The 60,948-nt window shown below is 34.2% G+C and overlaps 1 protein-coding gene across 1 annotated transcript; it reads left to right on the top strand.

Moving 5' to 3' along the window:
- Positions 1–19,623: 19,623 nt before the first annotated feature.
- On the top strand, positions 19,624–38,502 carry LOC105766177 (3beta-hydroxysteroid-dehydrogenase/decarboxylase). Its single transcript, XM_012585525.2, has 12 exons — positions 19,624–20,069; positions 21,162–21,251; positions 21,410–21,543; positions 21,643–21,813; positions 22,199–22,315; positions 22,407–22,486; positions 23,086–23,278; positions 34,880–34,997; positions 35,121–35,295; positions 36,313–36,469; positions 37,646–37,712; positions 37,798–38,502. The coding sequence occupies exons 1-12, from the start codon at positions 19,787–19,789 to the stop codon at positions 37,944–37,946; spliced, it is 1,734 nt and encodes a 577-aa protein (XP_012440979.1). The 5' UTR covers positions 19,624–19,786; the 3' UTR covers positions 37,947–38,502.
- Positions 38,503–60,948: the final 22,446 nt, after the last annotated feature.

The raw sequence follows: 60,948 nt of genomic DNA, 5'->3' as shown, positions 1-60,948 counted from the left end.
AGCAAAAATTAGAGGTTGCCTGTCACTACTGCAGTCGTGGGCACGGTTTCGCTTTCCATTTCTACGTCCTTGAGTGGACCACCCATATACATTCCCACTCATAACGAGGTAAATTTTATATTAGATTTTACAATTATTATGTAGATTTTTAAAAATAAAAGTATGCTAAAAATTTATTTAATTAGGTGGAACCATCCGGCAAGTCATGCTCGATTACCGTCCTCTCTTGAAGATATACGGCTTCTATTGGACCAACGGTCGGAAGCACAAGTAAGTTTTAAATAAAATAGATATTTTCATACATTCGCTAGTCAATTGATATTTAGTATTTAGTATTTAGTATTATGTATATAACTAATATTTGTATCATGTTCATATAGTTTCAATGGACACCATACGAGGATCAGGCAATTCGGGCAGTAATCCCGGAAGAGTTCTTACAAAATCTACAAGCTTGGCACGTGAAAGTCGTGTTGATCAACTACACAACTGTGGAGCCGCTCCAGACAGACAGAGTGCTACGACAGTTTGGATGTAGACAACCGATTCCCGTGGATCCTGAGGTGTTTGACAATCAACACAAAGTCGACCTTCGGTAATTGAAACGGATTGGACGAGATGCTGGTCCGAGTACATGGAAACGTGGGAAGATCAGTATGAATATATACCTACTCGAGAACCAATCATCGTTCCGGAGTTAGCGTGCGTTCCAGAATACATGCCATGGTTTAGGATCCATGGCAAGCCGTATTTACTGACGCCAGAGGAGAGGCAGCGGCAAATACGTGTTTTAAAGGGAAAAGAGCGGACCTCTAAATCCAAGACGACAAGACGACGAAGGCCCAAACATTCACCCGACTCATCATCAACGGCCATGCAATCACCAGGCCCAACGAGAGCACCGACACAGTCATCCGATGCAGCAGTTCAACCGATAATACCCACGCAACCGCCTTTTCAGATTATGCCAGGTGCGTTTCCTAGCCCTTATATGTATCCTAACCCTTATATGTATCCTTTTCCGAGTCCTATGGCAGGTTGAAGCCAAATGCCTGGTTCAGCTCCATTTCTTGTTATGTCGAGTGGACTGCCGATGTATAGGCCAGCGGCGCACAAGGGATCGCAAGAGGGGCTGTCGGGGAGCTCTCCTTTTTACCAATCCCCACCAATGTATGGGCTTTAAACACCGTCGCCGTTCGTGATGCAAACACCTCCACATACACTATTCTTTGAAGGTGGATCATCGCCCCAAGTCCGACAACCAGATGCCGTACCGGAAGAACCAAAATCCTCGCCGGAGGAACAACCACCGCCGCCGGAAGCTAGAGAAAGGAGGAATTCAGCGTGTAACCGTCGATGGCCGCCATGTGGCACTGAATCCCCCGGGCATAGACATTGATTACCGTATTTAAATTTATTTGTACAAATATTTTGAATATTTTGATATTATTTGATGTAATAAAATAGAAGTTTATTTGATGTAATAAAATAGGAATTTTTTAATATTTTGAATATTTTGAATATTTTGATATTATTTGAGAATTCTACTAACCATTAATACCCTTAACTTAAAACCCTAACCTAATTTAATTAGAAACCTTAAACCCTTAACTTAAAAACCCTAACCTAATTTAATTAGAAACCTTAAACCCTTAATTTAAAAACTCTAACCTAATTAAATTAAAACCCTAACCCTTAACTTAAAAACTCTAACCTAATTAAATTAAAAACCCTAACCTAATTAAATTAAAACCCTAACCCTTAACTTAAAAACCCTAACCTAATTAAATTAAAAACCCTAACCTAATTAAATTAAAAACCCTAACCCTTAACTTAAAAACTCTAACCTAATTAAATTAAAAACTCTAACTTTTAACTTAAAACCCTAACCCCTTAAATTAAAAACCTAACCTAATTAAATTAAAAACCCTAACCCTTAACTTAAAAATCCTAACCTAATTAAATTAAAAACCTAACCTAATTAAATTAAAAACTCTAACCTAATTAAATTAAAAACCTAACCCTTAACTTAAAACCCTAACCCCTTAACTAAAAACCTAACCTAATTAACTTAAAACCCTAACCTAATTAAATTAAAAACCCTAACCCTTAACTTAAAAACTCTAACCTAATTTAATTAAAATCTTAAACCCTAAACTTAAAAACCCTAACCTAATTAAATTAAAAACTCTAACCCTTAACTTAAAAACCCTAACCTAATTAAATTAAAAACCTAACCTAATTAAATTAAAACTCTAACCCTTAACTTAAAAACTCTAACCTAATTAACTTAAAACCCTAACCTAATTAAATTAAAAACCCTAACCTAATTAAATTAAAAACTCTAACCCTTAACTTAAAAACCTAACATAATTAAATTAAAAACCCTAACCCTTAACTTAAAAACCCCAACCTAATTAAATTAAAAACCCTAACCCCCTTAACTTAAAAACCCTAACCTAATTAACTTAAAAACCTTAACCTAATTAAATTGAAAATCCTAACCCTTAACTTAAAAACCCTAACCTAATTTAATTAAAAATTTTAAACCCTAAACTTAAAAACTCTAACCCGTTACTTAAAAACCATAACCCTTAACTTAAAAACCCTAACCCCCTTAAGTTAAAAACCCTAACCTAATTAACTTAAAAACCCTAACCTAATTAAATTAAAAACCCTAACCTAATTTAGTTAAAAACCCTAACCCGTTACTTAAAAACCCTAACCCCTTAACTTAAAAACCCTAACCCTTAACTTAAAAACACTAAACCCTTAACTTAAAAATCCTAACCCTTAACTTAAAAACCTTAACCTAATTAAATTAAAAACCCTAAACTAAATTAATAATTTTACTTTCAAATAATGTTAGATTTGGAAAAATATTTTTTCCTGGTACTAACAATTAATTATTTTATATAATTTGATAATTTTACTAATCATTAATACAATTTATCAATTAATAATTTTACATTCACATAATTTTAGATTTTGAAAAATGTTTTGACTGATACAACAATTAATAATTTTATATAATTTGATAATTTTTACTAACCATTAATACAATTTATCAATTAATAATTTCACAAACTTAATTTTTTTACAATTACATTCAACTATTGCGATTAGGGTATGATCGGCTTGTATGGCCTGGATTCCTACACCATCCGTACAACTTTGTTTGACTGGCTGTTTCACGGATATCCATAATGTTATGTATTCTAGTCGAGTAAGGTCGACCCTTTGGTTTGCAACATAATTCTCTATTCGGTAACAGCTTAAAAGGAGCAAGAGATACGGGCGGCCACTTACGTTCATCTGGGACCGGTGGGAAAATGTGTCTCAAGACGTTGTACATGTTTTCTAATTTGTACACTTCGTCCACATAACTCATCGGATCCAGACGGAGATTCTGACAAGCTGCAATAACATGCGCGCATGGATAACGAAGTGCATCAAACATCCCACAGTCACAAGTCCTATTTCGCAAGTGCACACGATATTGCCCGCCAACAATACCTTGGTGCGGTCTGTCAAACTCTGTCACGCGAAACCATAAATTGTCTCGATCGTGACACACTATGTGCATGGTGTTTGCCCTCGCCTTGGCCCTGTTAATTTCTTGAACTACCTTACTGCACCATACATGCCCTCCCTGCATCTGGCCTGCATAACTTGCTGCTCGCTTTGGAAATAGCGCCGCTAAACGAAAATATGTCTCTCGCACAATCGATGCTATAGATAGATGGCGCGTTCCTTTAAGAACAAAATTTATGCATTCAGCCAGGTTCGACGTCATATGGCCATATCGTAGGCCGCCGTCGTATGCTTGTGCCCACTGTTCGAAACGTATGTTACAAAGGTAGTCCGACCCTTCTCCGTTAATTGAACGTAAAATTACCAACATCTCATGAAAACGATCTTTATTTATTTCATAACCTGCCAATATAAGATCATAGCGAATAATTTATACCACTTCTACCAATAAAACTAATTCAAATTGACAAACAAAATAACACAAATATAGACTAAATACCCATGTTGGTCACTTGTCGTCGTTCGCTCTTAGATGGATATTGCATGTAGTAGTTCGAAGCAACGTGTCTTAGGCAATATCTATGGTGTGTGCGCTGCCATAAGCTTCCATGTCGATCAAATGCAGCCAGTATACCGGTGCCCCGATCTAAAATAACACAGATATCAGGTTGAGGGCACACATGCCTCCTTAACCTAGAGAGAAAGAAATCCCAGTTATCAGATGACTCTCCTGGTGTTATTGCAAATGCAATTGGAAGAATTCTCACACTGCCATCCTGTGCCACTGCAAGCAATAGCCGATGAGTATACCTACCGAACATAAAGGTACCGTCAATTTGTACCAACGGTTTGCAGTATGGAAATACATCTCGGCATTACTTAAAGGTCCAAAACAGGCGTTTGAACACTTGGCATCCACGTAGCAACCTGCCGTTGTGGTACGTATGTTCCGTTTCAAGGTCTGTGATGGCACCTAGGACGTATCTCTCTAGCACCTGACACCACTGCCATATTTCATTATATGAGGCGTCCCACCCACTATGTATATTCTCCAACGCCTTTTGCTTAGCTATCCAAGCCTTGCGGTAGGAGGGCATGTACCCTATTTGGCTACAGATATTGGCAATTATCACCGGTACTGAAGTCTTGGATCTGCTTTTACCGTGGGCAGTATCAAGCTAGCTAACATAGTTGAATCTATCATGGGATGATCTTGTGAAACACCTATAAACCTAGTGCATTAAATAATGCAACATTGTATAATAAAAGTATTATTCAGAAACTGTCAATACTATACCTGCAGCACATGTATGTGGACCTTTGTACTTTTTAATCTCCCACAACCCTATCTTTTTCCTTAACGAGGCGTAGATTTTCCATGAACATGTGCCGTCTTGGACCGCACACTTCGCCTCAAACTTATCAGATTTGGATTTAACGACGTGGTAGTTAACGCCGTTTTTGATGCTATGTTGTTTAAAAGCACCAATAAAACTATCCTTATTGGTAAACTGATTACCAACTTCAAATTCACCGGAATCTACCCCCGAACTTGTACGATCACGCAATCGGTGTGACAGATCTGGAAACTCTAACGCATCATCTGCAGACAGATCGGCATTATGCATGTGGGCTGGAGGTGAGTATGCTCTGAATCATGGATTTTTTTCTTCATCTGAACTCCTTTCATCATCTTCAGGTTCTGTTGGAATAGGCTCCGGTTCAAAAAATAAGCTAACTTCTGTACCATCTGGCCCGAGCTCTCGAGGTGGATCCACATCGGAGTCATCTTCTAACCTACAATCATCTGCAGCGTACGAGGTCCCCTCACCGGTTGACGTTGTAGGGAGTACGTCATCCATTCTTCTAGGCATTTGATAACGTCCCCAATAGGATGTAGATTGCCACCCACTAGAACTTGATGCCGTTCCCCAGTACGTATTTCCAGCATCAAACGTCGAGCCACTGACGTACATGTCCCATCCACCGACAGAGTGTCTTGCAGGGGATGTGCATTCGACACCGCTACCGAACATGGGTTGTTCTGTACTTTACAACCCGCTAACCGAGTGTTGGCCAGGGGTCGTGTATACATCTCGAACACCGGTCGCAAGTACATCAGTTGGCGATGTAAATTGTACATATAACTCAATATAAGGTGCTCCACTAGCAAGATGAGTCTGCACCATTGCCTCCAAGCTACGAGCACCTTTTATGTCAAACGACTCATATGTCACCGGATCAACAGAAGAACAAAATCGATACATGATAGACAGAACTTTCATTGGCGTCGTTCCGAAAATTTTACGCCTAATTCTTTTACGAAGTTCTGTCAAATCTATGTTCTGGTTAAAAACCAGTCGCACCGTATTCTCCGACAAAAAAATAACACCATTCTCTGTGTGGCAAACCTCACCATCGTAGTAAATAACAGCACTAATACGTTCGCTCATATTTGAAACTCTAACCTTCTTAGCCTCTCTAAATTGTTTCTGCTGTGACTTATGCATTCTGAGAATTTTTCTGCCTACTTTATAGCCTCAGCCCAAACATGCTACTATAGCAAAAGCGCGTCCACGAGGGCACGATTTTCATAAATTCTTCTCAAATAGCATCTTGCTAGAAGCGATTTCATACTATTTGCTTAGAAACGTCAAAAAAAATATTTCTTCCATGACCTACTGTAGCAAAAGCGCGTCCACTAAGGCGCGATTTCACAAATTCTTCTCAAATAGCATCCTGCTAGAAGCGATTTTATACTATTTGATCAGAAACGTCAACTCAAAATTATTTCTTCCAGGACTTAAAAACCTTAAAAAGCCTCAACCCTAAGCCCTAAAAGACGAAAAAACCTAACATGAAAAAAACGGCAAAATTGCGTCCCCCGGATCGCGCCATGTGGCATGAAATTGCGTCCACGTCAGCACGATTTGCTGACGTGGACGCGATTTCCTGGCACATCCCCTGACATCGCGTTGACGTGGACGCGATTTTCCGGAAAATAGACCATTCCGGTAAATAATTAAATAATGGGCTCATTTCGGTAATTTAAAAAAAAATGCTTTTTTTGGTAAAATGCCCTTTTTTAGAGTGTTTTTAAGTTTAAAAATAATTTTAAAGTTATAAACAACAGGTGAATTACTTTAAAACTATCGATTCTTTATAAAGGGATTCTAAAAATTAAGGGTCAATAATCATCCAATTTTAAAAATATGAAATTATTATTATACACTTATTCGTAGAGAAGTTATTTTATACACATTTTTTATCAGATTATTCATGATCTTTTTTTAGCTATTTAATGATATTTCAACAATTTTTTCTATCTGAATCCCAAATTAAAAACCCTAAATCTAGAATCTCGAACTCTAAACCCTAACCCTAAACCCTTAAACCTTAAACTCGAATTTTGAACATCAGGGTTCGAGGTTTAATGTTCAAGTTTCAGGGTTTGAGTCCAAGATTCGAGGCTCGGGATTCATGGTAAAATAATTATCAAAATTATGTGTCAATGGCATGGAAAAATTTTCACAAAAATTACTAATTTTTTTGCACAAAAATAAAAAAATTTAACTTATGAAAAAAAATTATTAAAATTTGTAAAAGAAGAGAAGATGTTTGTTTATAATTTAAAAAATTAATTATTTTAAGTAATTCAACTAAAGTTAAATTAAGTTTGAGAAGATATTAGATATAGATGGGTATATAATAATACTTTATTATCTTTAAAATTTAATGACATGACACTATTTTATTGATGCCTAAAATTATGCTTTTTAGGATGATCCTAATATAATTTATTCCCTTTTATAAAAATTATCGGATTAGATCGATTTTTTTAAAATTTATCGAATTAAGCTGATTTTAAAGTGAGAAGGAAAACGCGTTCAGCTAGACGCGCTTTCCTATTATGTCAGCAAAGTGCATCAAGCTAGACGTGTTTTCCCTAACGGCTACTCAGCAAATGCTACCCTCAACGGTCGAATTCCAACAGCTCCCCCCAACTTTAACTTTTTGTTCCCTATTAAAACCCCAAATTTCCCACCTTTTCAATTCACTCAACTCTTTCTCAATTCATTCTCAATCCTCTCTTAATTCTCACTCAATTCTCTCAGTTCACTCTTATTTTTTATTAAAATTGTATTAAGTTTTTTTAATTAATTTTGTATTACAATTTTATTCGTATTTATTAAAATTATTAATGACAAATTTTATTTGTTTAGATGACAAGCATATTTCGGTCGTTCAATTGCAAATGATAAGAATTTTTTTATTTTTAATCTAATTTAATTATTTTGTTGTTATATTGAAATTTAAGATTTTGCATGTTTTTTTATGATTAGTCGGAAGATCGAATTTTGGAGACATATATTCACAAAATATTCGTTCTTCCATCGTCTTTAATTGAACCAAGCTTGAGAGATGCGAGATTTTTGCACGTTGTCAGTATGGGTAGGGGTGTAAATTGGACCGTACACACACATTCCATCTTTCATACAGTGAGTGTGTTGGGGAATATGCCCATATTGTAGTAAACATGTATCTGTTTTCTATTTATGTAACAGTCTACTTTTCAGTAGTGTCGAAAATAGTGGTTTCAGGACCACAACTCCGACGAGTAAGTTCGTATAATTAGTATTAAATTATACGAGTCAATAATAATTTTTATATTGAATTTTTATTTGATGATTTTAAACAATTGAATTAAAAGTTAGTATAAGTGATTTGATTCAAAAGTCAAGTGGTTATTGAAAATGAGGTAATAGGACCTCATTTTCTTATTTTAAAGCAGTAAATATTTTATTAAATATTTAAAGAGTCGTATTATAGGTGAATTGAAGTTTGGTCCGTTAATTTTGACGATTGATTACTTAATTTAAGCAAAAAGACTAAATTGTAAAAGAGGTAAAAGTTTATCTCTATAGATTTAAAATACAAAAAGGACCAAAATGGTAATTAGACCATGGTCAAAAATTCCAAGCGGTGGTGGACATGATTAATCCACTAGCTTTTGGGTTATTTGCTCTTTTAGTCCTAATTAGTTTAGGATTAAATTATAATTAAGCTTATTTAGTTGAAATTTAATTTAATTGAAGGACAAATTGTGCAATTAAACCCTCATTAAATGGTAATTATACCATTTGCATAGTAGTGGACGGTTTTGGACTTAAAAATGTTAAAATATTTTAATGTAAATTAAAAGGGATATAATTGTAATAAGGTAAATAAATAATTTACAACTAAAATAAAGCCAAATTAAAAGTGAATTTTCTTGTTTCTTCTTCCTAAAAACCCGAAACACCATGGTTGAAGCTAGGAAAACATTCGACCAAGCTTAGGCCCTTTGATTTGGTAAGCAAACCTTGTTCATTTTTAGTAATTTTGATGTTTTTAAGTTCGTATTAGTTTAATATAGTTAACCCGGGGACTAATTTATAAAAATTTCAAATGTTTTGAATTATGTCATTGATGAATTTGAGTTATTCTTGAAGTTTTATGATGGATTATTAAGCTTGGTTGTTAAATAGGGCTATTTTATAAAGTAATTTTGTTAATTTTAATGTTTAAGGACTAAATGTTAAAGTGATAAAAGTACAAGGACTTGATGTGAAATAACATGTATGAGATGTAGAGAAATTTTGAATAGTTTAGCTAAAATGAGATTTGAATAAAAATGATTAAATTGCATGTTTTAGGCTTAGAGACTAAATTGTATAAAAGTAAAATATTTGGGGCAACTTTGTAAAAATATCAAAAAGAACTTAATTTCATAAAATGAATTAATTTTTTTGTTAGAATTAATGAATTGAATGTAATTATTTTTTTAAATTAAGAACGAGTGGAAAATCGAGGAAAAGAGAAAATTACCAAATAGCTCTTGTACTTTGTTGTTGCTGCAATTTAGTATGGTAAGTTCGTACGGTTTAATTTTAGAACACTTTTAAATGTATTATGTGAACCTAATTGTATAATGTTGGATTATATTGATAAGTGTAATTGAAAATGGAAATAATGAATTGACACAACGTCGATCACTGATTGAGTTATTCTAGACCGTTACTGCATATCAGTCCTGTAAGTTTATTCAGAATAATTCTAATGTATTTAAGTGCATATTAAATGAATTGAATTGTTTGGTTGAACATTATAATGATGTTATGTATATGAGTAATGAAGTAAGGGATTGTTATAGCATTGAGCACTAACGAGGTACTTTAAGCTGATGAATGTTTGGTTAATGAACTAATTTCTGTATATGGAATATGAGATAGTGAATTATTCATATATTGTTTTGTGTTGAAAATACTCTGAGCCAATGAACGTAGGATAGAGTACGATTTACATACCAATAGGTTATTATGCGCGCAGTACGGGATTGATCTGAGTAGTGAAGATGATTTCTATATATTATCTGTTCACTAGATATGCCGAGGTCCTGTATTTGTTGCGGACTATCATGTTATTTTATAGTGTTAACTGGTGTGCTGGATGGTACTGGTTCGTATGAGCGAATGGTGTGCTAAATGGTACTAGCTCTTATGAGTAACTGGTGTGCTGGATGGTACTGACTCTTATGAGTATCTGGTGTGTTGGATGGTTAACCATGTGCTCGTATCTGTATATCATTCATTAGGGATTATCTTTAATACCACTGAATGTTATTGAAATGTGGAAATTAATTTGTGTACTATTGTGTTGAGTATTACTCACCTGTTGTGAGTTGCGATTGACAGGAACTCTATTAAGAATCTTATCTCCAGGAACTCTGTTCAGGATTTTATTGCCAGAAACATTGTTTATAAATTTTATTAATCGAATTATTATGCATAATTTAGTAAGCTTTACCGTTTGATCGAAGACTTACTAAGCTTTATAAAAGCTTACTTGTATTTTGTTGTGTCTCTTGTAGATAACATTTTGTGGATCGGAAGATCGGATCAATACGAAGAAATCACACTATCCGGGGATTCGATCATGTAATAGGGAAAATTCAGTCATGTTCTGTAATGTTTCATAAGTACATGTATTGTGTTTTATAGTGCATTTTGATGTTAGGTATGTATGTTTAAATCCATGTTAAATTATAAGTGAACAATCATGAAAATGGTAAGTGTGACTTGAATTAAGTATGATATAAATGAATTGAAGGTAAGTTAAATTTGAATATGTTGAGACTTGTGTGATGAAACTAAAGTAATGAAAATGTTGGGTAATTAAGATGATGTGTCATTATGGACCTATTGGTTAGGTCTTAAATAGATTTAGTTAGCATGTTTTGGATGTTCTTGTATGTATTTGAAGCCTTGTGATTACATGTTTTGTAATTGGTTTAGGTACCTATGCAATTGGGTGAAATTTGAGTTTGAAGTAGGACATTTTTGGGCTCACACGGGCTGTTACAAGGCTATGTAAAGCACATGGGTAACCCACACAGGTGCATACCTAGAGTGTTTAAAAATAGTATAGGTGTTGTTTTCACACGAGCAGACACATGACCTGCGACACGACCGTGTGAGGGTACTTCGAATGTTACACGGGCTGGCACATAGCCATGAACATCCTTCTAGTTCTTCAAGAGCTTAGAGAACTATGCCCCAATAATCTCCTTTAAGCGACCCCACTTCACTCTCACGTAGGTGACTTATGTTGTTCATTTCACCGAAACAGACAATGGTCATTAAAAGCATTGCTTAACTTTTTTCACATTTTAATCACTGTTTTCATCATAGGAATGGACTCAAGATAAGAACTCCCACAATGACCTCACAAGGTCTATGCAAGTAAGTTGTCCCATTGAACCTAGATCTTGGGATCTCCAATCAACTAGGTTGGATTTTCCTTCACATAGCGCCTTAAATATTCATGAGATTTAGTCTCATTGATTTCAATGTTTTATCAACTTGATCTCGGTTTAACCCTTTAGTTAGTGGATCCACAGTGTTATCTTTTGATCTTACAAAATCAATAGAGATAACTCCAGCTGAGATTAGTTGTCTAACAGTATTGTGTCGGCGACTCATGTATCTTGACTTACCATTATACATTACGTTCTGTGCTCTACCAATTGTTGCTTGGTTATCACAATATATGCATATTATGGGCACAGACTTTGGTAATTCAGGAATATCCTCTAAAAAGTTTCATAGTCATTCTGTCTATTCTCCAGATTTGTCTATAGCTACAAACTCAGATTCCATTGTGGATCTGGTTATAATCGTTTGCCTTAAGGATTTCCATGAGACAACTCCTCCTCCCAATGTGAAAATATAACCACTTATGTCTTTGGCATCTTGATTATCATATATCCAACTGGCATCGGAGAATCTTTCTAACACAACATGATCTCTAGAATAATGTAATCCATAATTCTGGGTATATCTAAGATATCTTAGTACCCTCACAATCGCTTTCGAGTGGTTCTCCCCTAGATTTCTAGTGAATATGCTTAAACTGCTTATGGTGAAAGCAATATCAGGTCTAATGCAAATCATAAGGTACATTAGATTGCTTATGACTCTTGCATATTCCACTTGGTCAACACTTTCACCTTTGTTTTTGGACAGATGTTTACTTATATCTATCGGAATTCTGGCTACACCAAAATCATCCTTGCCAAATTTCTCAAGAATCTTGTCTATATAGTTTGATTGAGTCAATACGAGACCTTCAGATGACCTTTTGGATGCCCAAAATCATGTCAGCAAGTTCTATATCTTTCATGTCAAATATTGAATTTAACAAGTTTCTGGTACGTTTTACCATTTCATTGTTACTTCCAATAATTAGCAAGTCATCAACATATAAACATAGAATTACATATCCATCAACAGTGGTTTTAACATACACATATTTGTCACACTCATTAATTTTAAATTCATTTGATATCATGACACTGTCAAACTTTTCATGCCACTGCTTTGGTGCTTGCTCAAGTCCATACAAAAACTTCACCAATCTACAGACTTTTCTTTCTTGCCCTGAAGCTACATGACCCTCAGGTTGTTCCATATAAATCTCCTCATCAAGATCTCCATTTAGAAAAGCTGTCTTAACATCCATTTGACGAACTTCTAGATTCCATAAAGCGGTAATAGCAAGTATCATCCTTATAGAAGTTATTATTGATACAAGAGAAAATGTATTAAAGTAATCAATTTCTTCCTTTTGTCTATAACCTTTTATAACCAATCTGGCCTTCTATTTATCAATTGTTCCATCTGCTTTCATTTTTTTGTTTGAAAATCCATTTAGAATTTAGTGGTTTAATTCCCTAAGGTAGATCCACTAATTCACATGTATGATTTTTCATGATGGAATCAACTTCACTCTTAATATCATCTTTCCAAAAAAATGCTTTTAGATGAGTATATAGCTTCACTATAAGTCTGAGGTTTAGTCTTTAACATATAGGTTAGAAAATCTGATCCAAATAAATTTTCCACCCTTTCCCTTTTACTTCTTCTTGGCTCTGCCTCGACTTTAACTTCTTGTTAAAAGTCTTGACTATCATAGTCTCTAAAGTTTGTTTTGTTGAACTTGACCCATCTTCCTTAGTCTTACAAGAGAATATGTTTTCAAAGAATGAGATATTTTTAGATTCCAATATCGTATTCTTATGAATTTCAGGATTCTTTGATACATGTGCAAGAAACCGATATGCATTGTTGTGGTGTGTATAACCAACAAAAATACAATTTACCGTTTTAGAACTTATTTTCATTTGCTTTGGCAAATGAACCATTACCTTTGCAAGACACCTCCACACTTTCAAGTAGTTGTAGGAAGGTTTCCTGCCCTTCTATAACTCATATGGTGTCTTGTTCTTTTTCTTCTGGGGCACCTTATTTAAAAGGTAATTTACTGATAAAATAACTTTCCTCCACATGTTTTATGACAACCTAGAACTTTCTAACATTGCGTTCATCATTTCCTATAGGGTTCGATTTTTACGCTCTACTACCCCATTGGATTGAGGAAAGTATGGCGGTGTTACTTCATGAACAATATCATGTTGTGCACAAAATTTACCAAATGGTTCAACATATTCACCACCACGGTCATTTATCACCCTCTTAATTCCTTTATTAAGTTAGGTTACAATTTCCTACTTATAGAGAACAAATTTCTTCATAGCTTCATCTTTGCTTAAGCAAATATACATAACAATATTTTGTGCTATCATCAATGAAAGTAATAAAATATTTATTCCCTCCTCTAGTTTGAATAATCTTTAAGTCACAAATATCACTATGTATTAGATCAAGTGAATCAACATTTCTTTCAATGATTGAAATAAGGACATTGTTAGTTTTGTCTTAAACACATTTCACATTTATGATTTTAATTAATGTGAAATGAAGGAATGTATTCTAAGTTAATTAATCTATGTAAAGTATTAGAATTAACATGTCCGAGCCGACGATGCTATAAATTAAATGACTCAAGTATATAAACAGAAGAAGAAACATAATTCTTATTCATACTTTAGCTTTTTTACAGAGATAACATTGAGTTTCCACATATTATTTAATACATATTCCCTTACCATAAATGTTTCCCCTTTTGACAAAACTAACTTCTGGGGTTCAAATATCATCCTAAAGCCATGCATACTTAGGAGGGTCTTAGAGACAATATTCTTGCATATGTCAGACACATACAACACATTTTGAAGTTTTAACTTTTCGCTAGAAGTCAACTTCAAAATCACAGTGCCTTTCCCCTTGATCTTGGAAGTTGTAGCGTTGCCCATATAATTTTTTTCCCTTTTCTCACAAGGAACCAACTCAACAAAGGAGTCCTTGTCATAGCAAATATGACGTGTGGCACCAGTAGCAAGGCACCATTCTCTTGAAATTGAATCAACCAAGTTGACTTCAGAATTCACAGCGCAGAGGTCAAGATCAGATACTTCCTTAGAAATATTTTCTACAGTGTTGGCCTCATTTGTTTTGACCCTCTTTGGAAGCCTACAATTGGATGACTTGTGTCTCATCTTATTGTAATTAAAGCATTTTCTTTGGAATTTTGGCTTCTTGAAAACATCTCATTTTGGTCCTAGTTTAGACCTAGTCTGAGAATGTTTCTTTCCTTGGAGTCCTTTTTGACTTCTACTATGTTTGCCTTGGTAAAGTTAGGATTGGTTGCTTTGTTTAGTCTTTTAGCCGCACCTCGATTATTGGTTGCTTTGTTTAGTCTTTTAGTCGTACCTTGATTGTCTTCTTCAATTCGAAGTCTGGCAATCAGATCTTCCACTATTTTTTTACTTTCTCTTATGCTTAAGATAGTTCTTGAAGTCATTCCAAGCAGGGAGAAGTTTTTCAATAATGGCTGCCACCTGAAAGGATTCACTTATATCCATCCCTTCTGCGAGAATACCATGAATAATCAGTTGGAATTCCTACACCTAATTTACTACAGCTTTAGAATAAACTATTACACAATTTAAGAACTTGGAAACTAAGAATTTCTTAGCACCAGCATATTTAGTTTTGTATTTATGGTCCAGCGATTCCCATAATTCCTTAGCCGTTTTCTTGATACTGTATTTATGGCAACTAAAAATTTTCTCCAATGAATTTCGTAGGCTTTTCATTGTGACTCATAGTCACAGGTAACGTTTGTCTCGTAGCCTGAGCAACGACAATCGCATCAACCTTTGAATTGGATGAGTTGTTTGACGTATGAGTAATTTTTCAGTAATCGGAATAAAGAACTAGAATCTGTAAATAAATTAAAATCCGAAATAGAAGTATAAACCAATCTTAAATAAGTTACGATGGTAATTTGTATGCCTTAGATTAAAACTACAACAAATATTCTGTCTTAAGATTGTAAGAAAATATAATATCGTATGTAGTATTAATATGTCAGTAACAATGATAATGCAATACAATGCAGTAGCAGTGACACAATAGAATACCTGTAATCGGGTAGAATTGAATATTAGAAGAAGAATTTTGTTGAGGCCTGTATGAACAGTTTCCTTAAGACAGATTCGACCTCTTCTCGATGCTTTGAGTAACGTGGACGTCTGTCTCTTAGGATACAACAACAAACTATCACAGTAGTAGCACAACAACACTGATCAATTGAACACAATCTTGTCTCTCTCTATCACTAGGAGAAATGAATTTAGAAGGAATTTTTGGTATTGGTGGTTTTCGATGATGTGTTTTTGAAATCTCCTAACTTGGCTTTATATAGAAGAGAGAAAATGAATGAAGAGATATAGACCGATTCATGAAAAGTTTTATGAAAAAAATAATAGATATAAGTGAATAGAGACAATGAATGAAAAAATGTAATATTAAACCAAGAGATATAATTGTTTCAAAAGATACAATTGTCTATCAATGCAAGAATAAAGAACCAACATAGACTAGTGCATTGCCCACATCAAATTAACGCCTTATCAATATTGCACGGAGCATTCACTCAAGCAACAGTTTAAGGGTCTGTTTGATTGCCAGTAAAATATTTTCCGTAAAATGATTTCGGGAAAATGTTTTACTTTTCTGTAAAATGATTTACTGGAAAATATTTTCGGTGTTTGATTGAATCTATGTAAAATATTTTCTTTGCTTTGGCGATTTCGAAATATTTTTGAAAAATTGTTTTACATATATTGATATATATTAATAAATTTTTATATTTTAAATTATTTTTACATATATTGCAATGATTTATTTATAATAATACTCAATTATTAAGCTACAATATTAATCGTTATAAATTGAAAAAAATTAATATCAAATAAATTATTTGTAATTGTGTTAAAAAAACAAGTATTGAATAATTAAAAAAACAAGTTATTGGAAAATCGATAAACAGAAGTAATTTTCTACCGGAAATGAAGGAAGGAATGAAGGAGGCGATAGAGAGAAGAGCACGGAAAATGTCTTACGGAAATTGAAAGGGTAAGTTATTTTCCCTAAAATGTAACCCATTTTCCCTTGTTTTGGAGTTCATTTTCCAAATGGAAAATGTTTTCCGCCAATCAAACGCTGGAAAAGTTGGAAATGATTTTTCGGAAAATCAATTCATTCAATCAAACAGACCCTAAGAATTGACTTGATATTGTTTAATATGTCATGTGTGACACCTTTCTCCTAATCCCTTTCAAATTCCATAACAATTAATATCATTTAACAGCTCCTAAAGGGATAAAAATGCAAAGCACCTTTTCCTCCTATGCAAGCTGCAGAAACTAATTTAAACATAGATAAAACTGCAATTCGAACGGTCAAATGAAACACCTTTTTTCAAATTTGTAAGCAAATTTTCAACTACTTGACAATTTTTCCTTTGGATCCCCTATCACGACATTTGTTTTCACATTTGCTTGAGTTAGAAACATTTCAAATTTATAATCATCTTCCTCATTGTGTTAAAATATAAAATCAAATTTACAGAGCATGATGCAAAATTTTAAGAACTTAAAGCTCCGTTTGTTTCATTAAAAACAGCTTTTGAAAATTTATTTTTAGAAAATGACTTATATTTATACAAAAGCTAATATTTTTAGTATTTGGATGAATCAGTATAAAATATTTTCTATTGTTTGGCGATTTCTTGAAAATATTTAATAAAAGTTGTTTTCAATGAAACAAATATACATTTGAGATTTTTTATCTTTTATTGTTTAATTGAGTTTATTTTATATCTATAAATTTATATTTAACATTGTTTTTGTTTTTGCAAAACAAGCGGACATAAATGTATTTGATATAAAATATTATAGTGCAATTTCCTTTTAACAATTGAAATTTATTTCATAATAAGAAAATATACTTAATAATAAATTATACTTAATTAAAACTTAATTTAAATTACATATATGAGAGTACATATTGAGACATTAGAGTTGTAAGGGATAAATGAAGTTAAACATTATTTAAACAAATACTCATATTTATATAATTAAAATATTCATATTTTTATAATAGGTTAAAATATGTCATAAGTCCTTGCACTCTCCATAAATTTGAAATTTAGTCAATAAATTTTATTTTTGGGTTAGTCCTACTTTTTAGATATCAAAGTTCAAGTTTAATGTTAAATTCAGGTTCATTATAATTAAATAAATAATTATTTAAAATAAATGGGCAAATTAACTTTTAAAAATTTTATTTATTTAGTTAACTATTTATTTTAAATATAAATTTTAAAATATTACCTTAAAAACATGTTTATTATTTAAAGTTTAGTATATGCTAATAATTAAAATAAATACTAAAATATATAATATAAATAGTATATAACTTAATAAATAAAAAAATTTAATCTAAATAAAATGGAAATATAACTTTTTTAATTTCTATTTATCTAATTAAACATTTACCTAATTTTAAAAATATATTTATCTAATTAAATATTTATTTTAAACATAAAATTAACTTAAAAAATTATTTATAAATAATATGTAATTAAATAAATTTTTTATTTAATTTAAACTAACTGAATATTTGTTTTTCAGATTCTTGTATATCCAATTAAGTTTTTATTTTAAACTTAAACATTTATAATTTAATGGATGATAAAAACCTGTATAAATTCTCTTTTAAAAACATATAAATTTTAATATTAGAATTAAATTGATACCATACAAATTTCCTTAATATTAATTATCCAATTTTACAATTTAAATTTAAAATTATAAAATAATTATTCTATTACATAATAATTAATGTCATGGAAATCTATTTGTTTATTTAAATTAAATTAGTCTTCGAGTATTTAAAATCTATACTTTTGATTTTTTATTACCATTGTCATCATCTTTGATCAACATTAAATTTTTAATGCAATTAATTATTTTAAAATTACAAATTACTTATTCAGTAATAATAAATTACATATTTTTATAAAATTAAAATTAAAATTAAAATTAATAAGAACAAACAATTATAAAGTAAAGGTTCAGGGAAAAGTGAATACCAGTGAGTTTTGAAACAAATTTAGTATAATATGTATAATAAATTAAATATCATCAGTTAATAATACTCCATTTAGTATCTATTATGGTGACTTTATAATCAAAGTAGGGGAGGTTCGAATTATAGTTTTAGTTGCAAAAATTTTCAACTCAACTATGTCGGGGATTTGAACTTGTTGCATTGTTTGTAGTGAGAAAGTAACTAGCTTTGAGAAATGAGAAGTGCTTTAGAATAATTATAAAAATGTTCTAAAGTTTTAATGAAAATTATTTAATTGGTTAATATGTCATGTCAATAATTCATTATTGAAAATGTAAATTTTAATGAAAGTAATTAATTTGAATAATTATTTTATGCGAATAAATTATATTAAAATAATAGTAAAAATTATAGTTTTAGGTAACAATAATAAAATATCACATCATACTTTTAAAATGTAAAAGTCTTATTATAAATTCATTTATATTTAATATCTTCTTTAATTTAAATTTAAATTTAATTACTTAACAAATTTAAAATTTAATAAATAAACTTGTTTTTTATAATTTTAAAATCGTTTTAGTTTTTTAAAATTTAATAATCTTTTATTTCTTTGCTTTCAAATTATTTTTATTTTCATGCAGTCATTTTTTAATTTTTTAATTTCTAGAGAGGTTATTTTTCTTTATAATTTTCTATTTTTGATTTTTAATTAAATTTCAAAATTTGATAAAACCTGGTTATAATTTTTCTAACTTTAATTTTTACTAGTGTTTTTTAGATTTTTAATGGTTGATTTTAGGTTTTATTTTCTGCTTATGATTTTTATCAAATTTTTAATTTTTAATTATTGAGTCAAACATTTCTAAATTTTATTTATTTTTGGTTATGTTTTTTTCCGGCGTATAGTTTAACATTTTCCTCTAAATTTTAATTATTTTAATTAAAATTAAATTAAATTAGAGATGATATAATATATGATTGAGTGTAAAATAATATTTATATGTCTTTAAATATTGATTATATTATTTTAATATCATTTTAATATCCTATATTTTATTATTTTATTTGAAGTAATTAAATTAAAAAAAAATTGAAAGCGACGAAAATGGACAAATTCTATTTTAAGTAACCTCACGAGAAGGAAAAAGAATTAATGCAATATTTCCCCGCCAAACACCTCCTTATCTCACAACGTCCACAATCCCACCCTCCGCAGAATAATTGAAGAGATTGATGATCCGGTTCTCAGAGGAGGAAAAGGAAAAGCAAAAGCAAAAGCAAAAGCAAAAGCAAAAAAGAATACTGAAAAAAAATCTAAAAAAGGAGAGAAAATGGTTGTGACGACGACAGCGACGGCGAATGACGTTGCGTATGGAGATGGAAGCGAGACGAGGACGTGCGTGGTGCTCGGGGGTCGAGGCTTCTTAGGGAGATCGCTCGTCACTAGGTTGCTGCGACTCGGAGGCTGGATCGTCCGTGTCGCCGATTCATCTTCTCACTCGCTGCAAGTCGATCCTTCCTCCGCTTCCGATTCTATCCTCTTCGCTGCGCTTTCTTCCGGTCAAGCCTCTTTTTGCCATGTTGACGTTCGCGATACATCTCAAATCATCAAAGGTAAAATTAAATTCTTCTTATATTAATATTAGGATAGATAAAAGTATAAATTTACGATCAATATACCTATAAATACCTCTTTGTATACCAGCATTTCGGATATATGCATTTTGGTTACCGGAGAAATGCCAGAGAATAAAAGCTTCATCAATTGGCTTTTTATTTATATCTTCAAATTTAGGATGAATTTAAGTTAGTTTAGCTGATAATCGACTTTGGCCAAGCATTTTTATTTGAATTTTGATAAGGTTTTGTTGATTGTTGCCTTTTGGTTTCTATAGTGGAACATCAAATTCATAGTTATTAAAAATGAACAAATGACTAAAAACTAATGACAAAGATTCTTATAACATAATTAATCCAAGCTAATATGTTTTATCATCGAAACAAAATCATATTCTTTATAATATTCAAAAATGCGTTTTGATTTGGAATTTCAATACTTTTTGGATTTTCCTTTTGAAATGAAAAGAATCTTGCAAAAGCAATAACTAATGATCTGTTTAGTTGGTTCTTTTGCTTCTTGTTAATTGTCCCTTGTTTTCAGTTAATTTTTAATTTTACTTTTATTGAGAAAATAAAATAGTTTCAAATTTTCCTTTGTTAATTGAAATGGAGACTTTTTTGGTCACTTTCTTTCTATATAAATAAAAAATTGAAAATTTTAAAATGATTTCTTTTTCTCAAAGGTTAATATTCCAGATGGTTTTAGTTTTAGATGGAAAGAAAGTAATATTAAGGTCTCTGACAGGGATATTTGGTTTCTGAGAAACCATGGTAAAATTTGAGAATTGAAATGTGAAAATCTAGAGTTATTCAATCTTTCTGTTTATTTTTTCTTACTTCACAATGTAACCAAAACAACTGATGATTTGTAGAATGTACCGGTTTCAGTTTGGTTGCTAGAAAATCAGATAACTGAAAATGATATCCGAATTCTCTCTGTTAAGAAGCTGAACTGTTTATTGAGACAGGGAGGAAATAAATTGAATTATATGTTACATTTTTATTCTCATTCCAAGCTTTAAAATTTCCCGCAACATTAAAAATATGTTGAGAAATTGACTGTGTTTTCAATTTACCCTCTTGCAGTAACTGAAGGTGCAGATGTTGTATTTTACATGGAAAGGACTGATATAGACACACATGATTTCTATAATTGCTACATGATTATTGTTCAGGGTAATGGATTCCCCCCCCTCCCCCGCCCCCCCTTCTTCCAGCTGGTGTTTTTCCTCTCTTTTGATGTTGTTGGTGTTTTTCCTCTCTTTTGAAGTTGTTGATGTATGATTGTATACTATATTTTTAAAAGGGTACCCTTGGGTTGATAATATGTTCAGGTGCAAAAAATGTCATTAATTCTTGCCAAGAATGTAAAGTTAGACGACTCATATACAACAGTTCTGCAGACGTTGTTTTTGACGGTTCACAGGATATACTTATTGGGGATGAATCCTTCTCTTGCCCAGGGAAAGTATGTTTCGTGTTGCTGCATTCTGATGAAACATTTTGGATTTGAGTTATCTTTTTTTGTTTGCTAATTATCCTCTCTTTTGTTGATGCACCAAAACAGTTTCTGGATGTGCTGATTGATCTTAAGTTTCAAGCGGAAGGACTAATCAGGTTAGCTAACAATATTGATGGTCTTGTAACATGTGTACTTCGCCCTAGCAATGCCTTTGGACCTGGTGACACATGGTTTGTGCCTTTGCTAGTGAATCTAGCCAAGTCTGGTTTGGGAAAGGTTTGTGAACTGCCTCAATATCACTTTACTGATAACTTAGTTCTCCAGAAACTTCCTGATGCTATCTATCATATCATAACAGATGTATATTTCTACATTGATAATCAAAATAAATGCTGAAAGTGAAATGCGGCAACGTACCTTTAAGAACCTCTTCATTTTTAGCCCTACTGTCCCATCTTTGGATTTATCTCATGTGAGATCCTTGGTTGTTAAGCATACTGGATTTTTTATGCTTTTTGGTAATGTGCAGTCGACTTTCTGTTTAAATGTTCTGTTGTTTGTCTTTTATTATTTAGGAAAATTATTGCCTATTTTATCTTATCATGGAAAATGGAATACTTCTGTTTAATCCTTTTTAGAGTAACAGGGTTTCTCATTTCAGTTTATTACAGGAAGTGGAGAAAATATGTCTGACTTTACCTATGCGGAGAACGTTGCTCATGCTCATATCTGTGCAGCAGAAACTCTAGATTCTCGGATAGTCTCTGTGGCTGGAAAGGTACTCCTTAAGAGTGTTCTTAGTATGTAAAACTCTCTTGTACTGTATTTTATATTGAATTATGTATCAGGGAGGTGTTCTCAATATGTAGGCCTTTTTTATCACGAATCTCGAGCCTATGATGTTCTGGGAATTTGTGTCTCTGATACTTGAAGGCTTAGGGTATCAAAGGTAAAGTGTGCTGATTTTTGTATGTGTGGAAGTCATATATATCATACTGATTCGCAGTAGGCTGCTATGCTGTAGATATATCAATCTAAGATGGCATGTAATAGGATTTACTTGCCTTAATAAGACTGTGTTCAAATAGTGTAAATTTCAAGCAGTGACACAGCATAGCCACTGAACTCCTCTCTACATTTACCAAACTAAAAGAGGTAATGACGGGCCAGAGAAGAGAACAAAGAAACTGCAAATGCTGCGAACCCTTATTCTTTGTTTTGTTCTTTGAATTTCAAAATTAGCTGTTTATTGCCAATTCATCTGCAGATAATGCTACTTACAAGGATCTTAACATAGGAACGGTTTTTCTTGCTCGTTTGACAGTTGATTCCCAATGTTTATTATATTTTTTATCATCATGTTTACTGCCTTCTCTTAACTCTCATTTTCTTTTAGTTGACAATTTACGTGAATTTGCCTTTGTGCTTGATTGGCTGCTGAAGCAGTCACAAAAAAATCATGTTTTTCTTTTTAGTCTTTAAGAGGAAGAAGAAATTTGCCGGATTTTTAATATTTTCTCCCAACTATAGCTGTTAATTGCATTGCAGGCCATTCATAAAAATTCCCACTTGGATTGTTGCCTATGTTCTCTCACTTCTTCAACGTATACATGAGGAATCACACTTCAGAATTGATAAATATTCACCTCACTACATTGTTCAATTAGCTTCATGTACCACAACTTTTGACTGCTCAGAGGCTCAAAAGCATCTGGGATATTCACCCATTATCTACCTAGAAGTAAGTTTTTGCCGTCTTCCTTGCACGTAAATGCATTCCTTTCTACTATATGATATTCCCATTATCCATTCTTCTTTACTTGTTGTCTACATAGAAGTAAATTTCTGCAGTCTTTCTTTGTATGTAAATGCATTCCTTTCTGCTATATAAGTTTCCCATGAGCTGTCCTACTAGAAGTAAGTTTCCATTGTCTTTCTCTGTATTAAATGCATTTGTTTCTTCTCCATAATGTTCCCATTATATGTTCTTTATCGGTCATTTGCCTAGAAATAAAGGTTTCCTTGCCTTTATAATCTTTATAGAGTAGGAGTTCTCCTTGTGTCTACTTCTAAAGCATTGACCGGATTATAACTCATCAGTCGATGCGTACAGTCAATTAAACATTCTTGAGTTCTTGAGTTCAGTTTGCTTGTTTCCTGGCAAGTTGTAATGTAGACAGGTAACAATGACAGATGGACTGATGGACATCTAGATGGAAAGTTAAATACAGTGAGGTTAATTCTGCTTATTTATTTGAATGGAAATGATTGGATAACTGGGATTTGGTAGAATTTGGTATCCTTGATGCTTTTCCATATTTAAAAGTTGGAGGAAATTGAAGAATAGAAAATGGTTGTTGGTCCCAAGATTTTCTTGTGGAATCTAATAATTGCTTTTTCCTTCGTGTCTTTACCCTTTTCCTTCCGTAAGTATATAAGTTGAAAGACAATTACATTCTCTATTATGCTTTTTTCCCCATTCATTTGGCCCACACCTGTTGGCATGAACTTAGCATGATGTTTAAAAACGACATATATTGAAATAGAAATCTTTCTTAAAGTAGCCCTCGATACTTGTAAGATTATTGCCTAATAATAATTAAAATGAAAATGATTTCAAAGGGAAGTATTTTGAGGATCAAATTTCATGAGATGATTGTCAAAAGTTATATGCAATATACACAACTAATTACCAAGGTTAAACACAATATCATCTCTATCCAAACACTCTAACAACAATGAAATAAATGATTAGAACAAATTAAGAAGTCTAACTAGTGTTTCCTTACAATCAACTTCTAGGTGAAGCTTTGAGGTAGTGACTGGATAAATCCTCCACCCATGAACTTAACTGTGTAATTGTAGCTTCGCTAGACTACTGAATGCATTGATAACCTCAGATCATGGGCACCTAATTGCAACTCTCACTTGTAATTAGGCTCTCAACTAAGCTATTAGATTAGTCTCACATTGTAGACCTGATCTCCCTAGAGTAGTTAGGCTAAATCTTCTCGAATTCCTCACCTAATCGTAGCTTTCACTTGCAGACTACACAATTGTTACCTCTCTCGACACTAGCAAGGCAATTAACTAGTTCAGTCTCTTAAGGGCAGATCTCTTTTATGCCTTAATGAATTATGCTAAATCTATTGTCAATCAACTCAATAATAGTAAGATCAACTAGTTAATTAACATCAAGATCTAACAAAATCATCCGAGAAACATGATCAAACCATAGATCTCGGCATTGCCTGATCAAAATTAATCACAACCAACTCATCATTAGATCTAAAGTTGAAAATTAAATCATTCATGCATAAAACAAGTGGGAAATCAAAATAAAAGTTTAGAAAATTCTCATTGATCAAGTGAGGAAATCCAAATTCAACTTTGACTTTTCAATCTCCTTATTTAATTCAATAATCTATTTCCATCTTCAATTGATTACAAAAGAAAAAAAAAATCTAATCTAAGAAATTACAAAGAAAATGACCCAAGTACAATGAATCTAAGAGAAGCTAAAGAAATTGATAGAGGAGATTTAGTTACTTATCTTTCCAAATATTAGATTTGAAAAACTAACTAAAAGTTAAAAGATTCTAATCTTTTTAGTTTGATCAACAAATCTAGTATTTATAGGTGAAAAATCGAAAACATGTGAAAGGACTAAAATGCCCTTACATTTAAACAAAAAGTTAGCAACATTCCTGCTTTAAGAAGTGGGGCCTTATCAGTGTTGTAATGTCAAGCATGGTTTTGTGTAAGGATTAGATGAGCATTCCAACTTTGTCTGTGGCATCCAAAGCAAGGCTTCCTCTTTAGTGTTTGAATGGCGGTCCTTAACGTTTGAACCCCACCCTTGTGTCACGTGGTTAGAACTTTAGTCTCGTGTTCTGTGCGACCTTAGGCGAGCCTTTCTTGCAAATACGCTCACCTAAGTCAACCTAACCACCAACAAAGTGAGGATTCATAAAGAATTCCTTCAATACACCAATTTGTATAGCAAAAACAACTTAGCTAAAAGAAAGCACAAAAAAATAAAAAGCCACAGAAAATAATGCACGAGAGAGTAAATGCTCTCAAAAAATTCTGTTACTCTTAAGAATTCAAGATACAATGGATGATTTACAAGTGAGGGGAGACTTTTTATTTATAGTTAAACTCCCCAAAACTGATGATCTAGATCAAGTTAAATTGACGGACGAGAGTAGCATATCCTTTAAATCTAGAGATTTATAAGATTACATAATCAATTTACATAATCAAATCAAATTTTATAAGATATGATTCCTTTTAATCTTTTAAGATTAGTTCCCATATTTACCAAGGTAGCTTATCTTTCCAAATCTGCATCATTGGGCCACTTAGGCTTCAATCTGAAAAGCTTCTCCAACGGCTCTTTAAATCGGGCCAGTTCTCGTGCGCTAAATGATCCTCATCTAATTGATAGACCTCCATGGGATGCATTTGGTACGATGGTCACGGGCTTCGCACTTTGGCCCGTGACACTTGCATATTAGTTATAGCCTTCAAGTGTGTGAGGATGGCTTCTCAATGCCAGGTGTGGCATCCTTGTAACACTTTTATACCCGGTCGATCTCCGAGTCAAGTTCTAGGAATGTCACATTTGGTGCTAGAGTAACCCTCGCCAAAAACTATTAAATTGAATCCTTTTTTATATCATATTTTAATATTTTTAGCGTATTATTATCATATTACAATTATACTGAACAAGACCAAATAAAATTTTCAAACATTTTTGCATTTAAAACGGTATTCTAAAGTGAAATAAGAGTCATTATGAACAATAGGGCAAACAGTCGTGTCCCCAGGCCGTGTGGATCTTGGGAACCGTATGGTTTAAAAAACATTTGCTTCTAGTATTTACATGGGCCTGTTGTTGGCCCGTATCTGTCAATCTGCCATATGGTTGTTCTGTGTGGATTTCGGGAACCATGCCTATGTTTGAAAATTAAGGGTTAATTTGCCAAATTAGTCCACCAATTTTACCTAGTTTAACCCCTGTTCAGTTCTCAAATTTTAAGCCAATTTAATTCACATATAAATCATAATTATACATTTTCAATCCCAATTACTTATAATCTAGCATGTTGGTTATAAACTAGTAAACTTACCGTAATATTTAAACAAGTATCAAGCATTATGCTTAAGTCCCTTAAGCCATTCACTAATATAAAACAGGGGAGAAATTTTAATCTTTTCTTTTGGATCGTTGATGTGATGAGATGTTTCTGCTCTCCAACTTCTTTGCCTTTATTCTTCACCTACGCGTATAAAACACGCGTTAAGTTATTGCTAGCTTAGTAAGTATAACTAGAGATTTAGTTAACATTTCTATTTATCATAAAACTTAATTACTTATTATTTTACACAAAATCATTTAAGGACCTGTTTTTATTAATAACTTGTAATTCTCCACTTCATTGTCACTTCTTTTCATCTGTTGCTATTATTTATCGAATTTACAGTTAAACCCCTTTCAACATATTTAAATCTTTTACCTTTTAGCAGAGGCCCAATAGACTAAATCGAATGCATAGGATTTATGGAACATAACTGGGCACCGCCAAAGTGGGTAAATAGAGAGCGCGTTAATATTCCATTAATGGCATGCCATTTATTTCCCACTAGTTCTTATCTCATTTGCTTGAGCAAATATACTAGAATCCATTACACATTTCATAACATAACTCAATACTTTTCATGTATTTCAATTTAGTCCTTGTACAATTCATATAACATTACTTTTACTTTCAACAATACATGTAACGTACTTCATCCTTTAATAATATTTCCATAATTCACTACAATTCTCTTATCATACTTTTTACATGTCACTTTTACACGTATTGCAATTTAGTCTTTTACTTTCTCATAATTCATCAAATACATTCTCAACATTACCATATCATTCTACACATCAATCCTATACATATGTCACTTTATATACTCATTTATTTATAATAATTGTAATTCTATCAACTTTTGCCTTTTTTTTTTTTTACACTTTAGTACTTTTACTTCTAATCTTTTCTTACTTTTCTTTTATTTCCTTTATTACATATTACTTAGTAAATAGAACCAATTCATTATTACCTTATACTTAATCATATACATATATTTATTCTTTATTTATAACATGCAATCTTATAATTAATCATCAAATTAAAGCTTATATTCATCCAACTTAATTTAGTAATTTTACCACATATCTAAAAGAAATAAAACTCTAGTTATACTTACAATTCAAAGCTTGAAATCAAACTTTCTTCTTCTCCTTCCTTTAGCCCTCATTTGCTTTAGTCCTTCATTTGTTTCTCACTTTTATTGACTTTTCTTCATTTTCCATACCAAAACATACAATATTTATACATTAAAATCATACTCACATGTCATAATCTATGTTATTCAATTAAAACAAACATGTATTTCATGAAAAGTTTATCATACTTACCTCAATCACATTTATTCAATACTTCCCTACTTTCTCTCTCTTCCAAGGCAACTAAGGTTGGGCTTCTCATATAATTTTAAATGTCCACTACAATTCTCTATTGGTTTCACTCACTAATCTTGAAAGAAATTTAGAACTTAACTTAATTGACTTAGAAATGGTGAAAATGACTTAATTGAAAGAAAATCAAAAGTTGGGGTTGGAAGCTTGGAGGGTAACATGAGTGGCCTTTAAAGATGAAGAGGTTTTTCTTTCAATCTTTCTCCATTTCTCTAGTTTTTTCTTTAAAAATATCTATCAAATACCTATGAAATCAATTATTTACATTTTGACCCTCCAATCATTATTTAACATAATTTAGTTCATAATCATTACACTCTCCATATTTATCTAATTTACTTAATTACCATTTTGCCCTTTAATTTTTTCTACCATTCATGAGTCATGTTTCCTTTTGGTATATTTTCACATGTAGTTCGCCCTCCTTTTCCCTCAATTCACTTTAATCATTTTAACTTTCAATTTTCTTATTTTGGCCCCTTTTACTTTCACCCTCTTACAATTTAGGCAATACCTCGAATTTATTTCTCCTAATACACAAACTTTCCCAAGCACTTTCGGCATTTATTTTCACCCTCTATCAACATTGATAATTTCCTAATGATGACTTAAATTTTCACTGATTTACCATTTATTTACTACCATACCTAGCTCATGATATTTTGGGGATGTTACAATCCCAGTGCTACCGTTATAGCTTGGGCCATTTTTTCCTTTGAATGCTGAATGTCTTGATTCTTTTCACCTAACATATCAAGTTTGGATCAAATCATTTATTTATATACAATTCGTAAAATGATTTGTACATGGTTTGATGCTAGATAATGATTTAGAGAACTGATAATGCAACAAAATACTTTGATAATTATTTGGAGAACTATGAGATAATTCATCAAACTAGTTGTTTAGTCGAAGGGAACAAACATGTTTTGGAAGTTGTTAAATCACTAATGTTCACTATAAATCTTCCAAAACCTTATTAAGGGGGGGAGGGGGGGTGCAATCCTAGTAGTTGCCCATCTCATCAACATAATGTCTCTAAAAAATCTCAGTTCAGAAGTCCTTTAGAAGTTTTACAAGGAAAGAATGATTATACATTTCCTCCAAAGGTCTTTGGTATGTTTGCTTTTTTTGTAATCAAAATGCTAGGAAGTTAGATTATCGATCCCTTAGATGTGTGTTTATTGGGTATTTTCTAACTCAAGTGTGCAAGTTAAAGAGGCCTTATATGGGTTCAAACAATCTCCCAAATTTTGATTTGTAGATCCAATAGAGCCATAATCTCTCTCGGGTACCAATAGTAATGCTAATCATACCCATTTTATAAAATATCACAAGGTTAAGGTCACACTTATAATAGATGTTGATTACATAATCTCGACTAGAGATGGTAAAGAAGAAATGACTCAATTGACAAAGCTATTGGTGTAAGAATTTGGAATCAAGAATCTCAGGGACCTGCAATATTTACTAGAAATTGAAGTTGCCCGATTAGGGATGTAGACAGGCATAGTCACCCATTATGAGCATCATTAAGCTACAAGTAAGGATTGAAGTGTTTATGAATAAAGAGAGAGATCAAAGACTAGTTGGCAGATTGATCATTCATATACTAGTGTCACGGGGCTAGACCTTTCGTCTCGCAAACCGTGCGACCTTAGGCGATCCGTTCGTCCAAACTCGCCTAAGTCAGCCTTTACGCCCTAAAGTGAGGATTCCTTAGAACTCCTCCAAGGCACCAATTTGTATAGCGGAAGCGATTGTGCCAAAAGAAGCTAAGCCAAAGAACAACAGAAAGAGCGCTCACAAAGTGTTTGAGTAAATGCTTTCAATTCTTATTCACAAAGAATAATGAAACAATTCAGGAGTGAGTACAAATGAGGGGGAGGCTCTCTATTTATAGTTGAGCTCCCCCAAAACCGACGGTCAAGATACAATTACATCGACGGATGAGATTTAACCATATCCCTTAATTTTAGGAATTTACAAGATAAGCCTTATCAAATCTAATCTAATCTTTACAAGATATGATTCCCTCTATCTTCTAAGATTAGTTACCATATTAGCTTAAGTTGCCATCTCTTCGCTATCGGGCCAACCAGGCTTCAATCTGACAGGGTTGTCCAATATCTCTTTGAATCGGGCCAGTTCTTGTGGGCCAAATGATCCCCACCTGAGCAACAGACCTCCATTGGATGCATTTGGTGCACTGGTCACGGGCTTTGAACTGCGGCCCGTGACATTCTCCCCCACCCATTCTCGCAACGTCCTCGTTGCGACTTCCGAATGGCACTGACTTGATTCGCCTCGGTCTCGTCTCGACGCCTTAGCCTTTCCCTTCCTTCGGGACTTTTGCCTCGGCTTCCGTCGCTTCTTAACTCGAACCGTCCTACTCGTTTGTACATCTCGATGACAAGAAGCTATGTCGCTATCTTGCCCACATTCTAACTTTGCTCGAACAGAATCCTCTTGATTCGCCACACTTGGCCTCGCTTCGCCCACAGTCTCTCGGCCTCTTTGCTCAAGAATTTCGAACGGGCCCCTACGTTCTCGCCAAGTCAACAAGTTAGAATGCAAAACACTATCACAGTGTTCGGAATGTACCTTCGCATTTACTCTGGTCAAATGTCCCTCATGCATCACTTCCTTTCCCTTGAAGTCTGATGCACCACCCATCTCTCCCATAGGTGGAAGCCTTGTCGATGACTCGGCCAACTCTGACGCTTCACTCAACTTGAGCCTCATTGGTCCCAGCTTCACTGTTTTCATCGCAACTTTTTCCACTAAGTTCGATGACAAACTCACCTCTTCCTTGGGTGGAAGCCCCTCCGACGACTCACCAAGCTCAGACGTTGCCTTTCTTTTGACTCCGGCTTGCTTTGGACAATTTCGCAATTCATGCGGACCACGACACAAGAAGCACTTAACTCGCTTCTTTTCGCTCCTCTTTGCCCTCTTGGCTTCGGCTTTTCCCTTGCTCGAACCAAGCTTCTTGGGCTCCTTGTCTGCCCCATCGTTCACAAGAAGCACTCCACTGGCTTCTTCTCGCTTTTGGCCTCCTTGGCTTCGACACCCCTTACGCTCGAACCAAGTACCAAGACCTTATTCGCCGGCTTCTCCTTAAGCGCGGATTTCTTCGGACATTTCTTTAACATGTGTGGACCGTCGCAAAGAAAGCATTTTAGCTTGTCCCTTTTCCTCTTGGGTTTCTTCTTCCTAACTCGTGGTTTCCCATTACCACCATTGTCGCCGTTGCCATTGCCATCAACAATATCTTCCTTGTGATCCATTTCACATACGCCCCTTTCCTCGGACTTGGAAGACCCAAGCTTGTTTTTCCCTAAACCAAGCTTCACCACGGACTCAACTACCGTCATGGCTTCCGACAGCTTTTGGACACCTCTTTGTTCCACCTCCTGTCTGACCCACGGCTTCAATCCCTTTTGAAAAGCAAGCAATGCTTCTTCATCGGTCACATCTGAAACTTGGAGCATGAGTTACTTGAACTCTCGAACATACTCCCCCACTGTGCCCTGTTGCGTTATTCCTTGCAACTTTGCCCGAGCTTCTTCTTCGGCAAACTCTGGGTAAAACTGTCCCTTCAACTCGCATTGGAACTCTTGCCACGTCCCAATCTCACCTTGCCTTTTATCTGTGGTCCTACCTCGCCACCATAAAAGCGCAATGTCAGTGAGAAACATTGAAGCAGTATTTACCTTAACCGCATTCTCCATGATGCCTTTGGCACAGAAGTAGTTTTCCATCCTCCACAAGAAATTTTCCACATCACATGCAGACCTTGTCCCTGCAAACTCTTTCGGCTTCGGGACATCCTCGTTATTGAGTGCTGCATTTGCCACTCTTTTCCCCACGGCTGCTTGACACAAGGTCAGTTCTCCCTCGAGCTCCTCTATTCTTGTGCTCAAAGCCCTTGTCGTGGCCATTGTTTCCTCCTTCAAAGCCATCATCATGGCCTCGAGAGCATCGTTCTGTCCAAATGACTTATCCTCGTGTGAATTAAACAACTCGTTTACCTTATCCATGGTGGAACCAAGAGACATTTTTACATAGTCTCTGGACTGCTCCTTCCAGTTTGCTATGCGATCCTCGACCCCATCGAGTGCCTCCTTTACATCCTCCATGGATCCCTCGAATTTTCCCACACGTTCCTCTACTGCCGATAATGTCTCCCTCAAAGACTTCCTCGCCCACCTTTGTTCGAGCTCTTCTTTTGACATCCCAACGGTGCCTTTGAACCAACAACTCGAATATTACTTGGTTCAAATCTTGGCTCTGATACCACTTGTCACGGGGCTAGACCTTTCGTCTCGCAAACCGTGCGGCCTTAGGCGATCCGTTCGTCCAAACTCGCCTAAGTCAGCCTTTACGCCCAAAAGTGAGGATTCTTTAGAACTCCTCCAAGGCACCAATTTGTATAGCGGAAGCGATTGTGCCAAAAGAAGCTAAGCCAAAGAACAACAGAAAGAGCGCTCACAAAGTGTTTGAGTAAATGCTCTCAATTCTTATTCACAAAGAATAATGAAACAATTCAGGAGTGAGTACAAATGAGGGGAGGCTCTCTATTTATAGTTGAGCTCCCCAAAACCGACGGTCAAGATACAATTACATCGACGGATGAGATTTAACCATATCCCTTAATTTTAGGGATTTACAAGATAAGCCTTATCAAATCAAATCTAATCTTTACAAGATATGATTCCCTCTATCTTCTAAGATTAGTTACCATATTAGCCTAAGTTGTCATCTCTTCGCTATCGGGCCAACCAGACTTCAATTTGACAGGCTTGTCCAATATCTCTTTGAATCGGGCCAGTTCTTGTGGGCCAAATGATCTCCATCTGAGCAACAGACCTCCATTGGATGCATTTGGTGCGCTGGTCACGGGCTTTGAACTGCGGCCCGTGACACTAGGCTAGGCATACCCCGTTTATGCATGATCCTTGGGAATCTCACATACAAGTTGTGCTTTTGGCATTTTACAATATCTAAAATCTTCTCTTAGAAAGGTCTTTTTTCCAACAAAGTTCACCTTTGGATAAAAATTTTTGCATATGTGAATTGCATTGGATCTTTGGATAATAAAAGATTTATCTTTGGATATTGAATGCTTGTGGGAGGAAACCCAATCACTTGGAGAAGAAAAAGAACAAAGTGTGGTTGCTCGATGAAGTGCTGAGGCAAAGTACAAAGCTATGGCTCAAGGTGTTTGTGAGTTTTTGTGGTAGTAGAAAATAATGAAGAAAAATTATCCTTACATTGTGATAACAAGGCTTCCATCAGTATAGCCATAAACCCTATACAATATGATCAAACAAAGTACATAGAGATTCATCAACACTTCATCAAAGAAAAGTTGATGATTGATGTATGGAACTTAAGTCAAGTGGCTTCTAACAAATATTTAGTTGACATTTTCACCAAAGGACTTAGCAACAAAATCTATCATAATTTGGTATGCAAGTTATACATGTGTGATATCTATGCATCAACTTGAGGGGGAGTGTTGGCTAAATTAATATTTGATAGCCAATTTTCATATTCGATATATCGTACAGATTTGAAAGAATATGTGGGCAAAATCTTAGCATAACCCTTAGCTTCATTTTAGGGATATATTTTTTCCTAATATAGGCATATATAGTGTGTGTAACTTGAGTGTAATTGTTCCTCATAAAATATATGAGAATCTGTTTTTCTCTCAATTTCTTCTTAATTTCAAAATTCTCTTAGAAATACTCTGATTTCTACATTTTCACATTGATGTAACTAAATTTATAGATCCTCTTCCCGAAATCAAGCTTTGTGTACCGCAGCAGAGCACCAAACCCCATTGACAGTTCCAATCGATTGCCCGTTCTATAATGGTTATTGCTGCTCATACACCCATTAACCTCTCTTTCGTGATTTTGGGTTGAAACCAGCAGGATCTGACAATTGTAGCATCAGTCATTGCAACTTATTTTCCAATTTGGACTCAATTTCTATGATGCTTGCTGCCATTTGTGACTTGGCTTTTACCACTCTTGCTTCATTAATTTTGTGTTGTAACAAAGCCCTTTATTCTTCTTTTGTGTTCGAATCTCCTATGGTCTCTGGCTTTAATGTAAGTTGTTAAGGATCAAGTAACTGGTTGACTTACGAGTAAGTCCTCTTCGATTGAGGGAGCCTTTCCATTGTTGCAATTTCTACCACTAGAAGAAACTATGATTAATGTAACCTGTCGAAGGGAGCTCCTAACCTAGACTCGTTACACAGGATTTATTCTTTAGAATAGGAAGCTAAAATTAAGGACTTTTAATGCAATAAGATGCTTGTTAAAATAAATTATTCTAATTAGGAATATTACTAAGTAAACTTATTTGTCTTCTTTCCTTTTTTAATGCCTTTGACTTCTTGTCTTGCCCATAGAGGCAATTGTAACACACCGTACTCCCACTTGCACACCATTTATCACTCTCGCTACCAGCTAACCAAGGCCACTGCCTCAAGATTCCTATATAAACCCCTAACATTCGGCACCCAAGGATCTCTATTCCACCCCCATTCTTGACCCCATCAATCTCAACACCCCTGCCTAAACAGAAGCCAAGAGAAAATTAATGTTGGATTTAAGCACCAGCTGATTGAATTCTGCACATAGAAATGTTTGATTTGAAGACAGCTTTTGTTCTCATTTCTCAATTACTTAAATCGTGTGAAAATGGTTTTCCAAAATCAAGTAACGAGAATGCAAGTTTTTTATCTGAAAGTTTGACATCATTTTGTTTCTTGTTGCTGATAATACAGGATGGTATCAAGTCAACCATTGAATCATTCTCTCGTTTAGCTAAAGACTCATCTTTTATGAGAGACAACAATTTTAGAGAACAATCAAAAGCAGTGAAGCTGCTAGGCAGTGGGATAGGTATTCCATTATATGATTCTTTTTATTCAGAATTTCATGATGGTGTTGCATAGGCATTTTTTTTAAGGTTTATGTTTGGCCAAAGAACTAGCATCGTAATGAGCTTGAATTACTTGGATTCAGTTGCAGATGTCTTGCTGTGGCGGGAAATAAAGAGAACACTTTTATGCTTTCTTATCTTGGCTTTGTTATTTTACTGGTTCTTTCTGTGTGGAAGAACTTTTACTTCATCAGTAGCCAAGCTTCTGCTGCTAGTTACAGTCACTCTTTACGGATATGGAAATTTATCATCAAAGATGTGAGTATTAGTAGTTATCACATGCTGCTTTATGGTAATTTCATTCAGTCTTTCCGCAGCATCTTCATTATTACACATTGATTCTATTTCCAGTGTAAAGCAACAGCTCAATTCTCATTTCCCCTTTGCTTTTCCTTCTCTTTTCCAGTTTTCATGTTTTCTTTTTCCAACTGATGCTAGTACCTATCTTCCATCCTGTTCCTTTTTTTTTTCTTTTGCTTTTACTCCATTTCGGCCAGGGATGACATTGGAGAGAAGGGAGTGGGGATTGCCTCCATCACCCTATTCTTGTATGAATGTTGAAAACATCCATGGAAATAGAAATGGATGTCAATTACATCCATAATCACTCCACCGCCCCTCAATGCACTTTTTCTATTAATGATTTTTAGTCCATTTCACAGATTTTAGGAGTAACATAGTAATTTTAAAAGGTGAAGGTGGAGTGGAGCAACAATTTACCAAAACCACTCCGCTTCACCACCCATCTTCACTTTCTCAGGGAAAAAAACCCCTCCGATTCACAGCAGAATGATGTAAAATCCATGAGGCAAATCTTTTTTTTCCTGAGAAAGTGGAGATGGGTGGTGAAAACCCCTCCCATTAGTGAAGCGGGGATGTGTTTGAAAACGATGGTTTGTTGTTTTTCCTTGAGCCATTATAGTTAAAGAGATTCTGTGAAGTACTTATCGTGTTTGCCTTGGTTCACTTTTACCATTTCTCTCAACATGACTGAATCATGCTTTCTTTCCATACGGCGAAACTAGCTTATTAGTTCCCACAACTTTTCCCCCCAATCACAATGGAGATTGTGGTTTAATTGTTTACAAGGTAGAGAGCAGATGAAATCTTTTTTCTCTCTAAAGTATTAACATTTCCATTATTAACTTGTAAACTCTGAAAGTTTCATTTTACCTTCAGTAACCTGCTGACTTTTGTAATTTTTTTATGAAATTTCTTTCTTCAAGCGAACATGCATATATCTTGGCTCAATTATGATTTTTGTCTTTGCAACAGACATGCTTTTGCCGTTAAAAGGATATCGTCGTCTTGTTTTGAAATCACTGAATCAACTGTGAAAAATTCACTCAGATCTGTATCATATATATGGAATAGAGGAATTCGTCACATCAAATTGTTGGGAAAGGGGGAAGACTGGAGCAAGTTTTTCAAGGTTCGTATTTTATCGATGACTTGTCATTATTATTGTTCTTTCTTTCTTTCTTTCTAGTTTCATCCATGTCCAAGCTTCCGTGTCAAAACTACTAAAAGAAAACATGATTTTTTTTCCTCTCTGGAATCCCACCTTGAAACCTGGATTTATCTCTCCATTAACTCATGCCGACCAGATGTTCAATATATTTTTGGACATGAGTATTGGAATATGACTTTCTAAATAAATAGCATAACTTAGAAAAAAATGATCATACCCATGCGGGACACATACTTGTATACAACACTCTCATACATGAGTCTAAGCAACATAGTTCTTTCTATGCTTGAGTGCGAGTAATATAGTTTAATTCAATGCTTCTTAACCTAAGCTCTAGCCTTAAGATCCTAATTTTGCTGAACATAAATCCGCAAGAAGAAAGGTCTTGCAAAATGAGTGCCCTGAGGAACTGTTATGGTTTCCAATAAAAAATAGGAGAATCTTTTACTTAATGCATTGGAAATCATACTGCTTGAGTGTTGGAGTCGGTGAAAATAATATGCAGCTAGGATGTATACATACACATTAAAGATATGCGGTAGGTTCCTTGCAGAAATTAGAAGTGTCTCACCATGTTACTTAAGCTATGTGTGAGTGTTGGACTCAGGTATGTGTTAAGAGACGGGTATATTAAATTGTTTTAAAAATTCTTCTACATATTTGGAAGGTCCTAGAGTCATATCCCTATACCCATGTCTGGATACGCGTTGAACAGAGATACTTTAAGAAAAATAAGGAGTCAAAACAACAGGTGTCTCATGAGATACAAGATTGATTTCCCTGTTAAAAACACCAACAAGGAAATAATTCTAGACTTAACAAAGCCAACTGAGCTTTCTTGAACCATACTTTTTCCTCTAGTTTGCTTTAAAAGTTTGGTTTTGGTTGGGCCTTTAACAGAGGGGTTAGATTCTTTTATCATCCTAGCATACATAAACTTCGCCCAAAACTCAATGTGGATTTGTTTCGAAAAGGCAAATTATGCACGTCCAAAACTTTTTTGATTGATTATAACCAAGCCAGTCAATGTCCATATGATGCACAACTATGAGCATAATATTAAGTTCTGTGGCTTTACATATGCAAGCTTTTCTTCCATATTCATTGAACTTTGAGAAATGCATTTAACTTATTCAGGTTGCGGTTTTTCTTTATTTCACCAAGTGGGTTCTATCTTATTCCTTGGCTGTGTTTGTTGGCATTGGTGAGTAACAATTTACTTTTTCCACTAAATGAGTAGATCTTTCGGTTTATCCTGGTATTCATTTTGGAAATAATCCATATTGCAGCTATGGTTTTCGCCTTCACTGCATTCTTTGTCTATGAACAATATGAACCAGTGATTGATGGATTAGGGGAGGTCCTGTTCTATGGTATCATGGAATCAAAAGAATTGCTAAGGAGGAACCTACGGACTCTGATTGCTTCATTTCTTTAAAACTGAAATAGTTTGCATCAACAAGATGCTGTGGATCAAGTTCTTGATGCATTTTAGTTTCCTTTACTGATGGGACTATCGTGGTTAGACTTGCTTCAAACTTTACAAAAATGTTTTCCTGTCAAAGCTCCGGATGCTTTTCTATTGAGCATTTTGGCAGTGATGGTGGTGTTGGCGTGGATCAGACCAGAGTCATTGGCACTCTGAACCCCATTTTTAAGAAAAAGAAGGCTGCCAAAGCATTTGAAAGCTTGCCATGCCCTGCAACGGTGAAGGTAAACTATTTGTATAGGAAGGAAATTTAAATTTGTAGCTGGAAGAAAAAAAATCATATGGGTCAAAGTCAATATTTATCAAAACAAATTCCCATCACTTATTTATATATATATAAAATGATCTACCACTTGTTGCATAGAATTATAATGCTTAATCCAGTTTAAGTCTAAGTGGTACTGTAAATTGAGTTACCTTTGTTCTTTTCTTTTTTCTTTTTGTAATTAATTTGATTTCAAACCCAGATTAAGTCTAATTGGTACTGTAATTCGAGTTGCCCTTCTTTCTTTCTTTTTTAATTAATTTGATTTCAAACAAGATATGTTATTACAAATATAATTTAAATTACGATAAAACTTGTTTTTAAGTCCTAAATGCATTAAAGATGGGCAATAAAGATTTAATTTAATATTTCAAGTCAAAGGATATTTATTCAACAGATATACAAGAAGCCTAATTATACAATAAAAATATTCGTCTGATTTATCTTTTATATTACTTTTTTAACTACCGCTAGACGAATTTTTAAAAATATAATCATTACTATTTTTTATTTAGGTGTGCCACTTAGAAAATTGTCATTCTATTAAAATTTTAAATTTTATTAAAACAACAAATTTTTTATGAAAACAAAATCTGGATTAAGATGTCTGATTACACGTGGAAGGAATTAACAACTCCACAATGCTGATTATTAAAATGGTATCAAATAATCTGTTATTTGAAATTTTGATTAAAATGAGTTTAATTTTAATGTTTAAGAAATAATTTCCTAAAAAAATTATTTTATTTTAAATGAAATAGATGTTTGTTACACTCAAAAAAAAAATCCCTTGCAAATTTTATTAATAATTTCATTTTCTTTGAGAGAAAGTTATTCTTTACTTTAGAAATGAAATATCTGATGCATTTATTGATTGAAATGACTAACACTGTCCAGCTGACACTTTACTAGTGTTAATTTTGAGCGGTACTTTGAGCTTCCTAAAAGCAGGAAACATTTTCTTAAACATACATAAAAGATATTATTTAACAATAAGTATCGAGACTTTGGATATCCTAATGGAGACTCGATAATTAATTATCATTTGGAAACATTGTTGTTTTTAATTTTAAAGAAAATGATATGAAAATTTTACTAAATATTTCAATTATTATTTTTGAAATTTACTAAAATTGTATGTCTCAAAATTTTAATAAAATCATTAACACGAGTTTTGTTGCGTCTATAAAGCAATTTATTTTAAAAACAAATCCTACGAATTTTAGATCAAAATAACATTTGTATGAATTAAATAACAAGATTAAAAAGGATAGAAATTGTACCAGAAAGTCAAATTTCTGAAAAATGTACGGTAAGCAATTCACATGCTACCAAATTGACATATCCTCTTGTGTTTCTTCCTTTTTCAAGTTTGATAGACACCCCCGAAAATCCAAAACATATCACAATAAAAATTCAACTTCGGATAAACTGATCAATTTCTTTTTTATTCTTAATTAAAAAATAATTTGTTAAACACATTTATTTTGGGATAAATATCAAATTTATGCATGAACTTTGATCCAAATTATAATTTATTACATAAATTTTGATTTAGTTTAATTATATGCATGAAACTTGAATTATTGTTCATAATTATACACGAAACTTTGATTCAATTGTACACTAACTGCCACGTTATGTGCACCAGAAAACAACAATCAAAATATTAAACAATTAAAGCGATTACTGCTACTATACAAGTCGAGTTGTAATATCTAAGCATACAAGTCGAGTTGTAATATCTAAGCTAAGAGTTCTAAGCTAATGGAAGTCAATAAACTAAATACTTATGGTCAACACAATAGCGATTGGTTTCCTTGTTTACTAATGGTGCAACTACACATAAGTCAATTCAATGCACTATTCTTCGCCTAGCCACCCTCTCCTCTTGGTCTCAAATGACTAATTGAAGTGCCCAATGAAATCTCCTCTCAGTCTCACTCGCTAAACCTTTCTAAGTTGATTTAAACACGGTAGAATGTCCTCTCGACCTAGCTTTTATGAATTTTCACTTAAGGTTGTGAAGCTTAAGTTACTAACAACATTAAATTAAGCAAAAACAATGCATTAACATAAACATTAAGCACAAAATCACATCAAGAATAGTTGAGTTAACCAATCACCAAGCAAATTAGTTCATATCCATATCAACCACAACATCTTAACACTTCCCCATTCAATTCAATACAATTAAATCAAAGGAGAAGTATAAGAGATTGAGAAATGCTCATCAATTGGTGAGAAATCCCTACTTAAAGCTCAAGTTGTAATTGATGCAGACTTCAAATCCAATGCCCACAAGTAATAGCAGTAAATTAATGAAATGAATAAAATTGTATCAACCCAATTTTAAATGGTGTTGAAAAATGCAATTTCAAGACCTCATTTTCGTAAACTGAGTTTGTAAGGATGAAATAAAAAGATTAATGAAGTTGTTATGAAAATATATTGAAATTTGGTTAAGTAATTTAACCAAGAAAATAGCTAATTAAAGCTCAGGGACTAAATTGTAAAAGTCCAATCGCTATTAAATTTTAATTTAAAAAAATGCTTGAGGACCTAGAAAGCAATTATCCAAAGGACTAAAATGGTTAATTAACCATTGTTTGTCATGAGATAGTGGAAGATGATGGTTTCCCACTTAGTTTTAATATGATAATTAAAATGTATAATTAAACCTTAATTAAAAATCACTAATGATGTATATATATAAGAAATCAAGTGGAAAAAAAGAGAACATCATCTTCCTCACTATTTCATGTCGTCCCACCATTAGAACGAAAGAATCAATTTATTCAATTTGTAAGTATTTGTCAAGTTACTATTATAGAGAAATTGATGAACTAGACTTGAATTTGATAGTTAATAAGCTTAGATCATGATAGGGAAAAATTGAAAATCTAATTTATCTTGTTAGATAACTTTGTAACATTGGGACTAAATTGAAGAAATTGAAAATTATCATAAGATTATGCTATAGATGAAAAGTATAGGGTCCCTAATGAAAGAGTGTGAAATTAGATTTTGATCCAATGTTAGATATTTAAAAATATGTGTATCATGAGTATAAGGACTAAATTGAATAAAATTCAAAATATGTTTAGATATGCATTTGAATGTTAATTGGATATAAATTGATATTGTTTCTATTATTGAATTATTGAATTTGCTAAAGACGACGTTGGGCCGTCACAAGAAAAGGGAAAGACGAGAGTCGTAGACGAGTGACGAAAGCTTCGATTTGTACTTTTATGATTCAAGATAATTCTATTTATATACATACATATACATGTTTGTTGCATATTAACTATTAAGGTAAGACTATTACTTGTCTTGAATTGAATAATGTGATGGTATTGAATGTTGAGACTGTGAATTGGTCTGGGCATAATAGAAATGAGTATGATATGAATTGTTGATGGAATGTTGGAAAAAATCCCGTTTGAAAACGGTTTTCTTGCATAGCAGAAAATAAAAATTTTAAAAATCGACTCAGTTTGAGATATTTATAGCAATAAACCCTAAACCGAATTCACACTTGTGTTTTCAGATAGACGGATCCTTATCGTTCCCGGCTTTCAACAGAATGGCTTTTTCTGTTATTCTCGTACCATGAACTATTTCGAGTGTGGGCTCGAACGATTTGAATCAAACACAGAACCAAAAATAGTTTTCTTTTAAGTATGAAAACAAAAAATCTCTTCTTAATAGAAACCATCAGAATTGTTCTTCTAAAAAATATATTTTATTCTTAGAGAATAATAGCTTTTCTATGTAACACCCTCACCCGACTCATTCATCGAATCTGGGTGCAGGAGTCACAACTGGATCGGGGTATCATTTATACTAAAATTTCGCTAAGTTTAAACCATACAATATTAATGATCTAATAATAAAAACTTACAAGGTTTAAATTTAGTACAAAGTTTCATGGCCCAAACTTCGAACTTTATGCAATCTAAGTAAATATAATATATTCACCCCATTGGCTAAGTCCCTAGAAGTGACCCCTGTCCTATGTGCATGTCACTTTCCTTAATTTTATCCTTTTCTCAACATGACATGGCTCGATCCTCACTCAAATTCCTTGTTCTACAAACCCTGCATTCACAAGTCAATCATTTGTAAGTAACCCCTGACCTATGTGCATGTCACTTTCTGATGCGAACCGGCTCAGGTTAATCGAGTCATTTCACATAGTTGCCCGATCGTCGACGAGGAGTAGTGGAGTCTTCGGGAAATAGGAGAATTTTGGTTAAGTATTTTAAGGGATTTTCTTGTTTTAAATTTGTTCAAGTTAAGAAAGGAAGGTGGTAATAATGGAAACGAGATAGAAGTCTAATAATGTAGGTTTGGCTAAGAGAAGAATAAGGAAAATGGATAATTGTTTGGCTCGGTTTCGTAGAAGATAATAAAGATAGATAAAATATAGGATATTTGGCAGGGATGGATAAGTGGGCTTAAACACCAGAAACGATTCAACACTAAGAAGTGTCACCCCGATTTCTATTCGGTTTAAGGTGGGTTTGTGGGATTGTAGAAGAGTTGAACGCCATACCAAAATAATGTGATAAGTTCAAAAAGAGAACGATTGACGCCACTAGCACTCTAGATAAGTCCAATTGAAACTCATACGAATTTAGAGAGGAGAAAACTCACTCTTTGAACAAAGTTCATTCATCAAATGGGCAAAAGTCCTTACAAAACGTAATGAGCTACATATTTATAGCTTAGGAACTAAGCTAGCTGAATAGACAAATGGTAGCTAAATGGACAGTTTTTAATAAGCTGAAATTTCCAGAATAGTTCAAATAAATTCCAAGAAGCTTCCAAGCAACTTCCCTATGCATGGAGGACGTCAATGGGCAGTTCTAGATGCCTTAATTCAAATTGAAAATTAATTAAAGCATTTGGGAGCTGAATTGACTCAAGTAGGTTCGGCCTAGTGCTTGTATGTCTTTAATTAAGCTATTTTGTTCAGCTGAATGGGCTTGGGATTTAATGAGCAGCTTAGGATACCTCAACAGCCATGAAGTGTGAACCAACAAGATTGAAAAGTTATTTGTGTGTGAACAAGCAAAATCGAACAGCCTTGAAGTGTGAATGGAATGTGCAACAATGTGAAAACTTTTAAGGCTGTCTTGGAGACTTAAACGGTCAGCTTAGGGAAGTCAATCAGCAGCTCCTTTGGCCCTTGATGTCCACGAAAAGGCTGCTGGAATTAGCTGAATAATCAGCTGACTTAAGGGTTCCGTCGATGCATTGAACCTACAGCAATTAAATTCAGCCAATTAATCAAGTTAAGACAAATTAAACTCGGCTGGAAAATTAATTGAAAACATGAATTAAATTTGTCTTAAGTTTAGGCACACTTAATTAACTATTAAACATGTATTTAATAGGTAATAAACTAAGACACATTAAATTTAATTAAAATGTCCAGATTTTTGACATATTAAAAATCAAAACTTAATTATTTGAGCTGAACTAACTAAATTAAATAATTTATTTTAATTCCAGCAACTTAAAAATGCATAAAATAAAAAGATGGAAACGAGCTCATTGAGCTGGAAATGAGCTCAATTGAGCTTAACAAGCTAGAAGCGAATTAGTTCAACTCGCAAGAGAGTGCAAGCAACGCGTAGGGTATTGGATAACATCCTCCCTCAGAGCGTGCTCAGGGCGTGGCCATATCATCCTCCCTCTTCAAAGCGACTTGTCCTCAAGTCGAGTCGTTTGTTCATTGGATAACATTCTTTCTTACTCATCTTTACTTGTATGAATGGGGTGAATGGGTTCTTGTACATCTTTTCAATTTGATTCTTCAAGTTCACCAATAATCTAGACATGGGAGGTAATTCGAAAGATGTGAGAAGATCGTTAAAATAAGCATATATTCCACATCTCACTCGATCAAATGTATTCAAGCACACATAAGTCAAACAACCAAATTGTTTTGTTACACCTTCACCATACAAAGTCTCATCAAACGAGTGAATTAATTTAAGTGAGTAATACAAAGTCTCATCAAACGAGTGAATTAATTTAAGTGAGTAATGTGGGCCAGGTACCATTTAGGTAGAACGTTCATGATCCATGCAAGAAGGTAGTTTCCAAATTTTATGCCCACAATCAATTGAACGGAGCTTTTTGCAAGTTAAGATCTTTCCACTTAATTGACTCAGATCTTGCATAGTTAAACTTAGTAGTGGCCAATGATCTTTCACCTTTTCAACAAACTTATCATCAAAAGAAGTCTTACCAAAAAGTTTCAAAAGAAATGTAAACACAATTAACTTAATCCGTTCATTGTCCAAGCAAACAAACTCCTCACCACAACTGATTGAACACAAATTTTCATCACAAACAAATGAATGGAAATTTCACACAATAAAACCTTGCAATGGACATTGAATGATTGGCTCTCCCAAAATCGCATCATCAGCATCAATCAAAACAGATGAATCATTTTTAAATAAAGCTGAACAGTTAAACACATCACGATTTAAATACTTTGCAAAAACCAATTCATCAACAAAATCTTTATTACCAACCGAATAGGGAAAAGAGATTTTAAAGTTCTCGTAAGTCATACCTTGTTTACCTCGAGGGATAGGAAAGCAAGGATGATTTTTACCTTTGTCGGTCATCATAAACCTTCTCTCCTTGGACTTATACTGCAATCGAGGCTCCTTGGTGGAATTAACCTAAAAAGATGAAGAAATATAGAGACATCAGTTACTTAAAACATCTTTCTTTTTCTCATTCATTTTTCTTTCACTCTCTTTTTCTTTTTCTCCACTCTTGTTTTTCTCACAATTTTTGTTCTTTTCTCTCAATTTTTTTTCTTTTGAATCGTTATTCTTTTCTTTTAAACTCTCCATGGATTGCCTTAAGCGTTGCTGATCCTCCATCACTTGTTGCGGAGATAAGGGTGCCAAAATGATATTTTTGCTTTTATGCTTGAGAGAGTATTGATTGGTGAACCCGTCATGTTTGACTCGCTGATCAAATTGCCACGACCTCCCAAGCAGTAAATGGCCCGCATGCATGGGCACAACATCGCACAAGACCTCGTCATGGTGATTTCCAATCGAAAATAGAATCAACGCTTGTTTGGTTACCTTAAGTTTGACTCTTTCGTTGAGCCATTGTAACTTGTAGGGGCTCGGGTGCTTGAGAGTTGGCAAAGACAACTTCTAGATCATAAGTGTGCTTGCGACATTTGGGCAACTCTAGCCATCAATTACAACACTGCAAACTTTTCCTAATACATAACAATGAGTATGAAATAGATTTTCTCGTTGAGGCTCACTTACTGAGTTTTGCGCATTGAGGCTTCGTTTGACAACGAGCATCTCACCCTCAACAGCAAACTCTACTTCTTCTTCATTTTCAGATGGATGTTCAACTTCATCTTCGTTTTTGTCCACTTCATCCTCCTATTCAATTTCACTGTTGGGAAGCACGATTATCGTGTTACGATTCGGGCATTGGCTCACTATATGCCCTCGGCCTTGGCACTTAAAACACTTGATGTCTCGGGAGCGAGTTTGAACATTTTCAGGGGCATTACCTTTACTCGATTCAGCCACAAACTTGTTGGATTTTACGGGCACCGCGGGTTCTTTTGACTGATTCGTCGAAACATTCTTACTTGGGCCTTGGTTCCATTTGGGTAAGCTCGAAGTGGAGTAACCACGTACGGTTCCTTTCTTTTTGAGCTGCTTTTTGACTTTGATTGCCATGTACACCATATCGACGATCCTCACATAGTGTTTCAATTCGACGACATTGGCTATGTCTCGATTCAATCCTACCAAAATCGCGCCGTGGTGGCCTCGTGATCTTCTTGCACATCCGCTCGTATCATAGCCACTTCCATTTCTTTTTAGTAGTCCTCCACACTTCTCGTCCCTTGTCTAAGATTATGGTTTTTTTGGTACAACTCCCGATGGTAGTACGAAGGGATGAATCGTCGTCGCATTATAGCCTTCATCTTGGCCTATGTTTGGATAGGGCGCTCGCCATTTCATCTTCGGCTAGTCGTAAGTTGGTCCCACAAAACCATCGCGTAGTCGAAAAACTCGATAGCAGCTAACTTGACCTTCTTGGCCTCGAAATAGTTGTGGCATTCGAACACGAGTTTTATCTTTTTCTCCCACTCAAGATAAGCCTCGGGATCTGTTGGACCTTGGAACGGAAGAATTGACAACTTAATGCTTTTCAAGTCATCATCGAACCTCCCTCGGTATCGTTGGCCTCGGTTGCATGGGCCTCTCCTTCGGACACTCGCATTTGACATTTGATTACTTTCGTGATCACTCGGCTCGGAAGATTCATCATCTTGATCGGGTTACCGTCCTCGATTTTTCGAAGGGCTTAGGGGAGTTCTTCTTCGTTAGGCTCGTCTTTCCACACGATCAAGTTATTCTTGCATTGGTTCTAATCGTCGGTCCAACAGTCGCTCGATTCCTCGTAGCAAAGGTTGTAGATTTAAATTCGGTACATTCTGAATAGGTTACCTTTCTGCCATATTCCTTTCGGGACTACGGGACATGTCAAGTTTGAAACCTCACTACAAAACTCACAAGATCGCTCACAAAGAAGAATTTACTCACTCTCGTGTTTGAACTCTCTTTTAGGCTTTTGCTCGCTCTAATGCACTCACCACTTGTGCCTTTTTCCACGCGTCTAACTCTCGTAAATTCGTATTCCGTTTCAAGTGGACTTATTACAGCTTAGAGGGTTGACTTCAAATGGGTGCAAAGGATAATGTGAGGGTGTATAGGGTAGGCTGAAATAAAAAATTAAATTGGTTAAAGTGTGGCATTTTGGGGTAGAAGAAATGGTAGAATGATCTCGGTCATTGGGATTAGTAGAAGAGAATGAAAAATAATCAAGAACTCGAAAAACTTTCTAAACTTCACTTTTTTTTTCAAATATTCTCTCCTTCTTTTTTAATTACAAATTACTAAATACAAATGGAACACTTGATTTCACGAATTTTTTTTGAATTTTTTAATTTTTTTCATAAACTTACTCCGGCACTTCACGAACGTCGGCGCTCCTCATTTTCTAGCTTTGATACCAAATGATACGAACCGACCTGAGTTAATCGAGTCATTTCATGTAGTTGCCCGATCGTCAACGAGGAGTAGTGGAGTCTTCGGGAAGTAGGAGAATCTTGGTTAAGTATTTAAGGGACTTTCTTGATTTAAATTCGTTCAAGTTAGGAAAGGAGGGTGGTAATAATAGAAACGAGATAGAAGGTTAATAATGTAGGTTCAGCTAAGAGAAGAATGAGGAAAATGGATAACTGTTTGGCTTGGTTTCGTAGAAGATAATAAAGATAGATAAAACATTGGATATTCGGCAATGATGGATAAGTGGGCTTAAACACCAGAAATGATTCAACACTAAGGAGTGTCACCCCGGTTTCTATTCTGTTTAAGATGGGTTTGCGGGATTGTAGAAGAGTTGAATGCCACACCAAAATAAGGTGATAAGTTCAAAAAGAGAATGATTAACACCACTAGCACGCTAGATAAGTCAAATTGAAACTCGTACGAATTTAGAGAGGAGAAAACTCACTCTTTGAACAAAGTTCATTCATCAAATGGGCAAAAGTCCTGACAAAAGGTAATGAGCTACATATTTATAGCTTAGGAACTAAGCTAGCTGAATAGACAAATGATAGCTAAATGGAAAAATTTTAATAAGCTGAAATTTCCAAAATAGTTTAAATAAATTCCAAGAAGCTTCCAAGCAACTTCCCTATGCATGGAGGACGTCAATAGGCAGTTCTAGATGCCTTAATTCAACTGGAAAATTAATTAAAGCATTTGGGAGCTGAATTGACTCAAGTAGGTTCGGCCTGGTGCTTGTATGTCTTTAATTGAGCTACTTTGTTTAGCTGAATGGGCTTGGGATTTAATGAGTAGCTTAGGATACCTCAACAGCCATGAAGTGTAAACCAACAAGATTGAAAAGTTATTTGTGTGTGAACAAGCAAAATTGAACAGCCTTGAAGTGTGAATAGAATGTGCAGGAATGTGAAAACTTTTAAGGCTGTCTTGGAGACTTAAACGGTCAGCTTGGGGAAGTAAATCCGCAGCTCCTTTGGCCCTTGATGTCCACGGAAAGGCTGCTGGAATTAGCTGAATAATCAGCTGACTTAAGGGTTCCGTCGATGCATTGAACCTACAGCAATTAAATTCAGCCAATTAGTCAAGTTAAGACAAATTAAACTCGGCTGGAAAATTAATTGAAAACATGAATTAAATTTGTCTTAATTTTAGGCACACTTAATTAACTATTAAACATGTATTTAATAGGTAATAAACTAAGACACATTAAATTTAATTAAAATGTCCAGATTTTTGACATATTAAAAATCACAACTTAATTATTTGAGCTGAACTAACTAAATTAAATAATTTATTTTAATTCCAGTAACTTAAAAACGCATAAAATAAAAAGATGGAAACGAGCTCATTGAGCTGGAAATGAGCTCAATTGAGCTCAACAAGCTGGAAGCGAATTAGTTCAACTCGCAAGGGATTGCAAGCAACATGTAGTGTATTGGTGCAGGGACGCGCTCAGGGCGTGGCTGTATCACTTTCCTTAGTTTTCACCTTTTCTCGACTCGATCTGGTTCGGTCCAAACTCGAGTTCCTTATTTTACGAACCTTTCATTCAGGATTCAACCGGTTGTGTAATAGCCCGATTTTGACCCTAATCAGAACAATGGTTTTGGGACCACGAGTTTTATCTTTTTCTCCCACTCAAGATAAGCCTCGGGATCCGTTCGACCTTGGAACGGAGGAATTGACAACTTAATGCTTTTCAAGTCATCATCGAACCTTTCTTGGTCTCGTTGGCCTCGGTTGCGTGGGCTTCTCCTTCGGACACTCGCATTTGATCCTTAATCACTTTCGTGATCACTCAGCTTGGAAGATCTGTCATCTTGATCAGGTTGCCATCCTCGGTTTCTCAGAGGGATTAGGGGAGTTCTTCTTCGTTGGGCTCGTCCTTTCACACGATCAAGTTGTTCTTGCATTGGTTCTAATCGTCGGTCGAACAGTCGCTCGACTTCTCGTAGCAGAGGTTATAGATTTAAATTCGGTACATTCCGAATAGGTTGCCTTTCTGCCATATTCCTTTTGGGACTACGGGACATGTCAAGTTTGAAACCTCACTACAAAACTCACAAGATCGCTCACAAAGAGGAATCCACTCACTCTCTTTTAGGCTTTTGCTCGCTCTAGTGCACTCACCACTTGTGCCTTTTTCCACGTGTCTCACTCTCGTAAATTCGTATTTTGTTTCTAGTAGACTTATTGGAGCTTAGAGGGTCGACTTCAAATGGGTACAAAGGATAGCGTTAGGGTGTATAGGGTAGGCTGAAATAAAAAATTAAATTGGTTTAAGTGTGGCATTTTGGGGTAGAAGAAAAGGTAGAATGATCTTGGTTATCAGGATTAGTAGAAGAGAATGAAAAATAATCAAGAACTGGAAAAACTTTCTAAACTTCACTTTTTTTTCCAAATATTCTCTTCTTCTTTTTTTAATTACAAAATGCTAAATACAAATGGAACACTTGATTTCACGAATTTTTTTGATTTTTTAAAATTTTTTTCACAAACTTACTCTGGCACTTCACGAACTTCGGCGCTCCTCATTTTCTAGCTCTGATACTAAATAATGCGAACCGACCCGGGTTAATCGAGTCATTTCATGTAGTTGCCCGATCGTCGACGAGGAGTAGTGGAATCTTCGAGAAGTAGGAGAATTTTGGTTAAGTATTTAAGGGATTTTCTTGTTTTAAATTTGTTCAAGTTAGGAAAGGAGGGCGATAGTAATGGAAACGAGATAGAAGGCTATTAATGTAGGTTCGACTAAGAGAAGAATGAGGAAAATGGATAATTGTTTGGCTCGACTTCGTAGAAGATAATAAAGATAGATAAAATATAGGATATTCGGCAGGGATGGATAAGTGGGCTTAAACACCAGAAACGATTCAACACTAAGGAGAGTCACCCCGGTTTTTATTCGGTTTAAGGTGGGTTTGCGGTATTGTAGAAGAGTTGAACGCCACACCAAAATGAGGTGATAAGTTGAAAAAGAGAACGATTGACACCACTGGCACGCTAGATAAGTCAAATTGAAACTCGTACGAATTTAGAGAGGAGAAAACTCACTCTTTGAACAAATTTCATTCATCAAATGGGCAAAAGTCCTTACAAAAGGTAATGAGCTACATATTTATAGCTTAGGAAGTAAGCTAGCTGAATAGACAAATGGTAGTTAAATGGACAGTTTTTAATAAGCTGAAATTTCCAGAATAGTTTAAATAAATTCCAAGAAGCTTCCAAGCAACTTCCCAATGCATGGAGGACGTCAATGGGCAGTTCTAGATGCCTTAATTCAACTGGAAAATTAAGTGAAGCATTTGGAAGCTGAATTGACTAAGTGGGTTCGGCCCTAGTGCTTGTATGTCTTTGATTGAGCTACTTTGTTCAGCTGAATTGGCTTTGGATTTAATGAGCAGCTTAGGATACTTCAATAGCCATGAAGTGTGAACCAACAAGATTGAAAAGTTATTTGTGTGTGAACAAGCAAAATCGAACAGCCTTGAAGTGTGAATGGAATGTGCAACAATGTGAAAACTTTTAAGGCAATCTTGGAGGCTTAAACGGTCAGCTTGGGGAAATCAATCAGCAGCTCCTTTGGCCCTTGATGTCCACGAAAATGCTGCTGGAATTAGCTGAATAATCAGCTCACTTAAGGGTTTCGTTCATGCGTTGAACCTGCAATAATTAAATTCAGCCAATTAATCAAGTTAAGAGAAATTAAACTCGGCTAGAAAATTAATTGAAAACATGAATTAAATTTGTCTTAAGTTTAGGCACACTTAATTAAATATTAAACATGTATTTAATAGGTAATAAACTAAGACACATTAAATTTAATTAAAATTTCCAGGTTTTTGACATATTAAAAACCACAACTTAATTATTTGAGACTAACTAAATTAAATGATTTATTTTAATTCTAGCAACTTAAAAACGTATAAAATAAAAAGATGGAAAGGAGCTCATTGAGCTAGAAATGAGCTCAATTGAGCTCAACAAGCTGGAAGCGAATTAGTTCAACTCGCAAGGGATTGCAAGCAACATGTAGGGTATTGGTGCAGGGACGTGCTCGGGGTGTGGCCGTATCACTTTCCGTAATTTTCACCTTTTCTCGACACGATCTGGCTCGATCCAAAATCGAGTTCCTTTTTCTGCGAACCTTGCATTTGTGAATTCAACCAGTTGTGTAACAGCCCGATTTTGACCCTAATCAGAATAATGGTTTTGGGACCATAAATTCGAGTCTGAAAAATATTTTAATATTAGTTTCTATGTTGATTATGTGTGAATTGACATGTGTGAAAGTTTCGTCAATTAATTAATGTTAGTTTTTGTTTCGATTTTTGATAATTTTTATGTTTTTGATATCGTTGCTAAGTTATCTTCAAAGCCCATGTTTTAGTTTTTGATTTTGATGAATATTTTGAGTTATGCCATTGATGAATATTTGTGTTTGTGATGCTTGATGATGAATAATGAAAGATAGGTGAAAGATTAACATGTTTTGTCTTGGGATTTTTGATGAATTTGAGTAATTTGGACTAAATTGTGAAAATAAATTTTTGAGGGGCTAAAATGTGAAATTAATGAAATGTAAGGACTTGTAAGGGCTTGGGTGAAATTCGGCCTAACTATGGTGGAGTTAAATTTTGCATATTTTGTGTTTTAAGCAATAAGGACTAAATTGCAAAAAAGTGTAAAATGTCAGGGGCAAATTGGTAATTTACCTATTTATGTGTTTTTGGATTAAATTGAATGATTTGATGAATAAAAGGGTTAAATTTGAATTTTTTTGATCAAGATACAAATAAAACATAATTAGATCGGGGGAAGTCGAAAGTAGTCGAGTAGTTGACTGTGTCCGTCGATATCTGAGGTAAGTCGATAAGCATTTAAATATTGTTAAATTTAAGAATATATAAATGATTTGTGATAAATTGAATGATTTGATTTGTTATATGCTTTGGCCAAATCTGATTATTGAGATAGGGATTTTGTTTCGAGTTCGTTTCGATCGATAATCAATGTCTGAAAGCCCCATACGTACCCTAGGAATAGATAGGATACTTATGTCATGACATAGGATTTTTGATATGTGTTTTCGTGTAAGACCACGTTTGGGACGTTGGCATCGATTTGTGTTTACGTGTAAGACCCTGTCTGGGATAGCGGTATCGATCTGAGATTACATGTAAGACCACATTTGGGACGTTGGAATTGTACAAGCTTTCCAACTATCTGCATATCTTTTTTAATTTCGAACGAATTAAGGAGCAAAGTTAAGTGAAGACCGAATGTGAAATCAAGTTAAAAGGTTCAGGTATGTATTTATAACATGCTATGAAATTAATGTAAGTTGTATATTGAATTGATGATTCAATGTTAATTGAGATATGAATAATGTGTAAGTATGTTTTTACTTATAAGTGATTTGGCTTATAGAAGCATTTTTGATATAAGAAGATTTGGCCTATTATTATAGTTGTAATATATGAAATGTTAAGTATACATGTATTTGAGTATTTATGCATTCAGCTTTATAAAGTTAAATGCTTACTTATATTTGATTTGGTTGGCTTGGAAAATTGGTTTGATATTAATGTTAAAATGAATAATGTTTGCTTACGACTTACTAAGCTTCAAAATCTTACTGTGTCTATGTTTATTCTTCGTTTTATAGAATTTGGAAGTCGTTACGAGCTCGGGGATCGTCAGTAAGACTTATCACACTAACGACAGTTTCTTTCGGTACTTTATTAAGTTGTTTTTAAGTGTATGGCATGTATAGCATAGTCGAAACGTTGATTATGGAACAAATATGTATATGTAATTAATAGCCATGTGAAAATGGCTTATCTCCTTTTTGTTCAAGTTTAGAATTGATGCATATGTTTTAATTGTCAAAATGGAGTCTTTTGTTTATTTTTATTTAAATGTGGTTTAAGCTTATGTTTGGTTGTTATGCATATGTGTTGGATTGATTGATTTAGTTGTGAGATAAACTAAATGTCGAATGTATATGTATTGGAGGATATTAAGTTGAATGTGTGTGTGTGGGCTGGTAATAGTAAGTATGCCATATATGTGCATGGTTTGTTTGATTTCGGTATGATATGTATTCGGTTATGGCATGTAGTTGAAAGGTTAAGTTTGGTCTTTATACTTTTGAGAAATTGGCTTGAAATGATGTTGTTAACTATGTATATACGACTATGGTATGAGTTCTTGATTATGTGCCTATTGAAATTGGTTTTTAATAATTTGGCCTTAGCTTATTATATATGAAACATAGTTGTTAAGTTTATGTTTGATTTGGTTGATATGTTTTGCTAATGAATGTTAAATTAAGTCATGGCTTATGTTAGACATTGAAGTCTTGAAATATGTTTGATTTGAAGTTGTAAATACCTATAATATTCGGTCTTCACATTTGCATTATATTGATGATTAGGTTTGTGTCTAAGTTGATATAATGGTATATGCGACTAAAGCTTAAAGTTTAACATGTCATATATAAGTGTGTGGTATGTTCGGTTTTAGTGTTTATATTAATGTGTCTATAACATGTATTTATAAACTTATGTTATAATGATAGGTAATTACAAAATGGTTCTGTTGTTTAATAAGTAAAAATGTAATAGTTGGTATATGTTCGGCCTTATGTGTAGCTACAAAATTCAGCTATAAAGTGCTATTATGAGATAAATATATGTTTGAATATGCCTAGATTATTTGAGTTCGGTTGTGATGGTAAAGCTTGCAACTTTGTTTGTTTTTAATGGTTTAGTATATGTCAGTAGAATTGACTATTAAGCATACAAAATTGGTATACTATGAATTGTAGTTGTGATTTTAAATGTTTAATGTAACCATAGTGTTTTGTGCATGACATAGTGATAGAAAATGTATACACGGCCATATCATAATGTTGCTTTTATGATTTAATTTTTTTAAGTTGTATTCATATCATTTCGAATTCGACAAGTATGGAACATGTTCTATTGTTTAGATGTAAGTTTCGAATTGAATAAATTGAAAATTTTTGAATAATGCTGATTTGTAAGTTATGGTTTGTAATTAAATATATTTGTGAACAGCTAATTTTGTCAAAGCTATAAAAGTATCATTATTCTTTGGTGCATAAAGAGTGTTCAATGATTGTGTTTTATCATGCTATGTCCGGTAATGCCTCGTAACCCTTATCTGGCGACGGATATGGGTTAGGGGTGTTACAGTTTGTAAATTTGAATGAACTTAGTAAGTTCCTACAATACTCGAAAACATACCCTGCTTCACTAGGGTTCAAATAAATATTATTAAAAATAATATAATATCCTTGCTTGTTCAGGACAACTTCTCTTAGACAGTCGTAGTGGACTTTAACTTGATCCCGATCCTATCCACTAGTAGATAGATCATTAACTGATTTCCTCCGACCATTCAATTAGCCTTCGAGTCATCATAACTCTTTTGAATACCTTGCTGCGTTCGCAGCTTCATCTATAACACCCTTAACTCGTATCTGACGCCGAAACAGGGTTACGGAGCAATACCAGACTTATAGATCAAACAATCATACATTTCATGTTCATTTCTCATTCAAATCAAAAACCATTCAAATTCATTCATATAATCCCTAAAACGAGCCCTCGAGGCCCCAAATAGACATTAAAAATAGCTCGGGACTAAACCGAGTACTTAAGAATTTTTTTTAGGAAAATATGTAAAATTTTCAAAGGTACGGGGGGTCACACACCCATGTGGCTGGGTCGTGTGTCTCTCACGGCCAAGAGACACGCCCGTGTCTCAGGTCGTGTGGCCATACGAAATGGGGCCATATACCCGTGTCCTAGCCCATGTCCAAACTAGTGAGCACACTGACTTGGGTCACACGGCCAGACCACACGCCCGTGTGCCGGGCTGTGTACCATTCAAAATGGCCTCACACGCCTGTGTGCCAAGATGTGTGCTAGGCCATGTGAAAACTTGAGGGTATATTGACTTGTGCCACACGGCCAAGCCACACGCCCGTGTGCTAGGCCGTGTGAAGCTACTGACTTGTTTTCTAAAGAAATTACAGGAGACACACGGCTGAGACTCACGCCGATGTCTCTGTCCGTGTGGACAAAAATAGGCCATTTTCCAAGCCATATTTCTCACCTAAAATGATACCAACCTAAGCTCAACAATTTACATACAACCATGACATAATTAAACATTCAAACCAACCAATATCAAGCTTATAACATCTTATAATATCACAGACAACCATGATACTATAGGCACCTCAATTGGCCACTGAAAACATACCAATTATACATCAAAATTCTACCTAAATGGTCAATTACATATACGAGACATTGTGCCTAAAACTTAACATGCATGCCACTTCTCAATATCAACCAAATGGTACCAAATTTACCAATTCACAACTAGCACACATTCATATGATACACATACATCAATATGATAAGGCCATTTACTCATCTATACATGACAAAATATACCAAAACAAGCGAAATCAAATGGCTAAATTCATGACCAAAACATATAGGCTACATTAGCCAAAATGACCTATACATTCCATTTAACAAAAATATAAAGTAAAAAGTACCAAAATAAGTGTTTGATAGAGTAACCAGATCTTCGACAACTTCCCATCTGAACGAGCTTTCGAAAGACTATAAAAAACGAAAAAATAAACAGAGTAAGCAATTAAGCTTAGTAAGTTCGTATAATTTAAAATTCAACTTAGCATTCAACCATAATTTAAGTAAGTAAAATTAAGACATAAAACAACTCCATTTGGCCCAAAAGCCTAACACATAATCCACAATCATGTTAGCTATGAATTCATATGTCAGATATATATCAGTTCCCGTATTTCACAAAAATACCTATACTAGTTCGTATCGAACTCGTATAATCCTCGTAACAAAACTGTGCCCATTGAACCACTTGGAATAATATCAGATACGTGGGTATCTCACACACTAAGTGCCAATACGTGGTTAAAACCACCAGTATCATATATTTCTTATCAATTCTCCCTCTCGAGCCATAACTAGGTCTGCTCACACAAGCTATCAGTCAAGACGTGGCTACACGGTGCTGCTCACACAAGCTATAAAGTAACAACAAAACATGCCGAAAACTCAGCCACCGGTAGGACGTACGAGACCAGCACCCAAAACACGGTAACCCCTAATGACATGTCATTTGTATCCTATCTATTCCTAAGGTTTAACCGGGGGATCCTTATGTCGCCGAAACTTCATCAGATATTTCTGTGGAGTCTTATCATATCAATTATAATAATAAAGCATTTAAAACACATATAATTTAAAGCTTATTAACATACGAACTTACCTCGAATTAGTATGGAGAAAATCGATCGATTGGTCCACTACTTTGTCTTTTCTCCGATTTAATTCCGAATGTTGCTGTTCTTGATCTATATAATCAAATACAACTAATTTAATCCTTATTCTATACAATTCAATCCAAAAATCATGTTATGGAAAATTACTATTTTGCCCCTATACTTTTGACTTCTTTACAATTTAGTCCCTAGGCTCGTAAAATGGAATTCATGCAATTTCATCCACACCTAAGCCTAGCCAAATTTAATACATTCTCATAGTAGCTCATACATTTCACAATTTCACACATTTATCACACAATTTGCACATTTCTCGAATTAACCCCTACTTGATAATTTCATCAAAGATCACTTAACAAAAGTTGTTTAATTAACAACAAAAATTCATTTTCTTCCATTAAAATTTAAGAACAACTAAAATAATCTCATGGAAAAAACCTATACTTTCAACCATATTGCAAATTAGTCCCCTATTTAGCTAGGTTAAGCTACAATGATCCCGAAAACATAAAAATCAATAAAAACAGAACAAAACTTCACTTACATACAGGGGAAGAGCTTGAGCAAAAATTTTCTCTTCTCCAAAGGGTGAATTTCGGCTATGGCATGAATAAGGGAAGAAGATGATAGCTTTTAGGTTTTTCTTTTATTTAATTTATCTTTTATTTACCTAATTACTAAATTACCCTTACCAAACTTTAAAAATTACTCAATTACCAAGCCATGCACATCCACTAACTCATTTAATGGTCTAATTACCATATAAGGGCCTCCACTTTAAATTTCTATAGCTATTTAACACATTTAACTAATAGAACACAAGTTTCACATTTTATGCAATTTAGTCCTTTTTTACAAATTGAGTATACAGACGGTAAAATTTCTTAACGAAATAATATTAAAATAAATTTATTAACTTTGGATTTGTGGTCCCGAAACCACTGTTCTGATTTCACTAAAAACGAGCTGTTACATTATCCTTTCATAACCATTTTATTCTTTCCACTTACCCCTATCATGGATTTCTTCTTCCCACCATTTTACCCTATTTGTGTGGTCTTCCAGCTTACCTTCCTAAAGGCCATTGGTGAGTAGTTAACATCTTTTTGGTTCGTGGCGAACTCTTTTCTTATGTTAACTCGTATGATTACTCGCCTTCCATCCGTTGGTATGACTATCATGGTACCACGCCACCCTGGCAAACTAAATCCTGTTAAGTTTATATGGTGGTCAAATTACTTCTTTATAATCCATTCAAGTCTCACTACCTTATCCTTAGGCGTCACACGCCCTTCTACTTCAGGCCATTATGGCCTTCAGAACCCAGCCTAATGTCACTAAGTGTCTAACTAAGTTTACAATTTCTCTCTCATACTACATCCCCACATAACTAGCCATTTGGCTGATACATCCTTGATGGTTTCCCCCTTTAAGAGAAATGGTCTTGGTAGACACTTTTGCCATCTTGTGTATCCTTTTTCATCAATGGGTTTTAACCACCCCTCCCTTCCTTAGGGACTGACCGGTGTACATATGATACACCACTAGTCTATATGGTATCTCTGGACTCCCTTAATGATGGATCATTGTTCACAATCCTTGTTTACACTATCCTTCGTTAGCTTGCACACTAGGCACCATGAGTGCATTATTTCCCATGACCATCTTTCGCTAGGTTACCTCCCGTATGCCCTGTTGGCTTTTGCAACTACCATTCTAATAGCCTCTTCCCATTTTTAGTGCATTCCTCCATTATTGGCTGATTCTTTTGACCCACTGGTTATTGAATGCGTCCCAAACTTTCATTTTCCTTTCAACTCTTTTTCCTTGATTATGGGTTTTCCTACGATTACTATTTTGATTGTCCACTAGTGTTTATTGTCCCAGTGAACTATTTTATGCCTTCACAGCCGATCCATGGTCTTACACCATATAATCACACGTTTGTCATCCTGATGGATTTCATTGATTGCCTTAGCCAGACATGGCTCTTCACTTCTGCAATCCCATGTTTAGAATCCCGTCGGACTATCTCGTGTTTAATGTCTCATCAAACTATTTACGATGCCATAGTGTCTTTCAACTATGGTATTACTTTATCATCAATTCATCTTTTGATGCCATAGTGTAACGCGTAGGTTTGTGCAAGTATACATAGTCGTTATCAAGTAATAAGTGAGCATAAGAGTTATCGTCTCCACAGGAACTGTATATGTTAATTAAATAATTGTAAAATTACTAATTTAAAAGTTGGTAAAGAAAACACAATAATTTTGATTCATAATTGTTAAATTAATTTAATTAACTAAATGTAAGTTAACCTAAATGCAAATGAAATGCAATGGAAGGTGATGGTTTAGCAGTGATTTTCACAAGTTCAACAACAATAACATGAATAAGTTAGAATAATTACAACCTTTGACTTAGTACATTTTTCATCATGCTTAACAATGTTTGCAAAATAATCCATGACAACTCGATCTTTTATCAACTGGGAATCTCATATAAGTTCAAACGAATCTTATACTTAGAAAATATGCATAAGCCAATGTCATAATTAACTAAGGATTCCTTAGGATTTATATGAAGTAACAGGGACAGATTAGGTTTGAAACAATTTAATCACATAAACCTAAAGTTATGTAAGGTAATAAGTTCTCTTAGTCTATTACAAACCTCTAATTAATTCTGATTAAGATATAAATTAAGCATGCACCTTCCAATTATCGTGTCCATTAGTTATCATCTGATTAGGATTAACTAATTAATTCTAATGCATTCAAACATATTTTAATGCATGAAATACATAATGATTTTAATTGGAAGCCTGAACTACTAAGGCACAAAACATCATAAGCATGAATCAAAATGAACTTTATCAAATTAATGTAATCATTCTAGCTAAAACAAAATTAAGTCATCATTGTTAATTAAAAAACATCAAAAAAATTTGTAATCATTTTGAATAAAAATAAAATTAAGGAGGAAGAAACTCTTGATAATTTCAGCAGTTTTCAAAGACCGATCATGGTGGCTTCCTCCGTTTCTTGTGATTACAAAATGCTCCATAAGCTGGCTAGCCAAGAGTGGTTTTCCTCAAGGGAAAATGCTAGCTAAAGGAGATGGGGAAATGGGAAGGCTTATGCGTGAAAGAGGGGGAAGAAAAGATGAATGAGTCATAAGGAATTAGTGTTGATGAATTGATGAGTGATAGAAAGTGAAGTGAGGGTTGGTATTTCTAGTAGAGGGAAGGCTAGGAGTTTGCTAAAAATATCTTGAAAATCCCTTAGTTCTCTTCTTTGCTTGGCTAGTCTTAATGTGTGGAAAAGGAGGTTGATGGTTGCCTGATTCATGATTGATTTCATGCATGAATCATGCAAGGGGTTGGATGGTTTCTTGGGTATTATTTGGAGCCAATTTCTGATTCTTTCACAAGTGCAATGACCTCCAAGTTAATTTTCCCAAAGCTGCTTTGGGCTGCTTTTGATAGCTTTGCTGAATTTAGGCCATTCTACCCCTTGTTGGACAATTTTGACAATCCAATTGAGAGCAATCTCAATCCTTTTAAACAACCATCTTCCAAGTTGGGTTGCATGGAATTCTTAGGTCCAATTTAATGAGCTTATCGTCCAGATGATGTACAATTTAACTTATGCTCATGTGTGATATTATTCAGCTCCCATGCTTTATTAATTCAACTATCAATCAACAATATTTTGAGTAAAAATTAATATCCAACATAAAATAAAAAAATTATGCAAAATGAATACTTATTTGTATAAAATTGCAAACTTTACTTAATCTATGTCTAATGTTTTAATATGAATGAAAATCACCCAATTAGATATGAAATACTTGAGATTAACAGAAATTCTAAGTAAAAAGGTGATATAAATAGTGATAAAAATCTATATAATTTAGAGTTTACACATCCCCAAACTTAATCCATTGTTTGTCCCGAGTAATGTTCCATGTAAAGCAAAAGTTTAGGGCAATCTTGTACAATATTTACCTAGAATCAACTTTTCACATAATCATGCTGTAACAACTTTATGTTCACAATCTCTTTTGGCTAATAAATTGATCACATACAGATATTACTTCAGAATTTTATGTTAAGTACAAGAAGATGCTATCATAAGTCATAATCTGCATGCATTCCAG

The sequence above is a fragment of the Gossypium raimondii genome, chromosome 5 (genome assembly GCF_025698545.1).
Source record: "Gossypium raimondii isolate GPD5lz chromosome 5, ASM2569854v1, whole genome shotgun sequence".
NCBI lineage: Eukaryota > Viridiplantae > Streptophyta > Magnoliopsida > Malvales > Malvaceae > Gossypium > Gossypium raimondii.
The sequence above is the reverse complement of the archived record's forward strand: the minus strand, read 5'-3'. Positions and strand labels throughout refer to the sequence as shown.

Bases quoted from the DNA above. Each gene is read 5' to 3' on its own strand.
- LOC105766177 (XM_012585525.2), top strand. From the start codon at position 19,787: ATGGTTGTGACGACGACAGCGACGGCGAATGACGTTGCGTATGGAGAT. The intron at 21,544-21,642 runs GTATGTTTCGTG...GCACCAAAACAG, and splicing joins CCTTCTCTTGCCCAGGGAAA to TTTCTGGATGTGCTGATTGA. The intron at 35,296-36,312 runs GTGAGTATTAGT...TCTTTGCAACAG, and splicing joins GGAAATTTATCATCAAAGAT to ACATGCTTTTGCCGTTAAAA.